The 60,948-nt window shown below is 45.3% G+C and overlaps 1 protein-coding gene across 1 annotated transcript; it reads left to right on the top strand.

Moving 5' to 3' along the window:
• Nucleotides 1-1,455: 1,455 nt before the first annotated feature.
• On the top strand, nt 1,456-40,888 carry LOC118092961 (protein shisa-9). Its single transcript, XM_088657266.1, has 3 exons — nt 1,456-1,982; nt 14,260-14,387; nt 40,626-40,888. The coding sequence occupies exons 1-3, from the start codon at nt 1,456-1,458 to the stop codon at nt 40,886-40,888; spliced, it is 918 nt and encodes a 305-aa protein (XP_088513392.1).
• Nucleotides 40,889-60,948: the final 20,060 nt, after the last annotated feature.

Genomic DNA, 60,948 nt, shown 5'->3' with positions numbered 1-60,948 from the left:
GTTATGCTAACTGTGGTGCCTAACTAGCTATCCAAAGTCATTACTTTAATAAAGGTATGCTTTGGCATGCTTGCTCTTATGCATTCTACCCTCACAGATACAGGACCTCAAGAATGGGAAGGGACTCTGGCCATCATCCAGACTGAACTATCCCCAAACTCATAACAGTACTGTTGCACTCATGTCTTGACTGTGCCTTTCGAAGAGACATTTGGTTGACCATTGTGGAAAACACATTGGACTAAATAGTGGACTAGATAGACCTTGCCTTCTGGGGGCCACAGGCAGAGGCAGGGTCAGAGGCAAAGAGGACAGAACAATAAATATAAATATTACATTTGTGCAGTAAACTAGTTTCTGCACACACACACTCTTACACACACCCCTGGGTTTCTAATAAAAAATACCCTCAAGTAGACCCCCATCCCTCAAGTCTGGACTTTGCCCACTCCTGGAACAGACTGGTTCTGAAAGATGCTGGAGGAAGTGGGGGCTTGGCTGTGTCACCCCTTTCCCCCCCAAAGGCAACTGGCCCCAAATCTGCTATGGATGTGCTCGCTCTGTATCTCCAAGTTGCTTGCCCCACCCGCTCAGAGCCTTTGGTTCCGACCTAATTCTCTTCCCGACTGCTTTCCCACCGGTGAGGGGTGGGGGGGTCACACGCTAACTGTTCCTGGCTCCCATGCAGTTCTATTAGAAGAAGCTGCAGTCTCCTCCCCTCTCCTTGCAGGAGAGGCCGGGGAGGGCGCGCGTCTTCTAGCAAGAGAGTTTCCCTGCTGGAGAACTTGGCGAGGTCTCCTCTGCCCGTTTGTGTGCGAGCTAGATGGCAGCTGGAGAGCGAAGCCAGTTGAGTCGCGTCCTCCTCCCCTCCCTCTAGAGACACCATCGCTTCTCCATCTCCCCGCCCCTCGCAACCACCTACCGCTGCAAAACCGCTCTGCAGCCGCTGCTGCCGCCACCACCCCGCGCTCCGATTTCCCCAGAGGCCCCGGTGCCTCCTCTTGCCCCTTCCGCTCCCCTCGCCGACCACCCTCCTCTGTGCTTTTGGACCCTCACTCATCCACGTTCGCTTTTCCTGCCTGTCTCCACGCTCCACAAGTGCCGCGCGCAGTTCACTCCCCGCGCTCTGAGGCTTCGGAAGGTGGGGGGAAAGAAAAAGAACGAGAGAGAGAGAAGAGGTGGGACTGGCACCCCGCCCCCCCAGCTCCGCATGCTCGGCAGAGGCGGCCCTGCAAAGCTGCGCGGCCGCTAGGAGCTTCCCAGCGCGCTGAAAGCCACGGAGCTGTCCACGGTGCTGAAACCCCGCGCGGGCTGCCAGGCGAGCGGGCTCCCCGCGGTTGCCCGAGAGCCCCCTTTATGTGCAGTTCTTGGCGCATCGCAGCAGCGTCGAGCGGCTTGAGTTGCGGCGGCGGCGGCGGAGACAGCCTCAGCTCGCCCGGGCTGGCGCTGAGAAGGATGAAGGGCTTCCTCCGGCTGTTCTTGGGCTACTTGGTGGCGGACCTCCTCACCCTTTTGTGCCGGGCGCAGGAAAAAGCCGGGCAGCACTTGGGCAGCATCGTGATGCTCTCCGGGGGGAACCAGAGCCGAGAAGGGGAGCAGCACGTCGACGCCTCGGAGCCGCCCCCGACCCCGGAGGAATGCAGGGGCTACTACGACGTGATGGGCCAGTGGGACCCGTCGTTCAATTGCAGCGTCCGGGAATACCCTTTCTGTTGCGGCACTTGTGGCTTTCGCTTCTGCTGCAAGTACCGGAAGGGCCGCTTGGATCAGGATATCTGCACCAACTACATCAAGCCCCCCTGGCTGAACGGGCGCAAGACGCCCAACCGCCCCGTCGACCCTTCCCACGACCCCACCCGAGATAAAACCAACCTCATCGTCTACATCATCTGCGGGGTGGTGGCTGTCATGGTATTGGTGGGCATCTTCACCAAACTGGGGCTGGAGAAAGCGCATCGACCTCAGAGGGAACACATGTCCAGGTAAGGCGAGGCTTAACCACCTTTCTTCGGATGTTGTGTGGTGGGGGCTGACGACCCGCGAACTCAACCCGAGCACAGAGGCGGCCACCTGCCCGAGTCTCTGTGCGCGTGTTGAGCCTAAGAAAGAACTCCCGCTGGCCTTAAAAGCCATGACTACAAAACCACCGTCTCTGGAGTCCCCCCCCCACCTCCCCACTTTCTTCAGGGCGTGATGGTGCCCTCTCTCGCCCTCGACGGGGCATGTAAGAACCAGTAGCCACCCCCTGGTGTGTTAGCCAAATGCTTGCACGGGGATTAACGCACATGTCTTGGCGCAGCGGCGGCCGAGCAGCTCCAGATAGTGAAAAGATTGGGTGAGGGGCGCGCGCGCACAGAAGCTCACTCATGACGGAGAAGCGCAGCAACAGTAAAAATAAAATAACAAATGTGGCGTTTAACTCGGCTTGCGAGGTCTGCCCGTAACGCACACTCTCTCTTTCTCTCTCTCCCCACCGCTTTCCAACTGTTGCGCTTACGGGGCAAACTTCTCCGCAGTGGCTTGTAAACACTGTCTCTCTCTCACACACAATCTTCATTTGAGCATCTCCTTGGTTTCCAGGTACAAAGCGGGCACAATCTCAGCTCGCAGGTGCTTGAGCCTCCACACCTGAGAAACAGGACCTGCTCCCTAACACTGAAAGGATGAAGCACAGCAGGGAGATTGCAGAGAAGGACCCCAGACTGAGGGTCTTGATGAGACAGAGGTTCATATAATATCTAACTTGCCAATTAGGAGATGGGCTGGCGTCTCTGTGCTGTGTTGTATGCTTTGCATCTATCAAGTAACTGGCTGTTTCAGATCAAATATAACACACACACAATGGCAAATTAAGCTGATGGGTGCTGCTCTAACCACAAGCTGGCAATCAGGCAAGTGGGCACAATCCCACTTTTGGCTGCCTCTCCCTGCCATTCTAAACACACACACATGCACACACTCCCCCCAAATTGTGTCAACAGTAGATAATCAAAGACCCAGCCCGTTTGTCAAATCATTCGGTTTGTCTGATTCATTATGCTAATCCCCAACACATGAAAGCAAAACAGATGGGGAAAGACATTTGCAGATAAAATAAAAACAATTGCAAAAAAGAGAGAGGCAGCAGCAGCAGCAGCAATAGCAAATAGCTCTATTAAATTGATCCCAGCATAGCCAGGGGAACTTTCAAGATGAAGGCTGGAGTTGCCAGGATGCCTTCAGATGGACAGGGCTGTTTTGCTCTGGAAAGTTTTAACTCAAAGGTAGCCTGGTTCCTCATCTCTTCCCGGTCTCCTCCTTTCCCCTCCCATGGACTCTGCACCTGGAACATCTCCTTGTCCAAGATCCTGCTATTGCTTTGTGATTAACAGCCTCCCCCTGCAACAAGACACCCAAAATAGGATTCAGAATGCATCGCCCGTTCTTTCACTAGCAATTATTTGCTATTTATAAACTGGCTGATGGGTGATCATTTTTACTACCAAGGAGGAGAGCAGCAGAGCACAGGAATTCTCAGGCAACCCAACACGCTGGGAATCCAGGTTTACAAGTGGAGGGGTATCCAAAAAAACGCCCTCCTGGGCTTGAGACGGCTCAGCCACTAAATGAAGGCAGGTAGAGAGTGAGATTCCATTCTGTCCTCTGCCCCTCAAATCTTGGCAGAGGTTTGGGCACCCCACTTCCCCCCTGCCTCTGCTTCTATCGTGTCTACATGGACAGGTATGCTGAAAAGGTGACACGGCAACATTGAGCAGGACAACCTCTGAGCTAGGAAGGGGAAGTGATTGTTTGCCTCTCGTTAATTTGTGGCAAGTGCATGTGCTCATCGTTCAGACGTTCAGTTCCATGCAAAGATTGTCTGCAGGGAAGCAGGAGCCTCCAAGCAACTCCACCTATTTCCCCTTGTGGGTCTTTTATGCTTGGAACTCTCTCTCTCAGGTTCTTTAGATGGAGCTACCCAGGGAAGGACCATAGCTCAGTGCCTTTGCATGCAGAAGGACACGGGTTCAATCCCCAGCATCTCCAGGTGAGGCTGGGAAAAATCCCCTTCCTGAAACCCCAGAGAGCTGCTGCCAGTCAGTGCAGATGGCACTGAGCTAGATGGACCAATGGTCTGACTCGGTATAAGGCACCTTCCTATGTTCCTCTTCAACTCCCTCCTTAAAATCCATCATCTATACAAATCCCATGCTTAACTTCTGCCTGCCTTCCCCCAACATCTTTTCCCAACCTTGAGGAAGTCTAAATATCCCGGAAAGGGGAAGATTAGGCATTATAAATAGCGGTCTTCAAATATCTGAGAGAGATGGGGCTAATTCATCCCCTGTTAATCTAGAGTATAGGACTCAAACCAACAGATTCACATCCTAGCAAAGAGAATGGCAACTAAACATTAGGAAGTATGTCCTGGTGATAAAAACATAGGAATAGAGTATTTCAGGAGGTGAGGGTTTCTCCTTCATGAAAGGTGCTCTCTTTTTTTGCAGAATTTGGATGGCTGCTTATCGGTGATGCTGAACTCATGGATTTTCTACAGATAAACTCTGAGGTCTCTTCTAACTCTAGAATTCCATGCATTTGGCCCATTTCCCCCTTTATTGCTTTTGCCACACTTCTCTTTCCCTTCTCACCTATCTTCTTCCTACTAGCAAAGCTTCCTTGGGGACAGCTGCCTTTTTGTGTATGTGCTTATTCTATAAAGTTGCCATATATATATATATATATATATATGACAGACATTGCGTACCCTAAACTGCTAGTTTATTCATGCAACAGAGCAGCTGGGATTGAGGACACTTCAGCAGTGAGATGGTTGCCGGAGTGATTCTCAAGGACAAATATACATAGGAAAACGTGTCCAATGAATGTACCATTTTTGGATGAGCCAATAGCTCATGGAATGCATGCAGAAGGTTCTGTGTTTGAACCTTAGTATATCTAGTTAAAAGGGACCCCGGGTTGTTTCTTTAAACAGGACCACAGGTCCTTTTCTGCTTGAGACTTGGAAAGCTGCTACTGGTCAATAGACACAGTTATAGCCTATATGTACAAATTGTTCATTAATGTTTGCTCAGGAGCAATTCTCTGGGCTGAAACTTCTGCAAAGCAACTGGGGTCCCCTATTGACAAGTTTTCCTGGCACATCTCTATGCACTTGCAACTGCTGGAATTATTCCAGGAGTCATCGCTGGGCTGCAAAGGGGTCCACAGTAACTCCCAATACTCCTCATTCCTTAGTGAAGGTGCTTATAATTACCTTTCTCATTGATCCTCATCCAAACTTAAACGTCTTGCCTGTTTCAAATGCTATTGAAGGAGGGAAGCTGTATGGTGTTCACTTACAGAAATCATAATCCCTCAACTCCCTGTTGCTCATCTAACAGTGGTACGAAAGTTTCTGGTGTGATCTTGCTACTTAAGCTAACGGATGGGATTCGTAAGGGGACATTTTTCAAACCCCTTCTGGCCAGCACCTGTCAAGATTAAATGGCTAGTCCTCAGCAAGGTCCTCTATTAGTAGCAGATTAGTTCATGATATTTGAACTCCCACAGTGCTCTTTCGTTACCTGGTCTCCAAACTTCAGACCAGAAGCAGTTGATGAAAAGAGAATGAAATGTGGGAAGGGGCAGAATCAGATGCCTGCTTGGTATATATTCATGAAAAATAACCAGGTAGGAAGACTTTAAAGATTTCTGGTGGGGGTGGGGAGTACATTCAGGGGACAATTATCCAATGAGCTTAGAAAGGAATAGGACACTTGCCACCGGGAATTCATTGTAATTAAGTAAAACAGGAATGTTACACATTTTCAATACAGGAGAGGGACAAATACTGGTGTCCATCAAGGCATCACTTTGGGGCAGATGTCCCAGGGCAATGCTCAGCCTGAATGAGCAGTGCTGGTGTACCACAAGGAGAAAGAAATTAAGCAACACACATTATCTTCTAAAGAGGAGTTCCCATTTGACCATTAAGTCAAGATTGTAAAAGTACCTAACTCCACTGTTGGGGACAAAAATATTGTATCCATGGCTATGTTAATATTCCCTTTGCTGTTCTATCTGGCTCTTCCATCTACTTCACCTCATTCATTTTGTGTGGCCCAAAGATTTTGGGGGAGAGAAGTTAAATACTCCAGCTTGTCCCATGGGACTAGGTCACATTTTAAGCACTCTGCTACCACTTTAAACAGTCATGGCTCCACCCGACGAATCTTGGGAACTGTAGTTTGTTAAGGGTTCTGAGAGTTCCTAAGAGACACCTATTCCCTTCACAAAACTACAGTTCTCAGAGTGGTTAATCCTTCTTCCCAGGGAACTTTGGGACTTGTAGCTCTGGGAAGGGACCAGGGGTCTCCTAGCAAATGTTAGCACCCTTAACAAGTTACAGGTGACATCATACCATAGGAGAATAGAGGGCTATCACTACTTCTCCTGATATGGACACCATCCTTACATTGATGCAGCCTAGAATTACGTTGGGTAAAATACCACCCAACAGAGAAAACACCTGAATCTATAGAGTTGATGCTATAACATCACATGGCCTCAACCTGTAGGATGTTACATCACACAGCTGCAGCAAATGCACCCTCAGTGTTCTGCCACCTTGACTGCAGAACCTTTTGACTCGCATCAGAGCATCTGAGGAAGGCACAAGCCAAAATGTTTTGTTACAAGGATGTAGTATCTCTGTTTTGTTAGTCACTGAAATAAGTAAATGGTTTTAGTGATGAGCTCAGTGGCAGAGTACCTGCTTTGCACGCCGAAGGTCCCGGGTTCAATCCCCAACATCTCCAGATGGGACTGGGAGAGACCTCAATCTGAAACCCCGGAGAGCTGTTGCCAGTCAGTGTAGACAATACTGCGGCCAGTGGTCTGACTCTGTATAAAGCAACTTCCGAGGTTCCTAACTTCATCGTACTAGGGTCCAGAGGAAATGTGTTCCTAAGAGCTGCTTGGTGCTTTAAAAATCCCATCTCATGCGTAATCACCGATCTAGACAAGAACTTTAGGAGGTAGACTGGGCTGAAGGAAAGCAACCTGCCCAAGGCTCCGTAGGGAGCTTCATGGCAAAGCAAACATTTTGATCTGGAGTCTTGTAACGTTTTGCAGGCGATCAGTGCCTACTAGCCATGATGAATGTGTTCTCCCTTCACTGCCAGAGGCAATATGCCTCTGAAAAGCCATTGCTGGGAATCACTAGGGGGGAGAGGGCTTCTGCACTCAAGTCCAGCTTGTGGGCTTCTCACAGGCACTGTCAGAGACTGACAGGGCTCCACAAAGTGTGTGACAGAGGCAAGGAGCTACCGTAGGAGATGGACCCAGCAGAGGGGACCAGCAATTTATGGGGTTTGGCACTCATCACAAGGCAGGAGCAAGGGCAGGGGGAGAGGAAGGAGGAAGAATCAGAGCATTCTGAGATGGAGGAAGGCACATGGAATGTGGTGGAAGATGCAGAGGCTGCTCCAGTGACAGATGGGTCAGTAGATTGCTCACCTTTCCCTGCCCTACTGTCTCCTAGAACCAGAAGGGGCTTGAGGTGGGACAGCTTCCATGCCAAAAAAGTCTGAGGTTGCAGGTGTGCAACCTGTCTGGGCAGGGTATATAAACTGGCAGAGAAGAGGGCAACCTTTTGGTGCAGCTGCTCCTCAGGGTACAGATCTGAGGGACAGCCGTCTTGTCACTAGAAGTGTGTGTGTGTGGAGCACTGTGGGAGTTGCTGTAAATGCTTGTTTTGTCAATGAAGACTGAACTATCAAACACATGCCTTCCTTAGCTGGGTGGGCCAGGAGAGGCATATAGCTGGCCTCTGGGAGAATAAATTGCTGGACTAAATGGGACTTTGACCTTCCAGTAAGCAGCAGGAATAAAAATCAATCAACGTCCAAGATTGGCCTGTGGTTGATTTGAAATCAATGTTTACCCTTGCCATAGCTGCCAAGTTCTCCCTTTTTTTTTAAGGGAAATTCCCTTATGCTGAATAGGCTTCCTCGTGAGAAAAGGGAAAACTTGGCAGCTATGACCCTTGCTCAGAAAAGTAGCATTAAAATAAGAAACTTATTAAACAGGAATTTAATAATGGAACTTTAGCTGTGAACTGCGATAAGCGGTCCTTTTAGCTCAATCATGTGCATGCTTACTCAGAAGTTGACTTCAGTGGCACTTTCCTCCTTGCAGCAGCTGAAAGATTGTCTTAGTGGCGATGTGCGATAAGAGAACGAGGAAGTCCATTTGGACATGACAGAAGCAATGAAGTGTTTCAGGAGCTTGGGAGGGAAGTTGAAGCTCTTGCAGAATAAACACAACAGATGGGGAATTGGGTGGCTGGTGCATGGATCAATCTGTACACCAGAATTGCAAGCGTGTTTAAGAATCGTTCACTCTCTCCACCATAATTCCACCCCGATCAATAGTCAGACAATACCAGTCAAACTGTCCCAAAATAGGGACCAAACTTCTCCAAAACTATTCATCAGGTGGGATGTTAAGCAAAACTCAGGCATAGGTACTGCACTTTCATGCAGCAAACCAAGGCAATGGCCTCATTCGTAAGAACAGAATAGAAACCTGCTGGATCAGGCCAATGGCCCACAAGCAGGGACATGAGCACAACAGCACCCTGCCCACTTAGGATTCTCACCAGCTGGTATTCAGGGACATACTGCCTCCAACAGTGAAGGCAGAACATAGCCATGGTGGCTACGAACTAGCAAACCATGAATTTGTCTAATCCTCTTTTAATTCCATCCAGGTTGGTTGCCACCAAGCATTGCGTTGCGTTGATGTTTGTGATTAGCATCCCCTGGGCTCCTGCTCACTTAACTCACAGGTCATTGCTGTTGCTGCTGCCCTTCTACTTAGGCACGGCTACTGAACAGGGCTCACGGGACCCCCTTCAGGCAGAGAAGCCACCAGGGCTGCTGCCAGAAAAATGGTTCAAAAGTTAGCACAGTGGTGGTGGTGAAAGTGAGGAGGGGATGAGTGAAAGTGACAGCGGTGAGAGAATCTGCCTTGGTATTCTGCTGGCTTTGGAAGAAGCACGCATTTACACAAGCATTCCCTTGACCTAAGCCTCCTGTTTTAATGGTTGGGCTTTTAAAAATTACATTGTTTTATTGCATATTTTAATTGTGGATGTTTATATTTTAATAGGTTTGTTTCATGGTGTTTTTTAATTACCCTTGTTTGTTTCAATGTTAGTGGAAATGGTTTTTATGTTTCGAAGACCACATAGAAACCCATTTGGCCATTAAGTAGTATATCAATCAATCAATCAATCAAAACAGGAGTGGGGTGTAGCAACAGCAGACTTTGCTGCCTAAGGAGGAGCAATGTCTCGCCCCATCCCTGATGGTGAGGGTGGGGGGAGAGGAAAGAGAGGAGGGGGAGTTGGTTTGGGGTAACATAAAACTTGCATAGCATCTACCACCTAAAATTAAATAAATGACAGTGATACCTTGGTATTCAAATGGCTTGGCTCCCGAACAAATTGGCTCCTGAACGGTACAAACCTGGCAGTGAGTGTTCCAGTTTTGCGAATGTTTTTCAGAAGCCGAATGTCGAACGCAGCTTCCGCAGCTTCCGATTGAGTGCAGGAAGCTCCTGCAGGGGTGGGGAGCTTGTGGTCCTTTTGGTGTTGCCCAATTGCCAGTGATGATGAGAGCTGACGGGAAATTCCCCATTGCCGCAATAGATTCTCTAACTTGATTGCAAGCCAGTGTAGCACAGTGACTATGAATATTAGCAGCAAACAACAAAGCTCCTAGTTTAAAAGCCCATGAATTAATTCCCGAGGAACAAGCCGAGATATTGTTGCAGGAAATGCCTCCGCAGACGGCATCTAAAAGGTGGATATTCTACACATGTCACACTTGGCTGGGAGTCTATGGCCACTCATATGCATGTGTTTGGGTTACAAGAAGCAGCCACACATTTTGATGCTGCCCATGCTATTTGGGTTTCTTGCGGGAATTGTATTGTGTGGGGTAACTGCAAGTGGTCTTCTGCTAGGCTGCAATGACCTCCTTGTCTCAGCTCCCCAATCTGCAAGCTTGTTCTGTTTCCAGTGTTCAAGCTGGGAGTGCTGTTGCTAATGTAGCCAAGACATATTGCACATATTGGATTCCTATTGTATGTTAGCTCAATGAACAAGACATTCTTCCAAGTTTTCTCCAGCCATTCTCCCACTGTTGGAGGTTTTTTGTTTCTCCAAAACTGAGTAATGCAGTTATTGTTACTAAGGTTTCTAAAGCTGAAGAGGATTGCACAATAAAAATGGATTAAAACTCTCCGTTGTCCCAGTGCAATAAATCAACTAAAAACAACAACAATAACACCTGCCTATCTTCTGCTTAGAAACGTGATGGGGAAATGCTCCAAAATGCATTGCAAACAGAGCAGGTGCGGAGTAGTGGCTCAAATCTCCACTTTGGCCATGAAGCTCACTGGGTGACCTTGGGCCAGTCACTTCTGCTCAGCACAACCTACCTCACAGGGTTGTTGTGGGGATTAAATAAGGAAGGGGGAGAATCATGTACACTGCTTTGAGTTCACTGGAGAAAAAGAGTAGGATGTAAATGTAATAAAAAAGGGTGGGGTGAACGGTTAATGGGAAGGTGTATAACCATCACTCAAAGAAACCAAGAGGAATTCAGGAGGAAATGGTGCTTGTCATACGACAGCCTTGGGAAGCAAAGAATCAAGATGAATGCTCAATAAACAGGTCATGTGGAGGAGCCTTAGATTTGCCACATTTCTGCTTCCTGCCTTCCTGTCCCAGCATGCAGCCGTCTCCAGCATTTTTGTAAAATATATGCAGCTACCTTAAGCTTTGGCCATTTTGCCTGTATCAAAAATCCTCTCTGAACTGACTGGATCTGCGTAGTGTGTATGTGTGTGTGCTTTTTGTGGATTATTCAGGATCAGTCTATAACTTGAGGCTGTATTGGGATAATATTCCCCTCTTAGGAGCCTATTAATGTACACAGCTCTTTGGGATCTTTCCTAGCTGCGAGTTTTTCCTCTGCTATGTAGGCCAGCTCTGCAGTGGCGGGTCTTGAAGATTTGCTTCTTATTGAAGTGTCATTTCAAAATGCCCAAACTCATTCTGGCTACCTGCTCTTACGAATCTTTCTCCTTCTTCTTTTTTTAACTGGATCAAGCAAGCACAACCCTCTCCTCTCTATTTTTTTTCTTAATAAAAAGAATCTGGAGATCAGAAATCCATCTGACATTTAAATGACATAATACTGCCCCACAGTCAAGAATCACTGCGTATCATGTGTAATTAGCTTGCCGTGCACATTAAAAGAGACTTCCAACAGTCTGAGAGTAAAAAAATAATAATATCTGGATTAATTTTCTCCTCCCCTTTTTGCTGCATGTTTCTGCCAGTAGCATCCAGACTTGGTTAGTGGTTATATAATCTATGCTACCTAGAAGGGCCCAGCCAGACCAGGGACCCTGGCATGGTGGTTTAAATCAGTGGTTCCTAAAGCTTTTTTTTTGGGGGGGGGTCATTGCCCCTTGGTTCTATAAATCCACCCCCAGTGCCCCTTACCCTATATAAAGCATAACCAGAACAGCAGTCTGCATGACCCACTAAGGGAGAAAATAACACAATAAAATCCCAAACAGTCACAATCAATTCACATTTATTCAAAATCCATTTAAAACTATTTCATGTAATTAATTCAACAAACCTGATGAACCTGATCCAGTGATAACAGCTTTTCAAAGTCTGGTAGTTATTTACATCTCCAGTGCCCTCTTGCTACCTGCTTGCCTCTTAGCGGACCTGGTAATTTTTGGGGGGGATCCACAGGTTTAAATCATAGGTCTCCAGTCAGTGGGTCAGGACCCACAGGTGTGTTGCGAGGCCACACCTGATGGGTCTCAGCAAAGCTGTAGCCACCATGTTGGATTCCATCTTAGGCTGATCAGACCAAAGGAGCACTGCAGGACCAGGACACGTTCTGATGAGATGCTCATTTTATCAATTTCCATGAGTGCTGGAGTATGGCAGGAGAAATACATGAGCCATTTTTAAAAATTGATATATATTTCTGGGCAACCACATGCTCATTCCTTTCTCCTGCCATATTGCAGGACTGGTTTTCATTTAGTAGTAATCTTGGAGGGGGGGGACCTCATAAAAACTAGGCTGCCCAAAGTGATTTATTCCCAACTAGGAATGGGGGAGAAATTTGATTTTAAAGGCAAACCTATCCTAACTAGCACTTTCTTTCTGAAACAATACACGGACTCAAACACATCCATCTTTGGAAATTCACACTTCTGCAGATGTTGCAACCGATATGTACAACTAGGTATAAACTGGGGTAAAGTGTGCATACGATACTGAGAATACCATACTCAGATGGATCATGTTAGGGAAAGTTGCTTTGCAAAGATGTGTATATTTGGCAAAACGGCAAACAAAAATGTGTATACCAGGAGAAATTTGCACAAAAATGTTGATGAATTTCCCTGAGGATGTTTTTTTTGGGGGTGGGTGGGTGGGTGGGTGGGGAGCAAACTGATGCAGAATTGTGGAGAACTGAACTGAGGAAATGTGAAGCCCGGAGAAACTGAAATGGATGGATTTGCCCATCCTTGTGCCTGCAGAGTTTGCCCAACTTTGCCAGCTGCGTCAAAGTTGCTGCAGGTGGTGAAGTCAGAGAACATCTCGCCCGTTTCTGTGAGCACAAAGTGGCATGAAATATGGAGAAATTCTACTGGAGGCAATGCTTCTGGGTGCTTTATAAACAAACCCACGAGAATCCAGAATGAGGGGAAGATATAGCTTCAGGTGACATCATGAAATCAAATCAGTGTGAAGGTGGTATATTCCACCTTCGCCTGGAAGTCTTGGGAGTTGGCCTCATCCAAAAGTGTCTTCACCTCCAGCAAAACCACAAAACAGACAGAAGTAGCATTTGACAAATGTGGGTGTTCATGGATTCTTCCCCTGAGTCCTCACTGCAGAAATGAACATTCCCAAAAGAAGCTTCCACTGCCCTGATAACAAGTTGTAGCCGCCAAAAACTGTTGCAGTATATCTTCCAAATCAAATATGAATGTTCCTGTCCAGGGTTCCAGCCATGTGTGAACTCCTCAAGCATGACATTCTACTGTTTCTCTGGTTTTCTTTTCCACCATCCCATATCTCCTGGAGTTGACTGAGCACCCTTAGTCTTCCCTGTGTGTCATTTTTTTAAAGGAATTTTTTTAAATAAAAAAAAACCTTTAGTTTTTGTTTTGTATTTCTCATATCTCAGGAGGCACCCAAGTTGGTTGATACCTCCATTTTGGTTTTAGTGGTTTAGTTTGGGCTTCGGTCCTGTTGGCATGGGCACACAAAGTTTGCTGTTAGCGGGAAGGGATCTACCAAAATTAAAATTTGAGAGTCTATTTCCAGGGCATTCTGTGTCCAGGGCAGCTGTCTATCAGCTCCATCTGGTGCGCAGGCTGAGACCCTACCTGCCTGCAGACTATCTTGCCAGAGTAGTGCATGCTCTAGTTATCTCTCACTTGGACTACTGCAATGCGCTCTACATGGGGCTACCTTTGAAGGTGACCTGGAAACTACAACTAATCCAGAATGCGGCAGCTAGACTGGTGACTGGGAGCGGCCACTGAGACCACATAACACCAGTCTTGAAAGATCTACATTGGCTCCCAGTACGTTTCCGAGCACAGTTCAAAGTGTTGGTGCTGACCTTTAAAGCCCTAAATGGCCTCGGTCCAGTATACCTGAAGGAGCATCTCCACCCCCATCGTTCTGCCCGGACACTGAGGTCCAGTACCAAGGGCCTTCTGGTGGTTCCCTTGTTGCGAGAAGCCAAGTTGCAGGGAACCAGGCAGAGGGCCTTCTTGGTGGTGGCGCCCGCCCTGTGGAATGCCCTCCCATCAGATGTCAAAGAGAAAAAACAGCTACCAGATTTTTAGAAGACATCTGAAGGCAGCCCTGTTTAGGGAGGCTTTTAATGTTTAATAGATTATTTCATTTCATTTTTCTGTTGGAAGCTGCCCAGAGTGGCTGGGGAAACCCAGCCAGATAGGCGGGGTATAAATAATAAATTATTATTATTGTTGTTCTTGTTGTTGTTTGTTGTTGTTGTTGTTGTTGTTGTTGTTGTTGTTCCAGAGCAGGAGAGGGAGGGAGGGAGGGAGAGAGGGAGAGAGAGAGAGAGAGCGCCAAAGGTTTTATGGAAGGCTGTATCTAATTCTTTCCCCTTTCCCGCCATTTTTTAGGGCTCTTGCTGATGTTATGAGACCAGAAGCTCCCTGCACAACAGATCACATGGAACGAGATCTCAACATTGTGGTCCACGTGCAGCACTATGAGAACATGGAAACAAGACCTCCTGCAAACAACTTGCGTGAGTTGCATTGTCTTTGTTTTTGCTTGGTCACGGTCAGAGATGTTTACAACTGTGGGAGCCAGGAAACGGGTCCTTGCCAAGGAGAAAGGATCTTTTATTGCCTTGTCACTGAATTCGATAGCAGTAAAGGCTGTGCTTTGGCAGTCAAGCAAATGCTTTCAGAGTCTGGATTTCACTTTTTGTTTGTTTGGCTCTTGTTCCTCCGCCCCCAATACTTCCATCCCCTTCTGAAAGAGTTTATCTCGAAACCTTTATGCAATAGTTGGTTCTTGGTTTTATGCTTCACCTCAGAAGGACAAAAGTGTGTGTGTGTGTGTGTGGGAACCCTCATGCAGCAGATTCATTTGGAAGTAGGTCTCCGTAGGTTGCACCCACTGCTAGTCCTACTCTGAGTAGGCCCATTGAAATCAGCAGACATGACTAATGGGCCCAATCCTTTCAGTTGGTCTACTCTGAGTAGGACATAGTTGATGGGGCTGGCTCTCAAGGAGTCAGCTGCTGCCAAAGCCAGAATTAACAGAGGACTCAGCACTTTGCAAAGTTGTCAAAAGAAGGATTATGGATTTTGGCTCAAAGGAGGATATTTGCTGGGAGTGCCAGAGCTGAAGTAATGTAGAGATATCCCCCAGGCAGTGGAAAGGTTTATGATGTGCTGCTGTGCATCTTCAGTGTATAAATCGTACTTTAAAAATGAGGATATTATACCCTGAGATCTTCATGTGGACAGATCTTGCTGCTGCTTTCTCTGCCGGATTGTTGGGGGATATTGGTGGGGGATATTCTCTGTCCCCCATTATAAGGATGAAAAATGTGTCTGGCAGGGCAGTCCTACGCATGCCTACTCAGAAGTAAGTCTGGCCAAATTCAGTAAGATTTACTCGTAGGTAAGTACATATAGGACTGCATTCGTGTTTCGGCAGCGGGAGGAGAGGGAAGTAGGATTTGGGCATGCATTAAACCTTTTGAAGGATCAGGACCTTCTCATTTATATGTTGGTATGCTTGCCATTGATTGCCACGTTTGGGCAAAACAACTGCTGGAGAAAAGTATTTACATGATTACATCAATCTAACACTTGGAAATGTCTTAGAAGACTGCATTTTTTTTGACAGTTCAGCAATGATGCTTGAATGTATTTATGCCTAAAGTAGGAGAAAGTTTCTAATAGCCAAGTTTCAGTTTCATCCAACAAAAGCTTCCGTGCCATTTTTTTTTCCTATCAGCAAATGCAAGCAAGAAAAGTGCATTTGAAGGAGGGGGGAAAAACATTTTAAATAAATTAATGCATTTGGAGAGAAGATGAAGCAGTACAAAAGAATGGTGGCTGGCAATGACTGCTCCAGCCCACTTGGTGTTATTCAACTTCCAAGAATATCTCAGGCAAGAATGTAAATGGAAGGTCATGAGATCAAAAAATTGACATGAGTGTTTAGACCCTCTGTGCACTGAGTTCTTTTTTAAAAATTGGAAATTGCTCTTGAATGTATTTATGGCAAATGGCAAGTGGCAAAATGCTTATTTGGGCAATTATTCATTAGCTTTTCGGGACCTCTTGAAAGGTTTTATGTTGGGGGAGGGGAGGGTTGTTTTGCTGATACTGTCAAAGTCGTTCCATGCAGTTTCTTAACAAATACTCCCCTCCACCCGAGAATAAGAAATCTCAAATGGTGTCAGTCTTTGAAGCGTAATAATGAACACTTTCCCATACAAGTCCTTGTGGTTGGAACTGGTGATTGTCGGCGTTTGTGATGAAGGTGGGTTGTGATGTTGTGAGAGTGGGTTCTGCAAATGGGATGCAGCTCCCTGCTTGAAGCCATTGACCTTAGGCTTTATCTGCATCTGTCTTAAGTTGGTTGGCAGTAGGTGCCTGTTGGTTAAAACGTATGTGGAATGTGCAATTGAGTCACAAGATGATGGGCAGGCATTTTTGGAGATGGATTTGCATAATAGCTAAAGGCCATTTTGGAACATACGTCTTATGAAATGAGAAATGACTGCAACCTGTTTGGTGGGTTTTTCTTACATACCACATGTATGGTTCCACTGACGATGACAGGTAGAACAGGAGTAGCCAACATGGTGTCATCCAGCTGTTTTGGACTACATCTCACATCATCCCTGGCCATTGGTCACACTGACAGGGCCTGATGGGAACTGTAGTCCAACAACATCTGCAGGACAACACATTGACTACTATTGATGCATAATATCATGCTTTTGTTTTCAATTTACATGCAGTTGGGTTGGGTCGTGGTCAGGCTTCACTTTATACCTTTCCCACCCATATTCCTTTCCTCCCTAACCTCTGACCACTGTCCGATTCCTCTCATTTCCTACCCACTCAATAATTTGACATCTCCTCCCAGATCACAACACCTCTCTCACCACACAACCCTTTCTTTTCCCTTCCCTTCGCTCCCCCACCCGCTGCCCTCAAAGAAATATTTCTTTGTATTTGAAAGCCTAGCTTGCTCTAAATCCCTGGACACTGGTAGCAGTATTACTCCCTTCCATGCCAAACTGGTTTAGCCAGTTGAGATGGGAATAATGCATGTTCAGTTTTCAGTGTGTGGTTGGGTGTGTATGTCCTTGCATCTACACAAGCATGGTTTTCTGTGTGGACAGAGATAGAAGCAGTACAACTTTTTACATTTGCCTTGAATGGAAACCTGCCTTTTATTTTGTACATTACTGCATTTTGTAATCCAGCAGATGGCAAAGTTCCAAAATCAGTAAAGCAGAGCTGGGAAGCTTTCAAGGGACCGCATGCCAGTGGTATTTGGGGCCAATGCAGAAGTGTGCAGGTACAATGCAAAAAGTAGTGAGGCTGCCCCCACATTCTCTTTTGCGCACATCCATGCACATTAGGGGTAGCCAACATGGTGCCCTCTAATGATATTGTTGGGCTTTTATTCCCATCATCCCTGACCCCCCATTGGCTATTCTGGCTGGGCCTGATAGGAGTGGGAGTTTAATTATATCTGGAGGGCTTCTCTCTCTCTCTCTCTCTCTCTCTCTCTCTCTCTCTCTCTCTCTCATCCATCTATATATATAAAAAGGTAAACCGACCATGTTTGTGTGTCTCCACTTTTCACCGAAACCGCTTGACCGATTGCGTTCAAATTTTGACATAACATCACATGCGGATATGCAAAGGATCTTATACAGTTTGCTTAGACAGATGTCACACCTGAGGCAGGTAAAAGCCAATTTTAAGGAACTCAAAACAGCGCCATCTACTGGCCAATGACTATAATACATGACTCAGACAGTTCCTTTTCCAAGGGTGGGGGCCAAGGTATGGAGATAAAGGGGGAGGGGCCAACACTCCCTGGTGACAACAGAGGGAGGGGTATCTTACCATCCTCCACTGAGTTACAGGGGTCCTGACTGGGCCACAGCAACGGGTGGCCGGGTCCCGCTAGTTGTCACATAAAATACACAGCAATTCATTCATCATCTATTTTCCTCTCACCCACACAACCCCAGACTCTCACTCCTCATGCCCCCAGCCATTAGGTGTGAATATTGCTAGGAGGCTCTTTGCAGATCTAATTGCCACCGGTGGCATTTTGGGTGGAAACAGGATTCACAGGACACTGCAATGGGTTATCCCTTCCTATCCAGTGCTTCCCCCCCGGGGGTATTCAAGGGTATGCAGTACTAGCCCCCCCCTTTAAAAAAGGTTGAAAGTCTAGCACTCACTTTAACAACTTCATGGTGAGTACTGGAACCCTTCCCCTCCTTTAAAACAAGCAGTGCCAATGGCTTATCTGTTTTAAGTGCAATTCGCATCTTAAAAACTGTGTGTGTGTGGGGGGGGGGAATTATTGGATTATATTTTTACAGAAAACTAAACCCATAACCATTGTTTATAAATGCTTTATGGATTTTGGTGGGAATTCAGGAACTTGTACAACAGGGATGTGTGGAACAAGGAATTATACAGCCTAAACAATGGAAATTTGCTTTAGAATCCATATGGAACGTTTCCTAGTACCTGAAATTGAGATTGATCCAATTATTATTTGGAGTATATTGGATTCCACAGAATTTGTGTAGGAAGCCACTGCTGAATACAGATAGATGTTGGAGGTGTACTGCTAAGGATGCCTCTTTGAGGCATATGATGGGGGGTTTGTTCAGTGATGTAATCCTTTTGGTTTGAAGCTGCTACTCACATAAATTTTGTATTGCTGAAATCCTTGATATTTGCAGATGTTCATGTACTTTTAACTGCATCCCCTTTTCCTTATTAAATTGCAAAAAAATAAAAATAAAATCATCATCATGATAAAATCTCCCTACCTAGCTGAAACCCTCACCCCCCCCCCAAAAAACAGCCACTACCTTCCACAATAATTAGGTTTGAAATAGTCTCCCTTCAGAACCAAATATCAGGCTGTTTTCAAGCCTAATTAGGCCATGAATTGAAGAGAGGGATGCACAGGTAGATGAAGAGGCCACAGGAACCTGTGGTTCCCTGAAATAGAGGAAATGCAGTGCATTGGGTGATTTCGGCCCAGAATTTGCAGAAGCTGAATTTCTAAAGCATCCTTATTTTATTTTATTGTCATACCGATACATCGGGAAGCCGATGAAAGGTGTGGTTTTGGGGCATGCATATAGTCTAGAAACAAAACAAAGCAAGGCAATATGTTGACACTGCAATATACCTGCCAAGGAGTCAAAATGAACTGCAACTGAAAATGGAAAGGGGAGGAAAAAGAAAGCATATTAAAGTTATTGAAAGTTGAACAGAATCTTAACCATGATTTGAAAATGCATCAAAATAGAATAATGAAAGTGGTGAGAAAAGAAGAAAATCCCACTTCTGGTTTTTCCAGTGACTTCCAGCCCCCTGCCCTTTCAGCAGGTGGAACAGGGAGTTTCATGCATGTGGAGCAACACTAATTTCACTTCTGTGGGCAAGGGCTGGCAGAGCTGTGCTGGGCAGTGGGAGACTTCCACCCTATCCAGCGCCCCACCCCCAGCATGATGGGTTAAAAGTTTGGAATGCATCCCATAAATCTGCCTTTTTAGTTCAACCTCCTGCTTAATGCAGGAATAGGTACACAGCAAGCTGTCTTATTCTTAGGCTGACCACTGGGGTGACATTTGACTAAGTTTTACTCAAAGTAGGCCCACTGAAATTAAGGAACATGACAAAGGTAGGCCTTTTGATTTTTATGTGCCTATGTGTATAATGTAGTTGAATGTAGCTCCTTGGTGCATGTACTGTAGCTCAGTATTGTCTAGAGATTGTCAGAAGGCAGAGGTTTCCATTCTGACCTATATTCATCACAATAAACTTTGCACATGTACGTCCAGGACATGCAGTTTAGTCGGTTCATGTTGGACTTTGCCAAGAACTCTAATTTACTTTGTCAGCAACCTTGAACGCCCTTCGAGGCCCATCCTTTGAGATAAAAAAGGCAGGAGGCAAATGTTTAAACCAGGCATCCCCAAACTTCGGCCCTCCAGATGTTTTGGACTACAATTCCCACCTTCCCCGACCACTGGTCCTGTTAGCTAGGGATCATGGGAGTTGTAGCCCAAAACATCTGGAGGGCCGCAGTTTTGGGATGCCTGGTTTAAACCATACAATCAATCAAATAATCCCAATTTTTAAGTGGACCAAGAAATGTAATTGTCTGACCACCTGGTTTTCATGCACCGGAGGTGGGGAACCTCAGGGCTGGGGGCCAAATGTGGCCCTCCAATCCTCTCTATATGGCCCCTGAAACTCTCTGCCACACCCTTCACTGACCCCATTGCACACCTCCTGAGTTTTTTGCCTAGCTGGACTGGAATATGTGAGTTTGTGCTGAAACTAATCCACTGCACAAAGATAGAGTTTACATTTGTTAACCCCCCCATCGACTTTGGCCCTGCCCTCCACTGCCATGTGGCCCTTGGAATGTTGCACAGAAGGCATGTGGCCCTCAGTTCCCCACTCTGCTACACATAAATACAAACCATTGTTTGCCAAATTGGCGTGAGAGAATCAGCTCTGTATCAGGTTGCAAGGGTTTGTTTTTTTTGGAGGGGGGCAATATTTGGTAGGTTGCCTCCTGTGGCTGCCCCTCCTTACCACTGTCACCATGGATGCCTAGAAGGAAAGAGGGAGGTGATGGGAGGCTGCTGTGACTTCTTCGCGCTCCTGCCCCTCCTTGTTCACTCAGTCTTGGCAAGGAAACTGGTGGTGACAGCAAGAAGGAACAGGAGGGCCAGAGGGTTCTGCTGATTGCCAGTGGGCCCCTTCCTAGGATGCCCAATGATGATGACCCTTTATGCTATATGACACGTGTTGTACACCACAATATGAAGTCCCCAAATGCACAAGGGCAAAAGTTTTCCTGGTATCCTGATAGCCAAAGGGGATCCTGCTTTGCTTTCTGTGTTGCCCTTTTCGTCTCTGAAATGTCCATGGTGGGTCTAGCAAAGGGCAGAGTGTCATTCTATGGACAACTTAATCCAAACAGACAATATATTTATTGCCTTGACCTTTCAATCTTTAGCTTTCAGTATTTACCTTCTTTAGAGATGCTAGGGAAAGTCTCCTGAGCCAGGCCTGGGAGAAGAAGACGAAGACGAAGAAGACGAAGAAGACGAAGAAGACGAAGAAGACGAAGAAGACGAAGAAGACGAAGAAGACGAAGACGAAGAAGAAGACGAAGACGAAGACGAAGACGAAGAAGAAGAAGAAGAAGAAGAAGAAGAAGAAGAAGAAGAAGAAGAAGACGGTGACCTTTAGGGGCTTAATGAAGTCCATCTCAGTGTAGAAGTGAGGCCAATGCCACCCCTTCCTAATTCTTCTCTGGCTCAGATCGAATTTCAAACCGGAGAAGTTTTGCTGTTTTGACCCTAATAAGGCTTCCCTCTGTTCCCTAAGAGGTAATGGAGGATCACAGGTCAGAGGGAAAAACCCCACATAGGTGAAATCTCCTCCTCTGACTTTGCTCATTCATCACTTTTCCCTGCCCCAAATAATGGAGGAATTATTACTTGAGGGAGTACGTTTTGGGAAGCTCACCCATCTCTAGTCTATAGGGCCCCATTTCCAACCAGAAATATCCCCAATTTTCTTTTGCAAACTTATATTGGGTCTTTGGAATGCAACTATTTAGTTTGCAAATCTGAACACTCCCTCAAACCAGACTTAAAGGTAAAGGTAAAGGGACCCCTGAGCATTAGGTCCAGTCGTGACTGACTCTGGGGTTGCGGTGCTCATCTCGCGTTATTGGCCAAGGGAGCCGTCGTACAGCTTCCAGGTCATGTGGCCAGCATGACAAAGCCGCTTCTGGCGAACCAGAGCAGCACACGGAAACGCCGTTTACCTTCCTGCTGTAGCGGTACCTATTTATCTACTTGCACTTTGATGTGATGTGCTTTCAAACTGCTAGGTTGGCAGGAGCTGGGACCGAGCAACGGGAGCTCACACCGTCATGGGGATTTGAACAGCCAACTTTCTGATCAGCAAGCCCTAGGCTCTGTAGTTTAACCCACAGTGCCACCCGCGTCCCAGACTTACCAGTGAATAATTACAGTAGTCAACAGGCACATTTTAAACTTCACATCTATTCTGTTTCCAGTAATCACTGTTAAAAAACAGTAAATGATAATAAAAGAAGGTATAAGGCTAATCCGCAAGAGCCTCAAGTCACAAATAATGATGTATTGTAAATTAAAGAAAAAAGGCTCCTACTTATTGTAGTCGCATCTGTCATTAACCCATTCATTATTCTTATAATTTTTATTCCCCTTTCCATCTATCCTAAACCAATTGATTTTCTCCCATCGTTCCTTAATCCAGTTATAATATTGCGATGTTATTCATGTTAAGAGTGCAGTTCGTCCCAAGCGTGCCTACTCAGAAGTAAGCCTCCTTGTGTCCAGTGGGACTCGCTCCCAGGTAAGTAGGCATAGAATTCAACCTTACAGCATGCTCTTCCTTTAAAGTCAGTCATATTTAATCCAGTGGGGGCTTACTCCCAGGAAAGTGACTGCAGCTTCATCCCCACATTTGTTTGTTTGCGTATTTCTGGCACTTCCTTAATTCTCCAGTTATTTAGTATACTGTACAACAAAATACACGATTGGCATGTGATTTTGACTTTGTTTAACGTGGCAGGCGTAACATTATTCAGTCTGCACAGAGTTCTTTCTCAAAAGCTATCCCCCAACTGGGTGCATTGTCAGAAGAACGGCAAGTGAGGTTCAACCTAAGGAAATAAGCGGTGAAAAAGGTGGGAACCCTAAATTCATACATACACTGATGTGGGCTGAGCATGTGTTTGCAAACCAGGAAAGAAATTTGGCATCACAGTTAGATAGAACAACGAAAGTATCCACTTTATTTGTGGAACGGAGGAAGGCAAATTCCAGGCTAGGGCTGATTAAGAAGGGGGTTGAAAGTAAAATGAGGGGTTTTCATACATTAAGTTCAGTGAGTGTACAGGCTATGTCCCTTTGTACATGACAGATGAGCTGTGCGCATAAAAAGGTGTAGACTTTCACACAAACACTTGTACGTACACTTGTAGGGAACACCTGTGTTACCTGTGAACAAACCTACCACAGTACAATGGTACCTCGGGTTACAGACGCTTCAGGTTACAGACTCCGCTAACCCAGAAATAGTACCTCGGATTAAGAACTTTCCTTCAGGATGAGAACAAAAATCGTGCGGCGGCAGCAGGAGGCCCCATTAGCTAAAGTGTTGCCTCAGGTTAAGAGCAGTTTCAGGTTAAGAACGGACCTCCAGGACGAATTAAGTTCTTAACCCGAGGTACCACTGTATTGTGAAGTCTTCCTACCAATCTGTGCTATAGGCACATTTTGAATACCATGCACAAATCTGATAGTGCCCTCCCTTCTCAAAAAAGATACCAGAAAGCTGGAAAAAGCTTAAGAAAAGAGCAACCCAAAATTCATAGGGATTTGGACCATCTTCCTCAAAGCACTCTGGGCTCTCTTTCTTTATCAATCTCAGCTCACAGGATCAGAAAACCAGATCAGGATATACAGTTCAGGTTTTGACAGAATGTGACAGCTGGCATTGTTTGAGAGGTTAACACACTGTAGTAGACTAGATAGAGGATGCAGGAACAGAAGATCAATTTATAGATATCTAGTTTCCTTTCAGATCATCCGTAAAGGAGACCCCCCTGTAATTTTCACCCACTGAAATCCCATATATTTTTGGGGGGGTGTGTGAGGGGAGGTCTGTATTGTAATACAGCAAAAAGGAGGAATTGTTGAAGGGAAAAGTCTGTTATGTAAGCTGAGTGCATAAAATTCTGATACATTTAAGACGCTTATGACTCAAACTCATTGTACACAAATCTATGCTTATTAAGTTTATTGTTATGTCAGGAAAGTGCAATAAAATATATTTGCAGAAAGGAAGATGGTGAGTAAGGGAAGACATGGTTGAAATGGATAAATTATGGGTGGTGTGAAGGAAGTAGAAAGATAAGTTTTCCCCCCTCTCTCATCATATTCAGGGTCAGGCTATGAAAGTGACTGGTGGCAGATTCAGGGCAGTTCAAAGGAAGTCACAACACATAATCTCATAAACACACCACTGCATAATCACACAGTGCATAATCAGTTTATGGAATTCACTGCCACAAGATCTAACAATGACCACCAGCTCAGATGCCTTTAAGCAAATTAAGAGAGGATGGGGCTTAGTTTATGAAATTCTTTTGGGACAGACCAAAGAAAGTCACAACCCCAAAATGCAACATTGCGCCATCACACAGAATGCATAATCAGTGTAAGGAATGTGCTACTGTAGCTCAGTTTTATAGATACCGCTAATCTCCCTTGCAGGCAAAACCCAAGTTCAGTCCTTGGTATCTTCAGAGTGGGCTTAGACAGAGTTGCTGCCAATCAGAGTAGGCTGCACTAAGCTAGATGTGCCAATGGTCTGACTTGGTAGAAGTCTACTTCCAATGTAGTGATGGTCACTTGCTTAGATGCCTTTAGTCAAAATTCATAGATGAGAAATCTGTCAAGTGGTTTATATAATAATAATAATAATAATAATAATAATAATAATAATAATAATAATAATAATTTATACCCCGCCCATCTGGCTGGGCTTCCCCTGCCACTCTGGGCGGCTTCCAACAAACATTACAATACATCAAATATCACAGATTTAAAACTTCCCTAAAGGTCTGGGGTTGCTTATCTCGCATTATTGCCGAGGGAGCCGGCGTATAGCTTCCAGGTCATGTGGCCAGCATGACAAAGCCACTTCTGGTGAACCAGAGCAGCACATGGAAACGTCGTTTACCTTCCTGCTGTAGCGGTTCCTATTTATCTACTTGCATTTTGACGTGCTTTCGAACTGCTAGGTTGGCAGGAGCAGGGACCAAGCAATGGGAGCTCACCCCGTCACAGGGATTCGAACCGCTGGCCTTCTGATCAGAAAGCCCTAGGCTCAGTGGTTTAACCCACAGTGCCACCTGGCTCTAAACTTCCCTAAACAGGTCTGCCTTTAGGTATGGTTTACAGTCCTGACTGTCATGTAGAGCCTCCAGGATTTGATAGTGTTTGTTTATTTTAAACATTCTTGAACCACCTTTCATTCAAATGACTCCAAGGCAGCTTGCAGGCAGCAAAGAACCCCAAACTTGCAGGCCTACATGCACACAACAAGTACCCTTTAGTCACGCGGCTAATGGATGAGGCTAGTGCCTGCATCCCTTTCTTTCTGCAGTTGCCTAGGGCAACCAGTGGAGTGTCTGATCTAACAGGGTTTCTCTCATGTGCTTGCATAATTGACATTTGAATGCAATAAGGATACACTGCAGAATTTGTTTTACTATGTGCCTGTAAATATCTCTTTAATGTTCAGAGCTGATAAGAATGTCATGTCACACCAGAGTAATAGTCTTTCCTTCCACAAGTGCACACTCCCATAACTTGTCAGCAATATAGCTTGATTGTGTCATGCGCTACCAAAAGATACTATCCACCAAAGTAATTGTCTATTATGGGTTGGATTTTGGAAAGGATTGGACAGCGCTTGCAGAACCTCAGGGGAAGCCTGGGAAAAGTGCAGCGTTTTTCTTGAGCTTCTCTTGAGTTGCAATCCTTGTGATGTTTTCAGCTTTCCTTTGATTTGCTGCACGTAACAGCTGCAAGGGCTGCTATTTATTGTTAAGTTTTCCACTTGTGGTTTGCAAGTGCTTCGACAAGAACTTTCACTGCTGCGTGCTTCAGGTAGAACCGCTCCCTGAACCCCATTGCAGGTTTTGATGATACAGAGTTCTCAGAACATCTCAGACAGTTGTGCATATCTGGAGCAACTTACACAACTAGTTTAATGGCCTAGGAGATATTGCTGTGTCTCATATGCCAAGACTAGGTAGCAGAACTAGCATTTTCAGAATGAGTGAGATATATTTGAGGGACTGTCTTGTACACAGCTAATGGCATATGGGTGCCTTGATTACTGCCACATTGTCCCAAAAGAACAACTGCTGTAACATGGGACTTGGACCCCTTGTTTTGTAAAGACACAAAACGTATCAGCATCCCTTCTTACTCCTTTTCCTTCCTTCTGCCTCCTTGTTCCTTATCTCCCTACTTATCCATTTGAAAACACCTCTTCCAGATAGAACCTCTTCCCTGCTTGGCAGGGGGTTGGACTGGATGACCCTTGTGGTCTCTTCCAACTCTACGATTCTATGATTCTATGAAGATGTATAACACCAAAAGGATCAGATACCTGTTTTTCAAACATTAGGCTTTGGTCTTCATTTTTGTTCTTCTCCTTCCCATCATCATCATCATCATCATCATGGCCATTATCGCTGTTATTAAATAACTATTATTAATTGACTGCCACAGAATTGGCACACAGGTTTATGTTAATATGCAAAGCCCTGGGCCATTTGGGTCCATGATACCTGGAGGACTGGCTGAGCTCTTATTCCCCCAGCTCAATCACTGAGATCATTGGCTGGAGCAGTTGTAACCCTGCATTACAGATTCCTAACTGGCTTCAACCAGAAGTCGGGCATTCAAGTTTTCTGCTTGGGGGCCGCGTTCTCCTTTTGGCAAATATTTTAGGGCCCCATGCCAGTGGTGGTTGGAGCTTGAGGCAAAAAGGGGCAGAACAACACACGCCAATTTTACCTTTGCACAGTAAGCTGAGTTCTGGGTTCTATTCACCACCCCTCTATCTAGGCAACCAATAGCCATGAGCAGGGTTCAAAAACAAGGCTAAACATTTGGGGGGCAAAGAGGGCCAGTAAGGGGTGGGGTCTGGGGAAATCTTCAGGGCCAGATGGAGAAGACAGGGGACGGGGGGACGGACGACTTTCTGCTCCTGGGTCTGAGTTTCCCCACCTCTGGTCTAAAGGTGTATATATGCCTCTGACTGCCAAGTGGGGCAGATGTTACTGCACTCAGGTCCTGATTGAAGGCCTCCCATTGGCATCTGCTTGGACACTGTGAGACCGGTTGTTGAACCAGCAGGGCCTTTGCCCTGATCCAGGAGGACTCTTGTATGCTTACAAAGCGCTTTATATCATACAATATAAAGCGGATTGTGGTAGGGCTGTTAAGAAATTTAGCTTAGGGTTTGGTTTGTGTAAGGCCACAGCTCATGCTGAGTAATGGGGGGCGTGCGTATGCAAATCCCTGGGATCTGATTGGTTGTTGGGGCCCCTCTTAAAGCTGCGTCCACCATTTTCTAGTCACATTTTTGCCTGGCGTTTGAACCCCTCCCACCCGCCCTTTCTTTCTTGCAGGTTAGCACGACATTGCTATTGCCTTCGGGGCCGCCTGTATTCAGGGGTCAGTAGGAATTTTTCCAATTGGCTGATTGGCTTTGCCTCTTGGTTTTCGCCTACTGCGCTAGCAAATTGTCACAACTTGTTAGGTTGGCGGTTAGGCTTTTGGTTGGTTAATCGGTTGGTAGAGGGGGTGGCACACGGATGCCTACCCTCACCTCCGTTTGCTCCATATAGAAGTATTCCGTTAAAGGAATCTCGGGGCTTACACTCTTGTGCTTACCATCCCGCCATTGGCGGGAATGGTGGGCCCAATTTTTAAGAGCAAGAGCCTTGAGGAACATTCTTGGTGAAGGTGATGAGGGAATGACTGGGCGCAGCCACCTCCTCACTCCCAGGTATGTTTACTTGACTTCCATTCGGAAGTCGGAGCAGGAACTGTCCAAGCGGACAGTGGTGAGTCCTGTCCTATGGTGACAGCTGATGTGAGTCCTGCCACGTGGGGCAGAGGAGGTGAGTCCTGTCCTAAGGGGACAGCTGATTGAGTCCTGTCCTAGATGGACAGATGGGGATAGTCCTTCTTTAGGAAGGACGAGTGAATAACCAAAAGCCTAAGCCAACACTCGGATTAAAATTGTGTAATTAATAAAGTTGTGGCCCTAAATTATTTGCCAAAAACCAAACCATAATTCTGTTGTCAGTTGTGAGTTATTTAAGGTAATTTTCTGGGAAGCCTCGACACACAAATGCTATGCACACCCTTCCATTCGATACGCACTTTGTATGGCATCCATGGCATGCAAAGAATTCCCAAATATATATGGCTTTCCCATCCAGCTGATGAAATGAATGAAAAGCTGTGCCCTGTATCTCTGATTGCATCTTTGCAAGTAAACCTCAGCAAACATTCCCTCCCGCTTTTCTTTTGGGGTAGCCACGGCAAATCTGCCTCCGGCTGAAATGGGCAGCCTCAAAACAAACAAACAAAACAATCTGAAATATGAGAGCAGCACTGCCTACCAGGGAACATTTCAACCTACCTGCCTGATTAGTGAAAAATGCCTCCACGCTCCCATGTCCCCTATTCGGTGACAGGAAGGCTGTATTAGGATTTGTGTTTTGCCTGCTGGCCTCACCCTGCTGAGTTAATGACTGAGCACATCTAATTTCCCATGTCCTCAAGCCCTGACTCACCTTACGTGAAATGGCCACCTCTCTAATGCATTGCGGGAAACCCACGATAAAGACAAAGGCTGGCTTTTCAATTTCCCTAGTGGGTTGCTTCAAAAGATTTGGATTTCTCAAATTTGGAGCAAGGATGAGGAGCTGTCCAGCAGGAAATAGAAATGCTTTATTGTCATTGTACTATTATAGCCCCCCCCCGCCAATCTCTCAGTCCTTGTTACACTCTGTGTGCTGTCATACGACCACCAACGCCGAACGTCAGCTGCAATGTTGCTGTCTTCCATTCAGCAGCCTCACGGCCCATGGGTAGAAACTGTTCTTTAACCTGTTGGTGCGGCTTATCATGCTTCTATATCTCCTGCTCGAGGGCAGGAGATTAAAAAGGTGCTGGCCAGGCTGTGAGTCATCCCTGAGAATGATCCTCGCTCTCCTGAGGCAACGGTCTCCCGCATGCTGAAGCCTCAGTGGAGTTGTCCATCCAAGGAGTCAGAACTAGCACATACAATTAGGGGATGATCGGAATGTGGTGCTGAACTATCGACTGCCAGGCTGCATGTGAAGAGCTTCCTGGTAGCTTCAGCAGGGCTGCATCCTGGGGGATACTATGCTGAATTGCTCAGCAGCTTAGAGATGTGTGGCCACATTCTGCCATATGTACGCAGCAACTTCTGATCTGGGTTTAAGATTCACTGTTGTTTCTGATCCTGGCATCACAGAGATGATTATAAAGATCTGGAGTTAGTCAGGGAGCCACAGGTCCCCTGAGTCTACAGCAGTTGTGGGAAACGCCAGATGTGGCTGAACTACATCTCCCATCAGCTCCAGGAAGGATGACAATGGCCAGGGATGATGAGAGTTGTAGTTCAGCAACATCTGGAGGGGCAAACATTTCCCCACACCTGGTCTACAGACTTCTTGGATACGACATCTTCCAGGGTTGTGGAGGTGGGTAATTTGGCAAGGTGCTTTGTCTCTACTTTGTCCTTCTTCACACTGGGATGGCAATAGGGTGGTCCTCCTTTGGAGACATCTCATCCAGTGCAGGTTCTGGCCATGAGTGGGTCTTGACCAGAAAGGTGGGCCCTTCTCTTATTCGTCCTGCTTTGCACTCAAGAGTTTTTGCCTGGCTGGGAAAAAAACAACTCCTTGGCCTCTTCCTTCTTTGGATGGAGTATAGGGAGGTGTGTCTAGAAATAAGCCTGCTGCACAAAGGCAAAATTTACATTACTTGCTCCACCCACTATTGCATCTGACCCTGCCTACTATGGGCATGTGGCCCCCTGAAGGCTGTCTAGAAGGGAATGTGGCCCATGGGCTGTAAAAAGCCCCCCACCCCAGCTCAGTACTTGCCTGTTTCCATGTGGAAGGATTTTCTTGAGCTGAGCTGAAAACTCATTACACCTAAAGCAGCCCTCAGAATGATGCCTTTAGTAATTTCCCCCTCAGTTCCTAATGATTGCTGCTCGATATCAGTGGAATCATCACCCGGTGGCTGTCATGCTTCCTAAACAAGAGAAATAAGAAATGGCTGTTGGTACAGGACACTTTATTTTCCCATGCCATGATACTCCTCTGCATGTCAATAGTATTGTTTTGCTCTTAGCTAGGTAGCAGCTGCACGGGGAAGTCAATTCCTTTGGCCGCTGCCGGTTAGGGTATGATATCAGTGATTCTCTTCATGGACCAAATGTGGAAGGAGTCCAGTGGATGATCTTCACATTGGACAATGTTCCCCAAAAGTTTCTGAAATGAGCATCCATGTTCTTAAAACTGGTTTAATCTTCCAATTTGGGAAGATAGGATAACCCAATGGCTGTACACGCTGCAACACAAGCAATAGTCTATGCAAGTGGTTCTAACAGCAGACTACCGTATTTCACTTTCTTGCACTGGATAATTGTTATTCATCTACTTTATTTATTATTGCATTTGTATCCCCACTGCCATCCAAAGGAGATTAAGGGGACATACATGGCTTACCCCAAAATCCAGATTATTCTCACAATAGCCCTGTGAAGCAGGCTGAGAGTTGGTAACTAGTCCAAGGTCATTCAGTGAGTTTCATGGCTGTGTGGGGATTTGAACACTGCCTCTCCAGCTGGATGCTTGGACTGGATTCATTGAGAAGCATCAAAGTCTTTGTTGCTCCAGAGGGCAGGCCTGGAATTTATGAGGAGAAATAACAGAGCCAATTTGGTAAGTGTAATCTGGCCTCTGCAGTGTCCTTCCCCATCCCCACATTGCAGTGCCAGTGTTGTAGCACCACCCTGGCTACTTCTGGCCCTCCTTTGCAGGTAGAGATGAAGGAGAAATTCAGTTCCATTCTGTAAGGGGAAGTATAGAGAACCTTCCCCCCTCATCAGAAGCAGTTCCTCCCCAAGCAGCAATGGCAGCGAGGACGCTGAGGAAAGCAGTCAGGAAGTGGGGAGAGAGGGCCAGGGCTCTGGCAGCACGGGGGAGCCCCTGCTACACAGGAGGGAGGAAGAGAGAGAGGGGGAAAGGGGGGGAGAAGGAAAACATGGAGCGTAGACCCTTTCCTCCGGTTCCGGAATTACGCAGGAGAAGGAGGGGAAGGAGGTTTGCTGTCCCAAGACTCTTATGTGGGAGGAAGTCAAGGGGCGGTTCAGTGCCGGATTCTGCATCGGACTGAGCAGACATGTTGTACATACCCAGCTCACTGTAAATAGCCTGCACTAAATAAAAACTGCTTAAAGACAAGCATGCGGAGCGTCGTTACTCTAGAGTAGTCGCAAGAACCTCTGACACATTCATATTAGAAGGTGGATCTACCCAGTTCTCTGAAATACTACACAAACTGAAAAACCAGCCATCCTTCAAAATCCCCACTTTTGCAGAGCAGGTCTCCAGCCAAGTGATGTGTACAAAAATGCATAAAACTGGTGTAAAGTGTGCCTATCAATGCATATATTAGTCAACATGCCATACAAAAATACATCATGTAAGGGAATTTCCCCCTTTGCAAAAGTGTGTCTTTTAGGTGAAACTGGAAACAAAGAATAGAAGTTCACAATCAAATGCTTTATTATTATGAGGACTTCTTTTAAAATTGTTATTGCATACTGATGTGAAAACTTCAGGAGAACTGACCTGAAGACTAGGGAAAGAGTGAAATGGAGAGAAACTGAAACCGACAGGTTCATTTGCAGGAGATAAGAAGAGCCTGGTGGACAGCCATCTGCTACAGTTTCAAGATTCCTGCAGTGGGCAGGGAGGATTGAACGAGCTTGCTTCTTTGATTCCTTTGAGCTCTAAGTGTGGGTAAATGTAAATTTCACCTTTGTGCATCAGACCGTTTTCTATGCTCAATCACACATTCCTCGCTGCCCTCCATCCAGGGGAGCATTGTCAGGATTGATGGACACATTCAAGCCATGCAAAACAATATTTAGGGTGCTGAAGCAGAGCCAGTGAGGGGCATGGCCTGGGCTTAGTTCCAGGGGGCAGGTAGGCCTGGAGGCCTGGATTTGGCTCTCACCACCTGTGCTAAAGAAGTCTCCTCAGCCTGTCCAGGCAGAACAGTTGATACGCAGAAGTCTGAACTCCCAGCAGGCACTGTAAGGCCCCTGAAGACAGCAATTGTACATCTCGTTGATTTCCTACATGAATTACTCAGCCTCTGTAATCTACCAGTGCTGATTAATTAGTCCTGAGTTTGTATTTAACCACTTTCCACAAACCGTTTAATGTAAAATATAATTAATTTACATTTCATAAAATACGGATCTGCGAGGCTAGCACGGAATACAATGTGAAGAGCCTGCCATGGAAATGGGTAATTGTTAATTTGAAACACAGAGCGCACTGCTTTGTTTGTTTGTGCGCATTACAGCTCAAGTCGAAAGATGTACATATCCGTGGCATGGAGCAAATGGGTAGGCTTATAATAAGTTTGGTTAGATAACTGCAGGAAGATATAGGGGAATGATTCTGTCTTATGCTGCATGGCACAGGAGGAAGGGGAGGAAGTCATGAGTTTAGAAAATTAAATATATGTAAGCTCCCCTCCCCCCCTGCAAGCCCAGGGCCTAATTCAGCATGAGTGTGGACCTCAGGCATTTGTCCTTGGCTAAGTTCAGTGTAATGTACCACAGGCGGCTGAGGGCAGGGGGAGTCTTTTTTGTAAGTTCAGTAGATCTTGTCTAGATGCTAAAATGGCTCTTGTCAGACATGATTTATCAGTTCGACTCCCTGGGAAATCAGTGAAAGGGATCTTGCGTGTACCGCTGCTCAGCAGAGTTTGTCGCTTTCATTTAGTACTCGATCCACATTCCGTTAAAGACTCCGAGGACTGGCTTGAGCTTAAGCTCTAGAATGGTATAGGCATAAAAGTTGAGAGGAATCCAGAACAGAGTTGGTTCCTGGTTCGAGTGAACTCTTGACAGCACGTCTCTATTAGCAAGGGTTGCCAGAATGGTGCCCCTGGGCACCGCTGTGCTTGCTTGGTTCCTTCTATGGGACTGCAAAATGTCTCTGTAAGCATTGACTCAAAAAATCTGCAATGGACAAGAGAAGAGATCGTTTGAATTTCCTCCTCAGATGCTTTGCCTCTCCTACACGCAACACCTCCTGGTAAACATGGGCTCATTTCATTGGATGCTAGGACTGGACACACGCCCTCCCACCTGCTACGAATACAGAAGAGGTGCAATGAGCTTCTCTCTGTGAGTGAGCATTTGATGTGGGAAGCGGCACACTCACACCATTTTGTGGTCCTGTCTCTTTTTCTGCTCTTGAAGCCATCTTGCACCACGCCATGCCCCCATAGTAGCCATTTTGTGACTGACACACATGACTTAAAAGAAAAATCTCAACGGGACCACTGGCCCACAAAGGATGGCCACTCCTGGTTGGGTCCTCTTCTACACCAGTTGACTCCAGTGGGCTGATTGGCTGGTGGTAGCAAGAGGCAGAGGCAACGCACCAGTCAGCAACGGGTAGTTGCGAGCTGCCATCTGAATTTTCCACAGTTCCTTTTATGTAGCATTGTTGGGGACATTCCTAATGTGGCAAAGTTACACCATCTTCCATTTCCTGGTTCAAGAGCACTTTTTTTCTGGGGCATCATGCTTGGACTGGAACAATATGAAACCTTTTTAGTAATACACATTTCTCACTGTAAGTGGACATTTCCAGCATCATAAGGGATCACTCTTTCACTTGTTATTAAAAGCGTTATTTCCTCTCTCAGGTACTTAGCGCCAGACAGATCTCACACATTTTGCCTTCCTGCTTTGGAAAAAGAAAGGAACACTGTGGAGGAGGAAGAGGAGACACCCTGCAGATTATTCTCCTCCACATGAAATGCATAGCTTTTAAATTGTCCTATAGTAGGAACACATGGCCTTAGACTGTGTCACAACACTGTTCAATCTTGCTCAGTATTGTCTACATTGACCGGCAGTGGCTCTCCAGCCTTACCTGGAAATGCTAGAGACTGATCCCAGGACATTCTGCATGCAAAGCAGATGCTCTCTTGCTGAGCTGCAGCCCTTCAGTGTGAACTCCAGTGTGAAAAACACAGCACACTATGGTTTATATCCCATGTTTAAAGGTAAAGGGACCCCTGACCATTAGGTCCAGTCATGACCGACTCTGGGGTTGCAGCACACATCTCGCGTTATTGGCCGAGGTAGCCGACGTACAGCTTCCAGGTCATGTGGCCAGCATGACAAAGCTGCTTCTGGTGAACCAGAGCCATTTACCTTCCCGCTGTAGTGGTACCTATTTATCTACTTGCACTTTGACATGCTTTCGAACTGCTAGGTTGGCAGGAGCTGGGACTGAGCAATGGGAGCTCACCCCGCCGCAGGAATTCAAACCACCAACCTTCTGATCCGCAAGCCCTAGGCTCTGTGGTTTAACTCACAGCGCCATCTGTGTCCTACCCCATGTTTAGAGTAGGCCTATAATTCCTGCCAACCTAGCAGTTCGAAAGCACGTCAAAATGCAAGTAGATAAATAGGAACCGCTACAGCGGGAAGGTAAACGGCGTTTCCATGTGCTGCTCTGGTTTGCCAGAAGTGGCTTTGTCATGCTGGCCACATGACCTGGAAGCTATACACCGGCTCCCTCGGCCAATAATGCGAGATGAGCGCGCAGTCCCAGAGTCGGTCACGACTGGACCTAATGGTCAGGGGTCCCTTTACCTTTATTTAAATTAATAGACATGACTAATTTAGGTTCACTAATTTCAGTGGGTAAAACACAGTTGTTTGCAACTCTAGCAGTTCAGATACGGGCTTCTGCATCTTGAGTGCATTGTATATTGAGTGTTATGGCCCCATGAAATCATTCTCCAACTTGGAAAGTAAGATGACCTCCTGGGTATGCAGAACTCAACAAGGAACACTGGGATGTGTAATTTCCCAGGGCACCTGAGTCCCAGGGTTCCTGGTAGCTGAGATGCTCCTTTGTTAGGGCCCCTGACTCAATGGAGGAGATAGTCCTCACTGCTACTGCTACCAGAAAAGTTTGAGGGAAGGAGACAGCAGGGTATAACACAAGAGGCCCATGGGTAGGAGGCTTAAGAAAGGCATTTGTGCATCATTGTACTTCCTAAGATTTAATCAAGAGCATAACGGGCTTCCAAATTGCAGAACTGAGCTGGGATGAATGAGGAAATCAAGCTATTTCCCCACTATCCTGGAGCTCCAGTCGCCAAGTCAAATTCTTAACTGCACTCATAGGAATTTTCCCATCTGATAAACCCCACCGTCCAAATGAATAAATTACTTGATCCATCATCTGTAGACCTTTTACCCCTATCATTAAAGATTTGTCACCAGGAAAGGAAATTTGTCTAGTCTTGGAATACGACAACACTATCAAAGGCCTTTGGTTCCCCCCCCTTTAAGTAAACTTTTATTTTTGTTCTTTACTTGAGTTCCTAAAGGCCGAGGCAGGAGCTTGCCCAGTTATCAACAGCTAAAATAGTTCTTTCAGCAGTTCTTTAGAAGCGTACTAAAACACTTGGTTGTACATCAAGAGCAATGTTGTGATAATCTGTGAGTGATTACAATGCCATTCCCCCTTTTGTGGGGGCACAGTTTTGTGGCACACTTGCTGTGTGGGCACAGTTTGTGGCAGCAGTAAACTTGCTCAGGTGATGAGTGGGGTCGGTTATGCCCCATTTATTACAACTTGCCTGCCCAGACATAGAATCATGGAATTGTAGAGTGGGAAGGGACCATGAGGGTCATCTAGTCCAACCCCCTGTGATGCAGGAATCTTTTGCCCAAGATGGGGCTCAAACCCACGACCCTGAGATTAAGAATCTCATGCACTACCTAATTGAGCTATCCCAGCAGACGCATACCTGACTTGGTTACATTGGCTGAATTAGGCTGATTTGCAAATCCTCAAGTTGTTATATTTTAATGAATACAACCTGTTTCCCCATATTTCTGTTGTCTTGAATGTTGACAGTTGTAACTTTGTGCCACATCTCTAGAGATTTGTCCTACTGTGTTTTGCTTTATCCGTTTCAACAAGGTAGCCATTGCATAAGTAATAAACACACTCAGATCCTTTCTTGGCTTTGCTTGATAATAATGGGACTGGCATGGTGATGGTATTTCTAAGTGAATCGTGTTATAAAACAGCAAAACACAGATTAAAGGGATCAAAGGAGCAGAAACACCACTTGAAGTTCAATCTGTGGAAGGAAAGATCCAGGAGGAAAAAGCCTACATTAGTATTTAACAATTGCCTAGGAACTACTAGGCTAGGCATTCATAAACTTCCTAATGTATGCAGTCAGGCTTCCTTGCTTTATCCAGCATCTGCTAAAATATGATTCAGGCTTGTAAACATGGCACAGATGAATTAAAAGGACCCGGCAAAAGGTGAGTTTTTAGCACGTTTAAAAGGGTTTTGAAGCTCTCTCTCTCCTTCGGAAACGGTAATTACTGTATGTTTGCCCTGGAAAACTATCCCAATACGAAGATGAATCAGCTTTGAGATTGGGACCCATAGATCTGAGAACTGGGGCGGGGGAGTCATTTGATCCAGTTTGCATTTATAACTGAAGCATCCTAATTTTCACTTTCTGAAATAATACATGGATCAAAAGATAGCCATCCTTTGAAATTTGCGCTTCTTTGAATTTTGCAATGCAGTTCTCCCACCCAGTAGCGTGTATAAGCTGCATATATGTGTATATGAAGCAAAATTGCATACAACAAATTGCATATTAGAAGAAATGAACACAAAAAATGCTGCTGTTTTTTTTAACCAGGATTTGTTTTTGTTTTTTTGTTTTTTTCAAAGGGGATGTGGCAAACAAAACTTGGAAAACGAGAAACTAAGAGAAAGCAAAATTGACAGTTTTCCCATCCCACAATGCCTCCAACCTAGCAGCACTATGGAAAAGGATGATGAGATCCTAAGGGTGTGCATTGCTCTGTGTGGACCCCGAACAAAGTGGGGTTAGGGAGTTTTGGGGCAGACTCTCATGCTCCCGAGTTGCACTGTTAACTAGGCATGATCCTGGAGTCTCTAAGCTTCTGATTAGCTCTGTCACCTCCATTTTCTCAAAACGTTGAACACACAACCTCCCTCTTATTTCCTAAGGAATGAAATAAAGCTGATCAGGGAAACATCTACAGCTCAGCAGGAGTGAGGGCTGTAAGAGTTGTTCGACGGTGAAACAGATTACCTTGGAAGGTGCTGCATGCTCCTTTATTTGAGCTTTTTAAACAGAGGTTGGATGGCCACCTGTCATGGATTCTTTAGCTGTGATTCCCGCATTTCAGGGGGTTGGACTACATGTCCTTTGGTATCTATTCCAACTCTACTATTCCACGATTCTATGTACAGGAGAGGGGAGGGGAGGGGATGGAGAAGTGCAGGATCTTTCCTGTTGACAGATAGGTTTAACTCTTAATTATGTTGAATTAATTTGTCAATGTACTCCAATCCCATTATGGTCAGTGGTGGCAAAACAGAGCTTCCTATTTCATAGATCAAATTCATGCCCAAATAATGAATTGGAGCAATGCAGAGTGACTCTGTAACAGGCTGGGCTGCTTGCTTCCAGGCACCATTAACACAGGCGCATCTCAGTTTATCTCAGTTGAACTGGTCAAGATCTCTCTGTTTATTTTGGTCCCACACGATCTTTCCCCACATGCAAGATGATTAATGTTCCCTACCATCTACTGACCCAGAAACATTATCTTTTGTTGTTTTCTGCTTGCTCTCACCTGCCCATTCGCATTTCTAGAAATAGCACAGCCTTGTCTTTTCCTGGAATGACAAACTGCCCAGGATATAATCGCAAAACAGTTCTTCCTTGATAAGAAAGTATACCTAGTGTACCGGTACCAAGGGCAAAATATAAGCAAGCACATTGCTGGGCTGCAGAATATGGCACTTGCATTGCAGATTCCCCACCCCAATTGAGTCCCAGAAAATGTACAAGGATTCAATGAGCCCAACCCCAACCCCACCCTCACCCTTGGAAGTTTCAAGGTTTTCTGCAAGGCTTCATTGGCAGGAATACCACCAATGTTTACCGGTCAGCAGGAGGCTGGCTGAGCTGGTAGAATCAAGTGGAAGAATGTGTTCATTCAACTCTTAAAAAACTCCAAAAACAACAACAACAAACAACTGGTTCAAAGGGGCTTCAATTGCAGCCTTTGTGTATTTCTAAGATCCTTCTTAAAACTGATTTCTGAATGCAAAGCAAGTTTTAATATTCAAGACACCTCTCACAAAATATACCTCCTCTGCCATCAGTAACCTGACCAGCATTTCACTCAGAACGCCTCTTAACAATTCCAGCCACACTTTGCTAACTAAATTACTGTTAAAAGCCTTCCTTAATTAGAAGGAGCTCTTGGCATTGCCCACCGCCACCAGCAAGATCATTTGCATATACAACCAATTACTTTGCTCATGTCATTTTAACACTTGTATCATGTGTGTGTTTTGATTTGGGCTCCTGTGTTTTATTATTCCTGTTTGCTCTTCCAACGTATCCCACGGATACCAACTTTGACAAGCAGAGTCAAGTCTACTGGAGTTGACCCAGTTGGCACGAGCGGATGAACTCTCCCTACCCATGGAATGGAGAAAAATCAGAGCACATTTAATGAACTTAGTTATCCTCTGGAGAATCTCTGCACAAGTCTGTCCTTTAGTACCTTAGCACTCCTTTAAGTTAACTCTTGGGACCCAGGTAGCGCTGTGGGTTAAACCACTGAGCCTAGGGCTTGCTGATCAGAAGGTCGGCGGTTCGAATCCTTGTGATGGGGTGAGCTCCCGTTGCTTGGTCCCTGCTCCTGCCAACCTAGCAGTTTGAAAGCACGTCAAAATGCAAGTAGATAAATAGGAACTGCTACAGCGGGAAGGTAAACGGCGTTTCCATGTGCTGCTCCGGTTCGCCAGAAGCGGCTTACTCATGCTGGCCACATGACCTGGAAGCTATACGCCGGCTCCCTCGGCCCATAATGTGAGACAAGCGCGCAACCCCAGAGTCGGTCACGACTGGACCTAATGGTCAGGGGTCCCTTTACCTTTACCTTTTAAGTTAACTCTTGTAATAATCTGCATTCATTTTGAATGAGCAGACCATTGTTAAGCTATTGAAGGTAATGGGGCCCTTTATATGTCCAACTGTCCTTTGCCAACAACAAATTGCAGCTGTTTTTTTGTTGTTGAATATATGCTATATAGTAATTTATGGACCTAATGGGTATCTAAAGCCATTTGCACATAACAAATAGGAGCCTGCACAAAAACAAAACACTGTTGCTGTATGTAGGTTTTATTTTATTTGGTTTTTATCTTATATTTTGGAAATGTACATCTGGTTTTTTCCCCTTTAATTTTTTGGGGGCCCCCAAGAGAGTGGGCCCCTAAACTATAGCTTGTTTAGCATATACGTAAATCCAGCACTGATCAGCATAGATCCTGGCAATGGAGGAAACCAATGACATAGGCAACTTAAGAACGTAAGGAGAGCCTGCTGGATCAGGCCAATCGGCCATCTACTCCAGCATCCTGTTCTCACAGTAGCCAACCAGATGCCTGTGGGAAACCCCCAGCCAGGATTTGACCACAAGAACACTCCCCCCTCCTGTGGTTTCCAGCAGCTGGTATTCAGAAGCATTGCTGCTTCCAACTGTGGAGGCAGAGCACAACCTTTGTGACAGTAAGAGCTGCTAGACCAGGCATAGGCAACCTTGACTCTCCAGATGTTTTGGAACTACAACTCCCACGATCCCTGACCACTGGCCCTGTTAGCTAGGAATCATGGGAGTTGTAGTTCCAAAACATCTGGAGAGCCAAGGTTGCCTATGCCTGTGCTAGACAGTGGAATGGACTCCTTTGGGAGGTGGTGGGCTCTCCTTCCTTGGAGGTATTTAAGCAGAGGTTGGATGGCCACCTGTCATGGATGCTTTAGCTGAGATTCCTGCGTTGCAGGGGGGTTGGACCAGGTGACCCCCTGGGATCCCTTCCAACTCTACGATTCTATGATTCTACGAACCAAACATTTTATGCATGCTATGCACTAGTATACATGCATTTTAGTACACTGTACTTGGCTGGAGAGCTGGGTTGCAAAATTCAGAGAAGTGCAGATTCCAGGGGATGGGTGTGCTTTGTTTCACAAATCATTTGAGAAAGGGCAAATTAGCTAGGCTTGCCTTGAAAATGTGAACTGGATCAAATTTCTCCCCCATCCCTCCAACTAAGAAGTGTCCAACTAAGAACATTTTTCCAGGAGAGAGAGAGAGAGAGAGGGAGAGAGAGAGAGAGAAAGAAATCTAATGCATCCTAAAGGCAACATCAATGCCTCATATTTGAGAATAACAGATGGATTTATTTTCAGCCAACATTTATGCTTGCTTACCCTTCTTAACCCACTTCCCACCCTTAGGTAGTGTGCCTGCCCTTCCTTCCCAGGCATGTAAACGATGCTCATTTAATGCTCTCGGCACTGAGCTCGACATCAGGAAGAGGCTTGCCAAGTAGCAGAAGTCATTTCCCCTTAGGACTCGGAGTGTCATTCATTGTCTGTTCTCCAAGCTTCTCCTGGGCTTTAGAAGGGAGCTAGCTGCTGCTGGATAAATAAGATGCTGAGTTTAATTAATACTTCCAAGCTTGATGCCTTAATGGCCATATTCTCTCCACACTGTGGTTGTCTGGTCACCGGATGTTATTGGGAATGATGCAATTAATTCATGATGGTTTTCCTCTTCTTTGTGGTGGGGAGGGAAACAACAACAACGGCACTCCAACCCCCACTTTAACACTTCCATTTCAGCCGACTTCAGCATGGATATTTCTTCACCTTTTGAATGTCACAACTTGCCTCCCAAGCCGCCTGGTGCAGACGCTGAACTGGCAGGGAAAGTTCTTACATTCCTGAATCAGCAGAACGAGACCAATTACGAGGTCTCTCTTTGGCAGCAAGGAGTCGATCGGGCTCGATCCAAACTCTTCAGCGATAGGCAGAGGCTGTGTGACCCCCAGCCGTGTTTGCGGAATTTTGAGTTTGGAGAAAAAGGCAAGCAAGAGGGGAAATGATAGAGGTGTGTGAAATTATGGTGCCGAGAAAGTGCGTAGGGAGAATTCAAGCAAAAACAGAAGTGGGAGAGGAAATAAAAGAAATGACTTATTCACATAGTTAAACTGTGGAACTCGCTCCCACAGGAGGCAGGGATCCAACTTGGATGACTTTAAAAGATGATTATACAAATGCATGGAAAAGAGGGCTATTGGTGGCCACTAGCCATGATGGCTTCTGAATACCAGCTGCTAGAAACTACAGGAGGGCAGAGTGCTCTCATGCTCAAATCCTGCTTGTGGGTTTTCCACGGGCATCTATTAGACCACTGGATGCTGGACTAGATGAGCTCTTGGCCTCATCCAGCAGGCTCTTCTTGTGCAGGTGTTCCCTTATTCAGCCCATGTAAAGGTAAAGGGACCCCTGACCATTAGGTCCAGTTGTGGACAACTTTGGGGTTGCAGCACTCATCCCGCTGCAGGTCATGCGGCCAGCATGACAAAGCCGCTTCTGGAGAACCAGAGCAGTGCACGGAAATGTCGTTTACCTTCCCGCCGGAGCAGTACCTATTTATCTACTTGCACTTGACGTGCTTTCGAACTGCTAGGTTGGCAGGAGCTGGGACCGAGCAACAGGAGCTCACCCCATCGTGGGGATTCGAACCACCAACCTTTTCATTGCCAAGCCCTAGGCTCTGTGGTTTAACCCAAAGCGCCACCTGCGTCCCACCCTCCAACCCATGTACCAGAATGGAAATCAACTCACCAAATACTATTGGCATTCACTGTTGTTGCTTTCAGCCTGCAAATGATAATGTGATTGTTTGCTCCCCATTTGCATTGTGTTTCCTTTGAATTGAATTGAATGGGGTGGAATAACAAGGCAAATTATTGTAATTACTTCCACAAATAACTTGAGTCACAGAATTGTGCAGCAGCAGACAGTGAGATGGATGACATAGCTCTGGGTGGGAAACAAACTGCAGCAGAATGGAAACAGTTCTGCTGGTGACAAATACGGAGCGGAACAGAAAACAGTGTCTTCTTACATCCCTAGTACGGAGAGGTTTCTCCTTCCTCTCTCATATAATGCTACAACTCAGAGCCATTCAATGAAGCTGAATGTCGGAAGGTTTGAGACAGATAAAGGAGGTACACATGGCATATCATTAAACTACAGAATTCATTCCTGCATGATGGAGGGGTGGCCCCCAGCTTGGATGGCTTTAAAGGGAGATTAAGCAAATTCATGGAGGAGATGGCTTTTAGTGGCTGCTAGCAATGAGGGCTATGTTCTTCCTCCACAATCAGAGGAGGTTACCACTCTGATAATCAGTTGAATCATTGCTGCACTCCAGTCATGCTTGAAAACAGGATGCTGTAATAGATGGACCTTTGACCTGACCCAGGAGGGAGTTTTCTTTTGTTCTTAAAATCAGAACAACCAAAAACTTGAGCTGAACAAGGCCATGAGTTTATGACGCTCTGTCGACACATATTATATACCGAGTTTCTAATTCCCAGAAGGGTCGAGGCAACAGCAAAAGCTTTTTAGGATTGTAAATAAGTTTTCTTTTTTCATTCAGAACTGCTTTCTGTGGGAAAAGCAGAAAGCAAGTTGGGGATTTCTAACGACTCCAATTGATTTGAACAAGAGTCTTCAAATATTTACACATGTAAAATAAGCACCCGAGATAATTAAATTAATGCTGTATTCATGAAAGAAAACTGCCTAGGTTAGCATGCCATGCCATTTTGTAAAATCAGAATGCCAAGGACAATTTGAGCAGAAGGGGAGAAAATATCCTATTTTTATAATGTGTTTATAATCCTCCCCCCCAATATCAGGCTCCCAGGAGAAGTCATAATTCTGAAGGCTGACAGTTTAAGTGATTGGGGGGCTCGTTTTCAATCCCCGGTGTCAGCCTGAATTGAATACGAGTGTTGTGAAATGGTTGCCTGCCTCCAGACCCTGATTTAGCACCTTTCAAAGCTTTTGTGACACTGGTGCTGGTGTGTGGCGGACCTCTCGGACAGCAGTTGCGCCATGAATGGCACATGGTCTCAAATGAAAATGAGTAGGGCTGCAATATTCAGCTGAGTCACTCATTTGATTAACTGTTTCTTTTTAAATCTGGTTTTCAAATATGTCTCTGGTTAATTGTGTACCATCCAGGGTTCCGCTAGACGACCTTTTTTATTGAACATTTGTCCTGATTTGCTTGCACAAAGCATGTGCAGAGGTTAGAACACATCTGTTTTTCATTGAGCATTTGTTTTTATTTCTTACAAAACAATGAACATTCTTTGCTTGCATGGTGTTTGTGTGTCTCCCCATTAATTGCTTGTTTATCCCACACCTTTTGGCGCCTTTCCCCTTTCCTTTCTTAACTGTAAACAGTCCATTTTTTAATTAAGAAGAACCATGTATTTGTGTGTGTATGTTGCGACAGAGAGCTTTAATCCACTTTATTATTTTTATTTATCTTCCCTCAATGCATATCCCACCGTTTCTCCTGAAAGGGCCGAAGACAAACCCATCTGGGCAAACATAATTTTCTGGAATGCTCTTGAAACCCTCCCACAAAATACTGATGCCATCATTGGGTGACATGCAAATGCCATAAATAAATAAATGCATTTCAGTCGCTGCTCACTCGGCCATAGCCAAACAAACGAAGAGCAGATTTGTTTTTAATTTCTAATTTAATGGAGTCTTTTTGTTTAATTTTGTAAAAATTTTTTTCAATAGAAGGGATATTGTTTAAAAATGGGTGCTTTTTTTAAATAAAAAAAACTGATTTGAAAAGAACATTTTATTTCCGCTATTGCATTTTATTTTTTTTAACAAAACAAAATCTCATTTTCATACAAGCAAAACTTGTGAATGAAACCTATACTTCTAAAGAGCCCCTTTCTATCCTGGTGAGCAAAGTTGGCCCACTTGCTGGAAAAGCTAGCCTAGTTTCTGTGCCCAACCCCATGAGATACTTCTGTGTGCAGATATGATCCTGGGATAGTGCTTACAATTGGTCTTCCCTTTAGTGTTTTAGCCTGGCTGGTATGTGCAAAGCAGAATCGCTGAGGGGTGTGGCCAAGTGAGAAGATGTGGCACTGGGAAAGTCCTAAGGGCCAAATGGAAAGGCCTGGGACTTGGGAGGGTTGCATTCAGCCAGTGGTGTAGGAAGGAGGGTGCGGGGGGTGCGGTCTGCCCCGGGTGTCATCACTGAGGTGACAAAATGGCAATAATAATAATAATAATAATAATAATAATAATAATAAAATTTTATTTATACCCCGCCCTCCCCAGTCAAAACCGGGCTCAGGGCGGCTAACACCAATAAAATTACATTAAGACATAAAAGAAAAGAAAACAATTAATTAAAATACAGACTAAAATACAATATTAAAATTTAAAATTTAAAATGCAGCCTCATTTTAAGTAGTCCATAAATCCAAGCCATGAAGGAGGAAAACACAGGGGTCAGACTGAATCCAACCCAAAGACCAGGCGGAACAGCTCCGTCTTGCCGGCCCTGCGGAAAGATGACAAATCCTGCAGGGCCCTGGTCTCCTGTGAGAGAGCATTCCGCCAAGTTGGGGCCAATACTGAAAAGGCCCTGGCCTTAGCTGAGGCCAATCTAGCCACCGTATGGCTCAGGATCTCCAGAATATTGTTGTTTGTGGACCTTAAGGTCATGCGCGGGGCATACCAGGAGAGGCGGTCCCGTAGGTACGAGGGTCCCAAGCCGCATAGGGCTTTAAAGGCCAAAACCAGCACCTTAAACCTTAAATATGTGTTTTTAAAATAAAATTAAAAAATTGGGGCACACGACACTTTTTTAAAAAAATTACTCCTGCACCCATTGCACCCTCTTCCTATGCCACTGGTAGCTAGGTGAGGCAGGGGGCACTGGGTGCCACACCGCAGGGCCTGCAGTGTGCCTGAGCCATGTGTCTCTCCTGATGGGGAAGCGGCGAGCGGACTACCAGCAAGCTCTGCACTGCTTATGTCTGCCCACCACCTCAGCCGCCCTACAGCTGAGGGGAAGGCTGCGGAGAGGCTCCACGCAGCACGCCCTGCTTTGACTCACCCCGCCCCCATGGGCAGCTCACTCCGCCCCCCCGGCTGCAGGACCCAGGCACTGCACCGGGCACCCGAGCAGCTAGCTGTCAGCATGTCCAGGAGGGTGCCTACTCATGAGTAAGGCCATGGCAGAGACACATACCCGACTGGCATGTTCCCTCCCTCCTGGGAGATCGTTCGGGAGCTTCTTGAGCGTTCTTCAGCCCAAACATCACAGTGACTGGTGATGTGAAGCACCAGCACACTTTAGGGATCCACAGAGGTTTGCGCAGTTGTGTGACAGACTCAGCAGCACAGCATTCTGGCTAAGCTAGTTTATTTACATATAAACAGAATCGGAGCTCTTCATTATGGCTACCTCTCTCTGGCGTCACAGGCAGTAAAGAGGAAAGAACAAAGAAACAATAGTTACACTTCAGGAGCACGTAAGAAAACATCCTGTCTACGTCACTTCCACTCTGATATACAATAAACCTATGACTGCAGACGGGGAATGAATCTCCCAACACTAGCTACACTGCTGCGTTCAGCCCCTGAGGTTCCCCACCAGGGCCGTCTTAAGCCCATCCAGCGCCCTGGTGCTAAGGTCCCTCCAGCGCCCCACTCCAGAGCCTCTCCAAGGGAGTGCCAAGCGGACTGTGGCAGCAGCGGGAGGCCACCTCTGAGGACTCCGCGCTGCGCCTCCTTCTCGTTTCCTCAGTGCTGGGTTCCGCTCAGTCAAGCTTCGCCACCAGTGCGCGCACCGCGGGACCAGCAAGAGCTGCTTGGGCGCTGTGCGCACGCTGGTGGTGAAGTTCGACTGAGCAGAACCCAGCGCTGGGGAAACGAGAAGGAGGCACAGTGCGGAGTCCTCGGAGAAGGAGAGAGACGCGACGCAGCCTCTCAGCTCGTGGAGCGCAGTCCTTGTCAGATCGCCGGAACCCTGCGCTCACTTGGCGCCCTTCCAGCGCCCTCCAGCGCCCGGCGCCGTGGTTCTCCACACCACTAGCCTCTATGGCTAGGACGGGCCTGTTCCCCACCCCTGATTTAAAGTAAGTGAAGTACAGTGGTACCTCGGTTTACAAACACAATTGGTTCTGGAAGTCTGTACTTAACCTGAAGCATACTTAACCTGAAGCAAACTTTCCCATTGAAAGTAATGGATAGTGGATTAATCCATTCCAGACAGGTCCGTGGAGTACTTAAACTGAAAATACTCAAACCGAGGCGTACTTAAACCGAGGTATGACTGTAATGAATAAGATCCTCCTCACAACATCATTTGAATGTAATGGACTGCACTTTACCATCTTAAGGGTCCTCCCTGCCCGCAGTAAGACTGTGAAGTCCACAGTACAGCATTACCTAAGTGCAGGATTGAGAAGTAATCATTCTAGTTCCTTGTGAAAGAACCACGGTCAAACCCTTGTTCTTACGTAGAAACATCAGACCCAGAGGTAGACTGACTATGAACTGCTATCATTTGTTGCACAGCAATGTGAGTGAGTCACAGACGCTTTGTGTAATTAAAAAGGAAAAGGAGAGGAGAGGAAACTGTTCGCTCGCATCCTATGGGCATATTGAGCATTTATCATAGGAGCAATTGAAATCTAATTAATCGGGCAAAGGAGAGAACTGGAGCAGAGCACTGTTCCATTCAGCTATTCGGCAGCAAGTGTGAAATAGACTCGCTTCCGACAAACGGTGTCATATTATCAGATAATTATTGGAGGTATACGGCAGTGCAGCCCCTCTTGAAATTTAGATGGTGACAGGTTGTATTTCGTTTCAAAATGGCCAACCGCCACATTGGCTTCGTTGTTGAGGTGGAAGGAGATATATGGAGGGTGGGGAAATGGAATGGGAGGGAGGGAGTGGTGAAGATATTGGAGAATGTTATGCGAATAGAAGTCACGTCTGCACCATACAGTCAAAGCACTATTATACCAGTTCAACAGCAAGTAATAATAATAATAATAATTTATTATTTATACCCCGCCCATCTGGCCGGGTCTCCCCAGCCACTCTGGGCAGCTTCCAACAAAAGAATAAAACACAATAATCTATTAAACATTAAAAGCCTCCCTGAACAGGGCTGCCTTCAGATGTCTTACCTAAACAATTTCTGCATTGTTTCTGGTGTCTCCTTCCCATTGAAATACATTGACATTAATTACATAATTAATTGTGGTAGTTTCAGCCATACTAGATAATCAGAGGAATAACGTAGGTTATAGTGGAAGCCATTTCTGGCTTTCTTAGCATCTTCTTCCCTTTGCCCCTATTATGGTCTTTGTGAGGGTTGATCAGAAACACCAACTCTAACTTGATAGCCTCACCCATAGACTGCAAAACTGACCTCTTGATTCTTTATGGTGGACCCTGAAGAATCCTACTGTATCGGGGGCAAGGAGAAGGACTATATCCCCACACTGCCTAACAAACAAGAGGATGATGTCTTCTGTTCTGGTTGGTGTGACTCAAGTGGTGGTCTCCGCTAATGGAGCTCCAGCAAGAGCTCTAGGCAAGGGTTCAGGTTTCAGTATATCAAGTATATCAAGTAAAGGCAAGGCAGGCTCAGGGAAGGGAAAGTTCCATCTCCGGCAAAGCAAAGTTGAGGCAAGGCAAAATCAATTTTTCAGGCAGGAGACTCGTACCAGCATATTCAAATGTTGCTTTAGCAACAGACAATCCCAGGCTCAGATCTAAATTGGATTTTGGACAGGTCTGGACGATGGCTTCGGATTCCAATGGGAGCAGCCTCTTTCTGCTTCGGCATCTGTGAGCTCCAACACTGTGAGGGAGACCAGTCTGGAATCCTCAAAGGATGACAACATACCTACTCAGTCCAGGGAGGCGGTGGGCAGCCTGGTTCTTGATGCAGAGGGGGATTCTGGGAAAGTGAAGTTCTGGGGCTGGTGGGGAGGGGATATTTCCTCTCTCACTCTGATACTTCAAAAAAATAATAATCCTCATGAACATTCTTCAGCATATTAGTGCAAAGTTCTCCTACTAAACTTCTTTTAATATGCAATTTTGACTAATGCACACATTTTTGCATGTTTGTATGTTATTGTCACACACACACATCAAACATCCGCTAATATATGCATCTTTGTAAACATTGGAGAACTGCATTGCAAAATTCAGATAGGTGTGAATTTTGAATGATATTTATGTTTCGTTTCTAGTATTATTTTGTGTGAATTTGATCAATTTGGCTTCACATCCACACTGCATCAAATTTCTCCTCCCCCCCAACCCTGAGCCCAAAGGTGTGATCCTTTCTGGATCCCAAATTATGACAATTTGAGAGCACACCACCAGGTGGTTTTCTGAGAGTGAATTGGCCTGAGCTTGACTCAGCAGACCCTGAGGCTAGATTGAGAGTTCAAAGCTAGAGTTCCTTCCTCTGGTTACAGATCCTGCCAGGTGGTGAAGTGTGGGGAAACTAACTAGTACCCCCGCAGGCCAAAGGCTGGATTTGACAGAATAAGACACCTTGGCTTAAAGCCAGGGTGACGGCTGGGCAGTTATCCAGCAGAGCGCATCATCTTGAATGGTGCGAAGCTCCATTGATTATCTGTCTCCCACCAAACCACTGTTTGTTTCTCAAATCCCTTTGAGGACTTGATCCTTGTCTGGATCATTCTCTTTTAGGTGATGTGCTCATTGTCATTTCTCTGATTCTGACTTAGCCCTCTGCCCATTGAATACTTTAATAGTAATCTGATTCTGCAATGTGCTTGCATTGATTGGGGTGTAGAAGCAAGCGGAAGACGTTTAAGGAGATCCCAGAGGGAGGCCGCTCTTTGCAGCCTTTAGAACAGGGACAGGGAGTCATTTATCGGTCTGGGGGCCACATTTCCTCATGGGCAATCTTCTGGGGGCCACATTAACCACTGTCAGTTCCAACCTGATAATTGCCACCTGCCCAGATTTTAACTTGTCTGAATTAATTTTAAGATGTATTTTAATTAATTGATGTCTGTTTTTATGCATATTGTGTTGTTTTTATGATGTTAGCTGCTCAGACCCCGGCCTCGGCCGGGGAGGGCGGGATACAAATAAATTATTATTATTATTATTATTATTATTATTATTATTATTATTATTATTCCAGCGGTGGGCAGGGACAGCGGCAAAAGTGGGTGTAGCAACAAGTCTTGTCTCCATACACTAAAAATCAGAGGTTCAGACAAAACATTCACATATCCCACAAATGTCTCCATCCTTCATCCGAACAAGCAAGAGGCAAGGACTCATTCCAACCAGGCAAAGGCCATTAACAGCTTGGAGCCAGTCCTATGGGTTTTATGCCCTCCAAGAGTTCCAATTTTCCAGGGACAGTCCCAAAATTACAGAAGCCATCCCGGTTTCTGCTTTGATCCTGGAATGTTCTGTTTTCCCCTTTTCCTGCCCTCCATGTCTCAGAGAACAATTAAAAGTGGTGTGTGTGTGTTGGTGCAAAGATGGAGTCCTGTTTATACCGACAATAAAATACCTGCACTAAATGAAGGAAATGGTGAAGCTGGCTTACGAAGCCCTTCCTACAAATTTTGAAGAAAAATGTCGCCAACCCACTTTAAATTATTTAATTGCAGTGCTTCAGCAGCCAGCCATTTCTTAGGAAACACAGGGAGGGTGGATTCCTCTATTATAAATTGAGCTTTACGCTGCAAGCCTTTACATCTCTATTCAGAAGTAAGTCCCACTGTATTCAATGGAACTTACTCCCAGGGAACTGAGTAAATACTGGGCAGCCTTACACTGCAATTCTAAGCATTTTTACTCAGAAGTAAGTCCTACTGAGTTCAATAGAATTTACTCTCTGGTATGTTACTGATCATTCTCACAGTTTCTGTTGTTGTTGTTGTTGTTGTTGTTGTTACACCCCACCTTTTCCCCTGATAAGGACTCAAGGCAGCTTATTGCTAAAATTTTATTTCATTCAATTTATCTGTTGAAGGTCTTGTGCACAATCCCTTCCCTTGTACATTTTTCTTTACAACAATCCTTTGAGGTACGTTCAGCAGAGAGGTTGGAATTAGCTCAAGGTGACAAATGCATATGTGTATATGATGTTTATGTGTGCGGTGAGATGAAACGTGGGAGAAGCTTTCTGATATAGGCTAGGATGTCCCTATTTTCGTCTGAGAAATGTTGGAGGGTATGGGGGCATGGCTTGGGAAGAGGCGTGTCCTAGGCAGAGTCCCAAGGGTTATTCTGAAAGGTCATCTCCCCAAAAAACGTTACTGATGCTTTCATATCAGGATCTTCTATGGATGGCTGAGGGTCAAACTGCACATTTATGCTTAACGCATAGTCTGCAGCTACATCTCTTGTTAATTGCTACTGTAAACTTAGTTATAGCTGCAGGAGATCCACTTGTTATTTATTTTATTTTCATTAGAAAGAGATGTAAACTGTTTAATGAAAGAGCTCTCTGAGCAGTGCGCATCATAAAATTGTAGCTCAAACGCAGTTAAAATCCACAAAACTATTGAAACCAAGGATGCATAAAATAATTATCATTAAGACCTGGATAGAGTCAGTAAAACTCTTCATATATACAGGTAATTAAATTATATGTCTGGGTAGGCTTGTTGAAATAATAATTTAAAAAATTCAGCAGCTGTTTAAAACAATAGATTAATACAAGAATACAATGCCAGTAGGCAGGGAGTTCCAAAGTCACACTGAAAGACCAGCTCCCAAAATATTCAGGAAGCAGTCAAGTAGGCATGGACAGGACACAGCAATTCCTCAAGTGAACTGATCCCAAGCTGTTACAGATTTTTAACACACACACACACACACACACACACACACACACACACACTTGCAGAGAAATTTTATAATGCATAATTTATTGCTTTTTTCAGAGTTTTGTAAGAATACAGGTGACAAAAATGTATGCTAAAAGTTGTTTTTTGTCAGAGGGTCATCGTGGCTACTCTAGAGTAACTCCACTTGAGTCCAGTTTGTCTTTAAAGACTTTTATTGTGCATAGTATTTACAGTGCAGAGATAGCTTAAAACATGACCTCTCATTCCGAATCAGAATCCGGCAATGGCGTACGTCTGTTCCTACACCAGAAAAGTAGTCAGGGCACCCCAAAACGCCTCCCCCTTGACCTGTGTCACAGTGCTCTCCTTAACTCTTGCACTGGAAGGAACAATGCCCTCTCAGCCTCCTCCTGGCCAAAGTGGTGTAAGGGCTCTCCAGCATCCTGGAGCCCTTGCCTACGTCTCTCCTCCCCTGAGCTTTCCCATAGTTCCGCATGTGGGCTGCTCTCTCCCTCCGAGTCTCTCCCTTCTCTCCTGGCTGCTTCAGACCCACTGCTGCTCCCTGTGCTTGGTGAGGTGGATCATAGGATGATGGGGGCTGGCTCCCTGTAGGGAGTCACTCTTACTTTTTTTAACCCAGCATGTCACAACATGAAGGTAAAGATAAAGGACCCCTGGACAGTTAAGTCCAGTCAAAGGCGACTATGGGGTTGCGGTGCTCATCTCACTTTATTGGCCGAGGGAGTCGGCGTTTGTCCACAGACAGCTTTCTGGGTCATGTGGCCAGCATGATTAAACCACTTCTGGCGCACAGAGGACCGTGATGAGTGCCAGAGCGCATGGAAATGCCCTTTACCTTCTGACCGCAGCAGTACCTATTTATCTACTTGCACTTGTGTGCTTTTGAACTGCTAGGTTGGCAGGAGCTGGGACAGAGCAATGGGAGCTCAATCCGTCGCACGGATTCGAACCATTGACCTTCTGATCGGCAAGCCCAAGAAGCTCAGTGGTTCAGACCACAGCGCCACCTGCGTCCCTGTCAATACATAGTACCTTACCATGACCCAGGAAGTAATGGGGTCGTGGTTGGGAAGGGAAGGAATAAATTTCATTTCCTGACATGCTGTGATCCCAATACCAATCCCTATTACTGTGCTTAACTAAGAAAAACACACAAAGTAGCTGCACACAGTGCATTGAGCATAATTTTACCCTGATTCCTGGGTGGTGGGAGGGCTGAATGTTCATTTAATCCTCCTATTTCTTCTTGTGTCAGTGCCATTTCCCCCTTCAGCTGGAGAGTACTAGTTTTCATTGTGAATTTGCCCCCATTTACAACACCCCCACAGAAAAGAGGGGGGCCAGTACCATCCAGTTTTTGTAAACTTAGCATCCCCCCGGGCATTAAAGACCTTTTTTTTTTTAATGCAAAAGGCAATAGAGAACTGATTAACAAAAATGCACTAATAATGTTTATATAAATGTGTTTTAATGCTAAACTTAAAATACATTTTTTTAAAATAGGGAGAGGCTTTGTAATCAGTTTTACCTATATGCAAAGCACCTTTTTATAAAGGAAAGCTAAATAGGAAATATATTTTGAATAGTAATTTCTTCTGATAAATTTATTATGCATTTCAATATTTCAGGGTTGGGTTGTTTTGTTTTGTTTTTGCAACAAAGTCTTCCTATGTCAGTGTCTTCTTTATGTTCCCTTTGGCAGAAAAAATATTAAGGTCTGGCGCTCAGGTTTTTTAAATTTTATATGCTCTTTTGCTACTGAATTTTTTCCTGTAAACGCTACTTTGTAAGTGCAGGGTGCAACCTTAGCTTTTTGTTTACAACTGTAGTTTGACGTTTGTTCCAACTCAGCAGTAAACAGCAGGGTTTTTTTTCCGGAGGAAAGTGGTGGTGGGTCAGAAAACAAAATCAAAGAATCATAAAATTGTAGAGTTGGAAGGGACCCTGAGGGTCATCTAGTCCAACCCCCTGTAATGCAGGAATCTCAACTAAAGCATCCATGACAGATGGCCATCCAACCTCCAAGGAGGGAGAGTCCACCACCTCCCAAGGGAGTCCATTCCACTGTTGAATAAACACCTCTCAGACCGATGACATATAATCACAGAACAATGAAAGTGTGGATGGGTCCCCAGACGCTAATGGAGATAAGATTGCCCTCAGATTAGCCCTGGCACAACTCATAGTACAGGAGGAACCAGGGAAATTCTTGCATTGGAATATATATTGTGTAAACCGTGGTAAGAAGACGATGCAATCAGATTGACTCACATTCACTTTGTTGGTGTGCAGCCTCAGACAAGGTCACTAGGGTTTAATCACTTTTGCAGAGCACGTTGGACTAATCAGTGCTGCTTATTTGACATCTCTTATCTCTCCAATTATCATATGTAATTATAAATCATTAACGAAGAGCTGTCTTCATAGCTACCCTGGCACTGATGTACATATTATTTCTCTCCCCTATTCAGAATAGGGGTGATGCTTGACGATTCTATATGGTCCGCATTTTAATGATCTATACTTCCTGGTCTAACGTGCGAATCAGAATGCAGTTATCATTTTCCAGGTTTCTGGAAATGCAGCGATACAGTTATTGAAGAACGTTCCCCCCCCCAAGCATATGAAAACACATATTTTAGTTGAAAATGCATACACAAAGGTGTATTTTGTTTTTTGGTGGGTGAGTATGTTAAAATGTGAAATTTCAGGTGGTTTTTTAAATAAAAATAATAATGTGGAAATGGGGTGCAAAAAGAACTATGCAAATGAACTAATTTTTACAGAAAGTAAAAATGGAATGGAATTATGTGGTAGATTATTTTCATAAAGAAGGAGTGAGTTCAAGATGGGCGATTTGTCTAGATTAGCACCAACAAGTTATTAGACAGATAATTAAAATCAAGGAAGATAGATGCTAATATATATATATATATATATATATATATATATATATATATATATATATATATATAAACATATCCGAGGAATATCTAAAAATAGTGAAGGAATATAATAAGGAAGAAACATAAGGGTATAGGATTGGTGATAGGGATCCAATTTCATTATCTGGAAGCTCTTTTTATTTTATTGTACTGTCTTTTTACTGTAATTCCTTTTTTGTATTTTGTGTGTTTTGTATTTTACGTTCAGTTTTTGTTTTTGTTATCTTATGTACTGTTTCTGTTATTTTTTGTATTTATATGGATTTTCTTTTTTAAAAGAAGAAATAAAGATGTTTTTTAAAAAGAAAAGAAAAGAGAAGAATGAAGCTATGCAAAACTAACACGGACCAGACATAGGCTGGCTTGTCCACCCCTAATTCAGAACTTCCATGCTCATCTTCTGCTAGGAGTCAAAGTCCATCCTGAAATGTATTCTATTCCATTGAAAAAAATCTGGCGGAGGTTTGCAATTGACTGTGTTCTACAGGTTGAATGAAGCGCCTGGATGCACACATAGTACACCTATGCTGAAGGAATACTGGATGCTACAGAGCTTGAAGATCAGCTACTGGGCCAGGGTCAAGGTCTTGTGACTAACATAGAAAGCCCTGAACAACTTGGGACGAGGTTATCTGAAAGACTTGCTTGCCCCTGTAACATCACTTTGATGATCTGGGGAATTTTTTTGCTCATGGCACCTACAGAAAATTACAGGGCAGTGACCTGAAAACAGGCATTTTCTGCTGTTGCCCTTCCCTTTTCTGAATGTGGAGCATCATCTATTAGTTGCTTCAGACACCTTGTAAAGAGTTATCTTTTTGCCCAGGCTTTCCTTGACTCATAAGTTCAGACACTGTTGTTACTTAGTTCCTGATTGGTTTTTTTTTTTACTCATTCCTGTTTAAATCTTTGTTAATATTGCCATTTTTATTGTTCAGGATGCTGAACTAGAGAAGCCTTTGGTCCAAAATCCAGTGGGGCTCTTATGTTCATAGGCTCCCCCCCCCCCCAAAAAAAATAGCTCAGCACTTTCCTACATCGACTATGGATTCTGTTTCTTGAGCATCCTCCTGATGTAGTCTCTTTGCTGGGAACAAGCCCCTGCTATCTTGCTGGTGGACCGAGGTTATTCTTAGCCCTATTGAGTCCTTAATGTTGCCATTAATTGCAGAGTGTAATGGAAAGGAGCTCGTGCCTTGAATTGTGCATCTAGGCTGACATCCTAGAATTACAGTCCTGAAGGGTAATGCTAGACGTTTAGCCGAGCTGGCAGCGATCTGAATTGGTATGACATCGCTGTCAAAGCTGGTTGTTGTTTCCCCCCCATCTCTCTCTTTTTAAAGCTAAGGTTACGGCATACCTTTCCCTCTCCTGGAAATATCAGGACATTCAAAAAGTTGCAGAAATGGTTTTATGTTAAAGAAGAGAAAGCAGAGGAGGTGCAATAGTTACCTGGCCAAAAATCATATTCAGGGCGAATCACATTTGTGGAAGATACCAATGGTATGTTGGACCTCCAGTGTTGGAAGCAGTAAGTCTGTGAATGGGTTGGAATCACAAGTGGGAATGGTGCTGTTGCTTTCAGGCACCCCATTGGGGAATCTGGTTGGCTATTAGGAGAGTTGGGTGCTCAACTAGATGAGCTTTTGGCCTAATCTAGCTGTCAAGGTTCAGGGAATCCTATCCCTCCCCTGGTGGCAGCCCAAAAAGCAGATAACCAAAAAGAGTTCTTATCACATAATTTATTCAGTATCCACAGAGAAAGAAACAAGAGGAATGCTGTCTCTATTAAATAATGGTGTTGTTCCGTGTAAAGGCCAACCCGCTGCGTCTCTCTTATCCTATGTCATCTCTGCGCTGGCTGATCTGGGCTTTCTGTCTCTGAACTTTCTGTTCTACTGTTCTCAATGCACATCTAGTCCTGGGAGAGAGGGGCTCAGGAATGCTCTCCAAAGACACTGAGTCTGTCAACTGTTTCTCCCCCGGTGTTCCTGCTTCCTGCTATTCCTCTCCCAATATTTCCCAGCTTTCCCCCTCTGCAGTCTATGAACTATATCCTTCTGCTAACCACTGTTCTAAATCTATACAGTCCTCCTGTTCAGGAAATGGGGGGGAGCGACTCCCACCATCCCTCCTCAGTCCAGCCCCTGACACTAGCAGAAGAAGAAGAGTTTGGATTTGATAACCTGCTTTATCACTACCCGAAGGAGTCTCAAAGCGGCTAACATTCTCCTTTCCCTTCCTCCCCCACAACAACACTCTGTGAGGTGGGTGGGGCTGAGAGACTTCAAAGAAGTGTGACTAGCCCAAGGTCACCCAGCAGCTGCATATGGAGGAGCGGAGAGGTGAACCCCGTTCCCCAGATTACAAGTCTACTGCTCTTAACCACTACACCACACTGGTTCTTATATTCTTAGTTGTCGTTTTAGTGAGAGGAAGAGAGACGGGCATTGTTTATCTGGACATACCTAAGTCAGTAAAAACTGAGACAGATTAGATGTATTCCTCAAGGATAAGCCTATCAGCGCCTGTTATAGCAGTCATTTTGGGCCAAGCCTTGATGGCTATCTTTTCATCCTTAATTAATATTCTATAAGCTAAGAAGAAGAGAAACGCTCATACTTTCATCAGGGCAGCATACCCTTGATGCTCAGATGCTGGGACACACACACATGAAACATTGGAAAAAACTTATTTGATGGTACACAATGTTAAGCAGTGGAACTAGTTGGGTTTACCACTTCCAATGGGCTCTCCTGTTGGGTTTCTTTTATTTCCAACAATATAATGCAGAGGAGAGAAACCAAGATGATAAAGGGTCTGGAAACCAAGCCTTATGAAGAACAATTGAGTATGTTTAGCCTGGATAAGAGAAGACTGAGAGAAGTCATTGTATTCCTCTTCAAATACATACCCTCCAACATTTCTCCAATGAAAATAAAGACGTCCCATTCCATAATGATAATTTAACTATTTATACCCCACAGATCTTACTGGGTTTCCCCAGCCACTCTGGGCAGTTTCCAACATATATAAAAACATAATAAAACATTATTATTATTATTATTATTATTATTATTATTATTTAAAAAACCTTCCCTATACAGAATTGCCGTCAGATGGCTCGAGGGTTGGGTAACTCCATACCCTCCAACATTTCTCCAATGAAAATAGGGACATCCTAAGGAAAAGTGGGAGGTTCTGGGATCAAATCAGAAACCAGGATGGCTTCCCTAAATCAGGGATGTCCCTGGAAAATAGAGATACTTGGAGGGTCTGCAAATGTCTGAATGGCTGTCATGTGGAAGAGGGAATAAGCTTGTTTTCTGCTGCCCCAGAGGGTAGGGCCCGAACCAATGGATTGAAATCAAATCAGAAACCAGGATGGCTTCCCTAAATCAGGGATGTCCCTGGAAAATAGAGATACTTGGAGGGTCTGCAAATGTCTGAATGGCTGTCATGTGGAAGAGGGAATAAGCTTGTTTTCTGCTGCCCCAGAGGGTAGGGCCCGAACCAATGGATTGAAATTACAAGGAAGGAAATTCCGACTAAACACCAGGAAGAACTTTCTGGCTGTAAAAGCTGTTTGACAGTGGAACAGACACCCTTGGAAGGTGATGGACTCTCCTTCATTGGAGATTTTTAAGCAGAGGGTGGATGGCCACCTGTAAGGGATTCTTTAGCTGTGCAGAGGGTTGGAGTATATGATCCTTGGGATCCTTTCCAGTTCTGTGACTCTAACTCCAAAGTCTGATGCCTTCTTGGTGATCAACCTAAACTGCTTGGAAGCGGCTTCCACTGGTGGTCACAAATACATTTGAGGAGTAAGGCCATATGGCGTTTCCTCCCCTTTCATCTTCTTGCTAAACCCTCTCTACCAGTTATTAAAACGAAGCTCCTTATTTTATTTTTTTGCAATGGCCTCAAATCCCTCCTCAATCCGTGCATAGTAATTAGTTAAATTAATACCACTCCTCGGATGCGGCGTTCAACAAAGTAGCCCAGCATGGAAATGAATCAAAAGCTATATATAATCATATCTTTTCATTAGAATAAATTAAATTGCTACAGAAACCCTGCCTGCATTCGGTGGAGAGAAACACACGCACCCTTTGACACAAAAGAAATTCACAGATGAAAATCCTTAAATGTTCGCAGTAGCCTGTCCGCCCCCCCCTTCTGTCACAGGCTAGTGGTTTTGAATGTATGGGTGGTAGGAGGGAGACTAGGGTGAATGAGTAAAACAGATATGTTTTACTAAGAGCATTGCCCCATCCATCTCAATTTGCCCTCAGCTAGATTCCACCTGCCTGCCTTCTTACCCCATGTCAGAAGCTGGGAGCTTTGTGCAGCTTGAGGGCCACATTAGCTTCTAGGCAACTTTTTAGGGGCCACTTGCCAATGGTGGGAGGGGCCAAAAACTAGGGTTGCCAGACTCAATAGAGGACAGGACTTCTGTGCCTTTAATTGCCCTGCTCTCTTTTGAGTCTGGAAACCTTAAAGAGAAACCAGCAGACCCCCTTTGTTTAATTTCCAAGCAAAGGGTCTGCTGGTTTCTCTTTAAGGTTTCCAGACTCGAAAGAGAGCAGGGCAATTAAAGGCACAGAAGTCCTGTCCTCTATTGAGTCTGGCAACCCTACCAGAAACAAATGTGGGTGGAGTGACAAATATTAAATTGCAGGGAACAACCATTTTGCACGTGACCAAGGCACATGTGCCTGCCAACATGACCGATGCTTTCAACCCCGGAGGGTGGTAGAATGGGGGGTGAGATGGGGTGGTGGGTGGTGGAAGGAGCAACTGCTGATACACATGAAGGCCCAGAACACAATCGCCGCACAAACAGGGAGTTCCTGTATTGACACAAGAGCCCTCTCTGTCCTTCATCCAGGCAAGCAAGAAGCATGATCAGAGTTTAAGGGCAAGAAGCATGATCAGAGTTTAAGGGCATGTTCTAGTTAGCCAAAAATACTCAAGGAGGTGCAAAGCAGGGGCAATGGTGGGTGTGGTTTGGGGAGAGGCCCAAGGGGCAGATAGAGAGTCCTGAAGGGCTACATTGACCTCCAGACCTGAGGTTCCCTACCCTTGTCCTGAGATTATATGAAGAAGATGTAAAGTCAGGGCTGGCCCTACCATTAGACAGAGTGAGGCAGCTGCTTCAAGCAGAAGATGCTGGGTGGTGTGGAGAGGGTGGCAGCAGCAAGAGCCACCAGCTCTTCCTCCTAATCCCTCCAAATCCACTGCTGGAGGAAAGAGATGTGTCTTCCATGTGGCCTGCAGTGAGCCCCGTAAGCTAGTCCACTGCCCTGAAATACAGGGCAGGACACTTTACTATCATCCAACCTCAGGCAACATAAACTTTTGTCCTGATTGAGATGTGCAAATATAATGGTGGGGGAATGAGAGAGAATTGACAGCGCTCTTGGAAAGCCCGTATCCTGCAAAGAGCTGATTAAAGCCTTTCTTTGTTTTATTGAGTGAAGTTTTAATTGGAAGAATGAAGCTTTCTTAATTGTCATTAAATATAAATTGAGTTGAAGCTAATTGTGTTTGCTTTGCATTACGCTTGCCGTTATGGCTGCATGAATGCGTATACCGCTCTCCGAGCTGCTTTAGCAATTCCACACATAAAATCAGTTGCACCTCCAAGTAGGGCTGGGATAGACTCAGATTTTGAAACCCTGGGAGAGCTGTACCTCGCCAATCTAGGCCTTCAGATGGTGTTGTACTACAACTCCCATCTCCCCTGCCCATTGGCAATGCTGGCCAGGGCTGGTGGGATTTGGAGTCTGGATGGCACCAGGTTCCTCAACCCAAAGGTTGGCAAGATGGACAAATCATCTGACTTGGTATGAGGCAACTTTCTGTGCTCCAAGTTGAAGAGGTTTCCAAAACACTTAAGTCACTGTGCTGTGTACAAATTGCCCAAGTTCTGTCATCCAGCAACATCTGGAGGGACAAAGACTTCCCATCCCTGATCTAAATGGATTTCAAAAGTGATCTCCCTGTCTTCTAAAAGTCTTCAGATGTCTTCTAAAAGTCAGGTAGTTGTTTATTTCTTTGACATCTGGTGGGAGGACGTTCCACAGGGCGGGCGCCACTACCGAGAAGGCCCTCTGCCTGGTTCCCTGTAACCTCATTTCTCGCAGGGTGGGAACCACCAGAAGATCTTCGAAGCTGGACCTCAGTGTCCGGGCAGAAAGTTGGGGGTGGAGATGCTCCTTCAGGTATACTGGGCCGAGGGCGTTTAGGGCTTTAAAGGTCAGCATCAACACTTTTAAAGAGGGTTATACAAATTCATGCAGGTTAACGCTATCCATGGCTATTAGCCATGATGGCTGTATTCTGTCTTCATGGTTGGAGGCAGTATGTCTCTGAATATCAATTGCTGGGAATCAGAAATGGGGAGAGTGCTGTTGAACTCAGGTCCTGCTTGAGGACTCCCTATGGGCATCTGGTTGGCCACTGTGAGAACTGAATGCTGGGCTAGTTGGATGCTTGTTCTTATGTCCTCAACCAGTGCCATTAATGCATGAATATTGTTATGACTGGACCTAATGGTCAGGGGTCCCATTACCTTTATTGTTAGGGGACGCGGGTGGCACTGTAGGTTAAACCACAGAGCCTAGAGCTTGCCGATCAGAAAGTTGGCGGTTTGAAATCCCCACGACGGGGTGAGCTCCTGTTGCTCGGTCCCTGCTCCTGCCAACCTAGCAGTTCGAAAGCACATCAAAGTACAAGTAGATAAATAGGTACCACGCCGGCAGGAAGGTAAACGGTGTTTCCGTGCGCTGCTCTGGTTTGCCAGAAGCGGCTTAGTCATGCTGGCCACATGACCTGGAAGCTGTACGCGAGATGAGCACCGCAACCCCAGAGTTGGTCACAACTGGATCTAATGGTCAGGAGTCCCTTTACCTTTATTGTTATGACTGTGTTTTGTTTGCTATGTGTAAGGAGCAGGGGAAAGGCAGTCCTGGGATTTTGACTCTGAAAACACAAGAAAGGAAATGTTGGCTGCGATCACAATTCATGAAGCCTGATACAAACAATGAAGCTCTTTGACAAGGCAATCCCTTCCAGTCTGAATTCTCTTGATAATGGAAAGAGCAATTAGTGTCTTCTCTGCGCTGGTTATGTGGGCCTCTGCTAACCAGCTGTGATGCCTCTTGTCAATACTTATAAAGGGCCAGGAGTTATGCTTTGTCTTTACACTAATGTGAAGAGAACAGCATGGCGAGATCTGCAGCAGTCCTGCATCAT

This window comes from Zootoca vivipara, chromosome 13, assembly GCF_965207765.1.
Source record: "Zootoca vivipara chromosome 13, rZooViv2.hap1.1, whole genome shotgun sequence".
NCBI classification, from domain to species: Eukaryota; Metazoa; Chordata; class Lepidosauria; order Squamata; family Lacertidae; genus Zootoca; species Zootoca vivipara.
This window is presented reverse-complemented; position numbering and strand designations above follow the sequence as displayed.

Excerpts from the sequence above, each read along its gene's own strand:
- LOC118092961 (XM_088657266.1), top strand. The coding sequence starts at position 1,456 with ATGAAGGGCTTCCTCCGGCTGTTCTTGGGCTACTTGGTGGCGGACCTC. Across the intron at positions 1,983-14,259 it reads CAGAGGGAACACATGTCCAG|GGCTCTTGCTGATGTTATGA; the intron begins GTAAGGCGAGGC and ends GCCATTTTTTAG. Across the intron at positions 14,388-40,625 it reads ACCTCCTGCAAACAACTTGC|CCGACTTCAGCATGGATATT; the intron begins GTGAGTTGCATT and ends CTTCCATTTCAG.